Below are 71,608 nucleotides of genomic sequence, written 5' to 3'. Positions count from 1 at the left end.
ATCTAGTTCTAGTTCTAGTTCCTCTAGTTCTAGTTCTAGTTAGTTCTAGTTGTAATCTAGAAAATAGGGAGAGAGAAGAGGAGAGCGGAGGAGGAGCCGGATCTGTCGGATCTTCCTCAACATTATACTTTTGCAGCATCTGGTTCGTTCTTCATCGTTCTCCAGGTTCTTCAATTCATAATTCCTGAGTTCTTTAATTACTTTTATTACATTCAAGTTATTTATTGGATTCCCGCTTGCATCAAGTGCTCTAGTCTTTATAACGCTAGAGTAGTAATTAATAGATTAGACGTGGTGTTTAGTCTTGCAATTACCTGGAATTGCACCCAATCCTGCGGATTGTTGTGGTAGCCCTAGGGTAGTGACAGCCCTAACGGTCGACGTATTCCACCACGTTCGGATCGGTGTTTGTAGGACCGTAGTCGGAGCTTCCTAGCCCCCTTCTCATCTCTTTCTGTGGTTAGTGTTCTGATGTCCCGATATAGATAATCTTGAAGTAATTCTTGATTCTTAGATCAACTAGAGAACTCTCAGGAAACTTCCTCTCTTCCCACCAAAAATATTCATATAGTTATCCTTGGGCGATCTTGGATCTTAATTAGTACACTCACGTTCTCTGTGGAAAATCGATACTCTGGAATACTCCCGGGTGAAAGCTACATCGGTATCCGTGCGCTTGCGGATTTTTTCTGTTTGCGTTTAAAATACTCAACAAGCTTTCTGGCGCCGTTGCCGGGGAACGGTAGCTGTGCTAGTTTCTAACCAAGTCATCCATGTATCCTTTTTCTTTTCCTTTTTTACCACACTCACCTTATCATTTTCACCATACCACATGGATTTCACTCTAAGCATTAATGAGCATGGAATTTATTTCATAGCCACTTCATTTACTCCATGCTCATATGCAACATCTTCACAATCCATTGGTCTCTCCAACATCACCACATTCGAGATCTCCAACCCCCTCATCCTTTCTATTCATAAAAACTTTAAAAGGGTGGTTGTCGATGCATATGTCTATATGAAATATTGCAGATCTCGTTGAGTTGATCTTGATATAGGTCAGCGTTGGAGGGGAAACCACTTCACTGACATAAATTAATGGTTTCCCAAGGACAAGCTTAGCGTCCTAAAATAAGCACTGATCAGACCATAACATAAACTTTTAATTATTTGCAACATTACCTTGTGTATTGAGCATATAAGGATAATTGTAAAAAAAATTCCTTCGGGTATTCTTGTCACTAACCTTTTCAGGATTGGAGCAAGAAGATCGGATGAATGACAAGCACAAGGTATGTCCAACCAACCATCATACAACTTTGAATTAAATTCATCCAAACTTGAATTTTGCAAAATTCAAGCTTGGGGGAGTACTTTACATAAAAACATTTTTGCCATGTTGTTATGTTGGTTGTCCCTACCTTTGAGACATGCTCAATTTGTTAAATACTAATTACAGTACTTCATATCCACTTGAGTAGATCTCTATAAATGCTCTCATGCTACCTTTATTTGCTTTAGTATATGTCTAGGTTTGGAGTAGTTTCATTTATCTCTTAATTAAGCATGGTGCTTAGGTTAGGGCTGATGATCTTACTTCCAAGGGAGTTTAAATTAAGCATGATGCTTAAGTTAAAATACCCTCCTAAATCAAATTAGACATGGTGTCTAGGTTGATCTTTGAGCCGATAGTATGCTATAGTAGATATTGGATATTTTGTTGGACTAACCCCTGCAGGAAAACTTTCAATATCGACCTGGGAAGTCCTGAGATAATCTCACATTGGAGACAAAGAGAGACACACATGAAGTTTAACAATTTGCACGAGGAAGGCATAGCTCACAAGAGATGATCCATGGAGGGTGCCACAAACACGATGCACAACCGCTAAGAAAGGAAAGCTTCCACAAGATGATACTGTACCATCACTCTTCAAGTAAGGTAACATCTTAAGGTATTTGACTATCACTTTTATAAGCTTCTCCTTTGTTCTGGCGTTCACATGAATAAAAAAGACAAACATGTATGATTTAAAACTCTAGATTAACCAACCTAATCGATTCAACATGTTTAGTCCTTCCACCTTTGTGATCCAATACTCCTAATCATATAAGCTAAAATGTTGCACACTCAATCTTTGGAAGATATAAACAAAATATATATATAGATAGATTATCTTTCCATAAGGTTGAGCAATCTGATCTGACAAATGTTTTAAATGCTACACTCATGATCTTATTATCCATCAACTTTGTCTTGCTCACTATGCTTAAGGTTAGAGCAGAACAAATACAATTTTGGTTCTGTTGGTGTTTTCCACCAACAGAGCCCATGCACTTGATCTGTGCCTTGTCTCTATGAGCAGGTACACTTCGAGCAGCATATGAAGGAGTTTTACAACTCCCAGACTCCACTAAGTGAAGAACCTAGATCTACGAGCACAAACACACTGGAGATACTGGACACTCAAGCAATCACTGCCCAGAGATGCTTGAGGACGTAACTACTGGAGTAACCCCGTTGTGGAAGTAATTACTGACCTTCTGCCGGTCAAGAGAGGCAATCGAGGATGCCCCATTATCCCGATCTCCATCGGCATGGTGGACTTCCTAGAAGCACTCTGCCACTTTGGCTCCAGCGTCAACATTATGCCCAGGATCGGACACTAAGTTTCCCAAAGGGAATATTGAAGAACCTCTACATCCGAGTTGGTACCTTGTACGCCCCAGCAGACTTCGTGGTGATAGAGACTGATACTGATCAGAGGGCACCGATCATCCTAGGGAGGCCATTCCTGAACACCTCGAGAGCTATCATCTACGCTAGTGCTGCCAAGATCAGTTTCTACATCGAGGGGAGGAAGGAGACGTTTTCCTTCGAGAACAAGACTACACAAATCTCAGAGCATTCCCGACATGAACCAAGGAAGAGGACCAACAAGAGGAACAGGAACAAGCAAATGTGGACCGAATCAGCTAAGATGGTCACTGCAGTTCAAGGAGGTCAAGATCGTCGACTTAAGTCACCATTCCTCACCAAAAAGGACGACCCTGGTGTCCCAAGCATCGAGTGCACAATCAACGGATACAACTTGCAGAAGACGCTTTGCGACACCGGATCAGGCGTGAATATAATGGCCGCAGTCACCTATCAGCTCCTGCACGGAACCATGCCCCTACAACCAACATATATTCAGCTCCAGATGGCAGATTAGACATTCTGAAAGATTGAAGGTTATTGACATGGGAGAAGACAAGTACGATCCACCCATCATCCTTGGAAGACCGTTCCTCAGCACTGTTAAAGCAATCATCTACCTTGGAACCGGAGGAGTCCACATGCATTTCCCCTCTGAGAAGGTACACTACCATTTTACTGACCCTAACCATATAGTTGAAGACTCTAAGCAGGTCAGGACAAAAAGAAGACGACGCAACCGCAACCAGAGGAGGCAAATCATCAAGGACGGATGGGCAGACTACGAAGGAGAAGTTGTAAGGTCTGAAGACATACAACTTGAATAGGACTATCCTGAGGAGACCGTAGCACCGAGTCAGGTGTGGAGAGAGAAGATAGTTATACATGAAGACCAGGCGCCGCCGGAACCACCGACTACGCCATCCAGCGAATCCCAGGACGACTGAGAAAATGGAGAGTCCCGTTCGGAGGACTTAAAAACACCGAACGCCTTGCCAAGAGGTAAACTTGGTAGTTATCTTTTTCCTTTAAATTATTTAAAATAGGTTGCTTAGTTAATCAGGTTCATATCATCTTAAAAAGAAAATAAAAATGTTAAAAATAGTAAGCCCCATGTGAGTATGCTCATGGCATAAAACCCATAAGTACATTCACTGTGGTGGCGTAAAAATAAAATAAATATATTCCTATCCTATAAAAATGAAAATATAAAAATAAGATTGTGATCCTACTAAAAAAGTAACATTTATTGAGAAGTTCAACATGATAACGGCTAAGAGATTTTATGCTAACACTTAACCAGTTCCACAAAGCTTTGTTGTCTATTTGAGCTCCACAGGATTCAAGGATCAAAGAAGACTAGCAGACGGAGGACATCCTAATCACTGTCAGGGTGCTGCTGACATTCAAATACACCTCCACCACCTACTAGCTACATCAGAAAAAATTACGTCAAAATCCAGCTTGGGGGAGAGCACCCCCATTTATCCAGCTAAGTGTTCTACTCACGTTTATATTTTACTCAAATAATAAAAAGATGCATAATCATAAAAACCCAAATAAAGATTTTATGCTTGCTTAGTTTTCTAAATAAATAAATAAAGTTTGCTATGAACCCTCATGATAAGCTCTCACATGGAAATGATGAATAGTTGCTCTGCCATGACTAGTTCTCAAAATTGAAATCTCTCTCTCAAGTTTAGGCATGACTGGTATTAATTAAGATTAGCTCTAAACCTAAACTTGTGGGGAGAGTACTTGATCTAAAGTCTAAGTAGTTAACGGATATGATATGGGAAGGTTGAGCTGCTGTTTATCTGTTCCTAGAGATGCTAGAATTCTGGAGAAATTTATCTTTGAAAATCTTTAAAATATCACATGATGAGTTCCTATATGATGAGAGTTTAAATTCCTACCACAGCCATATATACATGCTTGCTAGACTTTGAGCCACACATTTACTTTTTACTGCTTATGAGCATTGAGTGTGGTCAAGCTGTGTAGACCCTTAGGAGCTTGTCATGTGGTTAAATCAAGATTCACTTGCACGTTCACTCACACATGCTACTTCTACTCTGGAAGTACAATCCACATATATCCACCCATTTCCATCCCCAGAACCACCCAAAAATATTCTACTCCTAATCCAGGAGAGAATAGCCAAAAACATTTCTGTTTTCCCCTGTGAAATAAATGCTCAAGTTATCTTGGTTACTACCACTTGCTATATTATTTCAGGAGATGAGTGCTCTAAAAAAAGAAGAAAAAAAAACAAGAAGAAAAAAAATACGAGGAAATAAAAAGGGGCAAGTGCCCGGAACCTCGAAAGAAAAAAAAAGTGAGACGAGAGGTAAAAATGGACAAGTGTCCGACAGTAGAATTAGGGGTACAAGATACCCACCTAAGAGAAAAAAAAGAAAATATAGAGCATCTCATTCTCCTCAAAAAGTTCCAAAAGAGCAAGAAAGGTATGTATCCCCTCAAAAGAGCATAAGTAGAATTAGACTTTCACCATTGTTATCACCATTATTACCATGCATCATTTATTCGCCACACATGCACATCTTGATTTGACTTATTGACTTGTTCTTCTGGATCCATGGTTTGACTATGCAATAAATGTCTTGTAAGTATGTATTAGCTGTCTCCCACCTATGAGCTCCAGATATCAAAACCTTATAAGAGTAGGGTGAGAGAGAAGGCAATGCCACTATGCCTTATATCACAAATACCACATACTTTGAGAGAAGGCATATACCAATACTGCCTTGGTAAGGATCCAGAAATACTACAAAAGAGAGACTAGAGAGAGTCATACAAGGAATCTCTGAGTTTTATTGAAAATCTGCAAAAACTCCAGAGCTATAGTTAATCGAAGAACAAGAGACATGGAGCTTGACTAGACTGTTCTATCTTTTAACTACTCAAGACAGAAGTGACGGTTACAAGTCCCATGGTGAAAGGTAAATGAGTAAGTTTTAAGTCTTAACAGTTTACTCTAACCCAGAGATGAGATCTTGTTTGAACGCATGTGTATCTTTAAGGCATGAAACCACTGCAGAAACTCTTGAGTTCATCTTTGCTCAGGGACGAGCAAAGGTTAAGCATGGGGGAGCTTGTTGACGGTCCTTAATGCTCACATTTAACCATCAACTAATCATGGAAAAGGATCCAAATGCAAGCAACACCTAGACTTAGGGTTTTATCTGACAGAATTCCATGAGTTTTGGTGTTTGTCTATTTCTGCAGGGGGTTATCAGGAAATACGGAGGAAAGGCCCACACGTCGGGTTTACATAGAGATATTAACGTGCTGCGCAATTATCTTACATCTAGAAGACTCCAGAAGCCACGAGACCGAAGCGGAGGCGAAACGGGGCCAGAGACAGGGCGCCCGCCCTGTCCTACTGGGCGCCCGCCCACATCCTGAGTCCAATCAGGACTCTGCTTTGCGGGAGATCTCCACCGACCTAAAGGATCAAGGATAACCGTTCAATCTAAGTCGGTTTGATCCGACGGCCCAGATTCACTTGAAGGGACTATAAAACCAGACCCCCCTGGCCCCTGGAGATCATACCTCTTCTACAGAATCAAAGCTAGGGTTTCAATTCTTCATCCAAGTAGAGAGGATCCCTCTAGTTCTTCTAGTTCTACCTCTAGTTCATCTAGATCTAGTTCTAGTTCATCTAGTTCTAGTTCTAGTTCCTCTAGTTCTAGTTCTAGTTAGTTCTAGTTGTAATCTAGAAAATAGGGAGAGAGAAGAGGAGAGCGGAGGAGGAGCCGGATCTGTCGGATCTTCCTCAACATTATACTTTTGCAGCATCTAGTTCATTCTTCATCGTTCTCCAGGTTCTTCAATTCATAATTCCTGAGTTCTTTAATTACTTTTATTACATTCAAGTTATTTATTGGATTCCCGCTTGCATCAAGTGCTCTAGTCTTTATAACGCTAGAGTAGTAATTAATAGATTAGACGTGGTGTTTAGTCTTGCAATTACTTGGAATTGCACCCAATCCTGCGGATTGTTGTGGTAGCCCTAGGGTAGTGACAGCCCTAACGGTCGATGTATTCCACCACATTCGGATCGGTGTTTGTAGGACCGTAGTCGGAGCTTCCTAGCCCCCTTCTCATCTCTTTCTGTGGTTAGTGTTCTGATGTCCCGATATAGATAATCTTGAAGTAATTCTTGATTCTTAGATCAACTAGAGAACTCTTAGGAAACTTCCTCTCTTCCCACCAAAAATATTCATATAGTTATCCTTGGGCGATCTTGGATCTTAATTAGTACACTCACGTTCTCTGTGGAAAATCGATACTCTGGAATACTCCCGGGTGAAAGCTACATCGGTATCCGTGCGCTTGCGGATTTTTTCTGTTTACGTTTAAAATACTCAACAGTGAGTAAGTCCTGTCCAAGTTGTACCTAAAAAGGGAGGAATGACACTTGTTCGAAACAATAAAAATGAATTAATACCTCAAAGAATTGTTACTTAATGGCGAATGTGCATAGATTATAGAAAACTCAACAAGGCAACAAGGAAAGATCATTTTCCTTTACCTTTCATTGATGAGATGCTAGAGCGTTTAGCCAATCATTCTTTCTTTTGTTTTTTTGATGGTTATTCAGGATATCACCAAATCCCTGTCCACCCTGATGATCAAAGCAAAACCACATTTACCTGTCCCTATGGAACTTATGCTTATCGTAGAATGTTTTTCGGATTATGTAGTGCACCCACTTCTTTCCAAAGATGCATGATGTCAATATTTTCTGATATGATAGAAAAGATCATGGAAGTTTTTATGGATGACTTTTCAGTTTATGGAAAAACTTTTGATGATTGTTTGGAAAATCTAGATAAGGTTTTGCAAAGATGTGAAGAAAAACACTTAGTCCTCAATTGGGAGAAATGTCATTTTATGGTTAGAGAGGGAATAGTGTTAGGACACTTAGTGTCACAAAGAGGTATAGAGGTAGATAAAGCTAAAATTGAAGTAATTAAACAGCTACCTCCACCTGTTAGTATAAAAGGAATCTGAAGCTTTCTTGGTCATTGTGGTTATTATCGTAGATTTATAAGAAATTTCTCACAAATTGCTAGGCCAATGACTAGATTGTTAGCTAAGGATGTACCTTTTGAATTTGATGATGAATGCTTAGAATCATTTAATATTCTTAAAAAAGCACTTACATCAGCACCAATTATTCAACCCCCAGATTGGTCTTTACCTTTTGAAATTATGTGTGATGCTAGTGATTATGCTATAGGTGCGGCCTTAGGATAAACAAAAAATAAAATGCATCATGCAATTGCTTATGCTAGCAAAACAATGATAGAAGCACAATTAAATTATGCAACCACTGAAAAAGAACTTTTAGCTGTTGTATTTGCTATTGATAAATTTAGGTCTTACTTAGTTGGAGCTAAAATAATTGTTTATTCTGACCATGTTGGTCTTAAATATTTGCTCACTAAGAAAGATGCTAAACTGTGACTAATAAGATAGATCTTATTACTTCAAGAATTTGATTTGGAAATCAAAGATAGAAAAGGTGTAGAAAATCTTGTTGCTGATCATTTGTCTAGGGTGTATTTTAAAGAACCTCAGGAGCTACCTATTAATGACTCATTAAGAGATGACATGTTGTTTAAAGTGACCAAGACAGATCCTTGGTACGCGAATATTGTCAACTTTATGGTTGCAGGATACGTACCACCAGGAGAAAACACGAAGAGGCTTATTTATGAAAGTTGTCACCACATATGGGATCCACCCTATCTCTTCCAGGTATGCTCAGATGGGTTGCTGAGAAGATGTGTACCACTGGAGGAGGGCATGCAGATCATACAGAAATATCATTCATCATAATATGGAGGTCATTATGGAGTTTTCCGTACTCATGCAAAAATTTGGCAGAGTGGTTTCTTCTGGCCAACCATGTATGAAGACACCAAAGATTTTATCTGAAGATGTGGGCCATGTCAAAGGCACGGAAATATCACTACTAGAGATGCTATGCCACTCACCAACAATCTTCAGATAGAGCTCTTTGATGTTTGGGGAATTGATTACATGGGACCATTTGTGAAATCATGAAATTATGAGTACATTTTGGTGGCAGTTGACTATGTATCCAAGTGGGTAGAAGCCATGCCATGCAAGAAGGCTGACTCAAGACACTCAAAGAGGATGTTTAAAGAGATTATATTTCTGAGGTTTGGAACACCGAGGATGGTTATAAGTGATGGAGGAACACACTTCACTAATAAAAAGTTTCACTTATACCTACAAAATCAAGGAATACGACATAATGTCACTACTCCATATCATCCTAACACAAGTGGCCAGACAGAAACATCAAATAAACAAATCAAAAATATTCTCCAGAAAATAGTAAATGAGATGGGAACTCTATGGAGGGTGAAAGGATCTAAACAATGCCTAGAGGGGGCTGAATAGGCGTATCTAAAAAATTCTACACAAAACTCAAAAACACTTGTCAGCAATTGTCGGAAGTCCCGACAGTTTGGGTCAGAACTTCCGACGTTGTGAGAAGTTCCAACGCAAACTGTCAGCAGTTCCGACACCTACGAGAAATGAACTACAAGTGCTTAAATGAACTTTGTGAGATCCACAACTTACAACACCAGTGGTTAGATGAAGATGTTGAGAGCCTTCCTTGACAACAAGAGTCCCCCAAATCGTAGATCGAGACCAAACCCTAAAAGGAGGTTGAAGTACAAGCAAATACAAGTAATACAAGTAGATCTTAAGAACAACAACCACACGTGACACAAGGATTTAACCCAAGGTTCAGCAACCCCACTAAGGAGTTCCTACGTCCTCGTTGTTGAGGTGACCACCAAGGTCGGAGTCTCTTTCACCTCCTTGCCTCCCTCAAAGTAACCACAAAGGTCACTCGAGCTTTCCACTAAGAAAAATAGGGTAATACAAACTTTCCAAGGCTCTTCCACAAGATGGAAACTCTTGGACGACGCCTAGCCGGCTAGGGTTCCAAGAACCCAAGAGTAATAAACTCAAAACCTACCGGCTTGACGAAGAGATCAAGTGCTCAAGCTTCTCAAAGTGTTGCTCTCACTTATCTGCTCTCCAATCACTCCAAATCTAAGGTGAATCGAAGTTAGGAGCAAAGAGGAAGAGGAGAGAGGAGTCTTAAATGCTTGGGAGCTATTTTGTCTGAGGGTTGGTCAGAAAGAATGAGTAGCTAACGGTTAGAAACATAGAGAGAGCTATTTATACTACTAGGAGAAAAGTCTGCTTAGATCTACGTTGGAAGTTCCAACATAGGGTCGGGACTTCCGACACGCACTGGGAAAACTATTCAACAGGCAGCCAAGGTCAGCGTAGAAAGTTAGTGTCGGAACTCCCGACGTACGTCGCGACTTCCGACGTGTCAGCACTACTGACCGAGGTCGGAACCGCTGGTGCTCGAGCGAGGCAGAAGACTGCCAGAGTCCTGGCGTCGGGACTTCCAACATGTGCGCGCGCAGAACTTAGCGTCGGGAGTTCCGACTCATGTCGGGACTTCCGACAACCATAGTCTCCGCGCAGCACGTCGGGAGTTCCGACACACGTCGGGACTTCCGACACCAGTGGACACAGAAAAGGTATCTACATGCAAGAGAGGTGCTAGAGTGTCTCTAAAAAGTTTTAGTTAAAAGACTTGAGCACTCTATCTTCCCCAAACCAACAACTTTTGAATCCCTCTTGATAGTACGGCATACCTAACTCCAAGTTAAAAAAGATAAACAATTAAGCTCTAGATTGAATCCAAAGCCTTTCTCACGATCGAAGATTGGGGGATACCATTTCATCTTAAGTCAAACCTTTGAATCTTTCATGAGAATAGTAGCTGTAGCAAATCTCAAATACAACACATTAGTCCCTAAATTGGATGTCATCAATACACCAAAACCCACATTGGGGGCAAATGCACTTTCAAAGGGATCAATTACCAAATGCACTATGGGCATACCGGACAGCTTATAAAACACCTTTGGGTATGCCCCCATATCAATTGGTATATGGTAAGACTTGTCACTTGCCAGTCGAGTTAGAACATAAAGACCATTGGGCTATCAAAAGATGGAATATGGATTTTGAAGCCCCTGGAGAGAAAAGAAAAATGCAATTATCAGAACTAGAAGAATGGAGAGAGAAGGCAAACCACATTTCGAAGATCTACAAAGAGCGAACAAAGAGATGGCATGAAAAGAGGGTTAAGAAGAAGGAATTTGCACCAGGAGATAAGGTATTACTTTTTAATTCTAGGTTCCAAATATTCAGGCTTGGAAAATTAAGGAGTAAATGGGAAGGACCCTTCACCATCGTGAATTCATCACCACACGGAGCGGTAACTCTATAATCAAGCGAAGGTACGTTATTCAAGGTAAATGGACACCGACTTAAACTTTATTTAGAACCATTTGATTCAGGAGTAATTGATAAGATAGAATTTATTCAGTTACCACCATATTAAGTTCTATGTATTCCAGTACGAAATTTTATCAGAAAATATGTTTAACAGAAAATAGGAAGAGTCTAAAGGCACCAAGCAGAAGGGCACCCGAGGTGGGCCCCTAGTGGGGCCGGCCGGCGGCCCCCTGTTGCCCCCCGTCCTGATTCTCGTTCCCTGTTCTTCTATGCTCTTCCCGTATAATCCAATCGTAATCGGATATTCTTCCGTATGGATCCCATAGAGCCTAGAATCTGTCCTTATCACGTCTTCTGAAAACCCATATAAATACGTACCTAGACCCTCCTCAATAGTATCCCATAACCAGCCACCTCTTTCCCCTAAGAAGCTCTCTAGTATAGATCTATTAGCAATAGCAGACCAAGCAGTCGACGGCTCGAAGCCCCTCGTCATCACCCAACCAAACCCTCTCGCCGTTGTGCCACCAAAGCCTCTCGTCGTGGTGCCACCAAAGCACGTCACCACAGTACCTCAGCACTATGATAAAGCATACTACATGCAAGAACCATCTGATCCTTCTCCTACAAGGTGATTGTTGCAAGGAATTGCTATTAGGAAGCAGGTCGCTATCCCCAAGGGAACTCCGCTTCTTCAACCTAGGGAGAATGAGCGGCTCATGTCGGTCCAAACTGACAAGAACGGGAAGCTGATCTGTGCTAAGTACACCACCGCTCGTCCAATTATCCACGGCGTTAGGGCTAACACTAACGAGGTGTGCTACGTCGAGCATCTTGCACCGCCACCTAAGCCCAAGAGGAAGAGGACAACATCAACACTAGCACTGGAGAAAGCACCCAAGCAGCCAGCTCCTACCTTGCGCACCCTCAAAAAAATGCTTGAAGGCCTCTCTGACATCATCAGGGGGATGGAGAAATCCAACAATCTAAGGGACAAGCTTATTGAAGGCATGGACAAGCAGCTAGGGATCAGTTTCAAGCTGATCCGCAGCCTTAGAAGTGATAAAGATAAGCTTGAAGCAGAGATTGCAGCTCTGCACGAAGAAATCCAGGGCCTCAACAAGAAAGGGCTGCCATAGTTGCCCAATTAGTTATAAATAAGGCACAATTCTGCTAGGTTTGGCTAGTTAGTTAAGTCTTAGGTTAAGGCCCATCAAGCTAGGGCAGTCGTTAGCTCAATCCTTAAAGCATTTGTTCAACTATCACCATCATGAATAAGTAAAGTGCCTTATATTTTATCTACTCTTTTCTCTATTTTCTTTTATATGTGTTTGTCTCCACATATTGCGCAGGAAAGTATACAGGAAAAATAAGTGTGGGGGAGGCACATCTCAATAACGAAACGAAAATTCAGTCGAAAAAGTAGCGTAATTCGGAATACAATCGAATCGAGATCACGCACACCAAAGCGGGGCCCACACTACCCAGAGGTGGGGCCAGCCGACGCCTAGGTGGGGCCGGCCGGCGCCCTGTTTGCTTGTCTTCACCCTCGCTTCGGTCACGGTCAGGTTTGAATTATTTAAATTATAATGGCATATATTTTATCTGCGAGTTGTCATTCAAATCGTAAATCTCTATATTGCACATATTTTAAGAAAGAATAAACAATATTTAATCTGTGACTTGAAAAATAAATTATAACACTTTTCTAGAATCATGGCTACGAAGTTTATAGTACTTCATGTTTACTTAAGTTATTGTGGAAAAAGAGATAGCAAAATAAAGAGTATTCAATTCCTGAAAAATTGTCTTTAGAGATTTTCTTTTCAAAAAGGTAAAAACAAATTAGCTTCACCTCTCTTTGTATTGGAATCAAATAATAATGCCACTCTATTAATATGACTTGGGTAGAGAGATTTATCATATTCCTAGTATCATAAAAAAAAACATAACACACTCTCTTAAGCACTGTTATGAAGGAGGCATGAGCTCTTCATAAGAAAATCCAAGGAAATAAAAAGAGACAAGTGTCCGAAATCTCAAAATGATAGATCACGAGGAAATAAAAAGGGACAAGCGTTCAGAACCTCGATATGAAAAAAAGAGAGAGAGCTCATGGTCCCTCCTACATAATATGCTAAGAAAGTGGATAATTTGTCTGATCCAGGAATATGATATTTCCCTCCCTGGTTATAACATTAAATTAATATCATAATCATTGATGCCACTACAATTAAGAGAAGGTTGAAGCTATGTTTTATTTTCAAACTTCACTTACTCTCAAGCAGACAAAATTGAGGGAATAGAGTAATCTATTTCAAGCTATCCCACTCTCAATAGCTATACAATTCATGATAAGGATTATAAATTTCTACAGTACATGATGACTAGATCAGTTTTATATAATTTAATTTCCAAGTTATGCATTAAATATTTACTTATTATGATAAAACCAACCTTTTTCTCGGGACGAGTAAAAGCCTAAGTGTAGGGGTAATTGTTGACACTTGTTAACCTATAAAATTTATTAGCATTTATTTCTCCACCAGAAATGAATATCCATTAGAATAGGTTTATCACGGACAGTTTTCAAGAGTTTTGTATATTCTGTGTTTTCTAGGGATTATTCCAAAAAATGTTGAAAAGACAGATTTAAGTGCTAATCGGCCACAAAAATTAACCGCGATGAAAGGATGACACCGAAGGATTCAGGAACGTTCTGGAAGACACCCGACGCAAGGGGAGGACCAGCCGCCAGGCCAGCCGGCCCCACCCTAGCGCTGGTCGGCCCCCTAGGGTTAGGTCTCACACTCCCTTTCAGAAGCTTCCTCCACCGCCTCTGAGGAGCCATCTCGACCACTTGTTAAGTCGGTTTGATCCAACGGCGTGTGTTCACCCTACCAAGCTATAAATAGAAGGCAAGACCCCCCTAGAGGAGGCCAAATCAAGAGATGAAGAGCCAGAGCATTAGATAGAGATCCACTAGATCTAGGCTAGCAATCAAGATAGAGATTAGAGAGAGATAGAGTAGAGGAGTTGAGATTCTGGAGGAGTCTCGTCCTATCGGAGCTTCCTCAGGAGCTGTATTCTTCGAGATTTGGCTCCCTCGCTCGGAACCGCGTTCTGAGGTACTTTTGTATTAACCCTTCTGATTCAAGTAAGCAACTTGTTTGTATTCGTTCTTTGGTTTGCAACTTATATTATATTGAGTACTACGATTTGGGTAGCTCTTAGGTCGGAGTACTGATTCGTAGCGTAGACGGGGTATCTAGGTTATGATTGCTTGTGAATGTCCGTGATCAGCCGGACAGTGGTAGTTCGCGTAGGTGACTTTGTAACTATGTTGATTCCTCTATAGTCCACTTCCCGTTGGTAGGATTGATAGGCTTGTAGGTGCCTGGTAGGCGATTACTCTGATTCTTCCCCTATTTGGGTTACTTGCCCGATAAGACGATACTATACAAAGTTTACCGGTTATTAGAACTAGAGTACATTATTATTTCCTCATCATTAATAGTTTCTAGATTGTTTGTGCCCCCCCTTAGATTAAGAAATTATAGGCTGTCATAAATAACCTAGTGTTCCTTTGGGTTCGATATTAAAACCGGGTTGATCTTGGTGAAGTGCTGATTAGTATATATCTGTGCACTTGTGGATAATCTGATTATAATCGTTATTAGGGTGCAGTTAATTTATACCAACAATTGGTCAAACCAAAAGACATAACTATATACTCATACAACCCATACCTTGTTGTCAAAGTTGTCTTTGGTATATCTGAATTGTGGATCTTCAACTGATGATAACCAGATCACAGATCAATCTTAGAAAACACACAAGCACCTCTTAACTGATCAAATAACTCATCAATCCTAGGCAAAGGATACTTATTCTTGATAGTAACCTCATTAAGTGACCAATAATCAACACACATTCTTTGACTACCATCTTTCTTATCAACAAAGATAACTGGTGCACCCCATGGTGAAGAACTAGGATGAATGAACCCTTTATCTTGCAATTCCTTTATTTGTTTCTTAAGTTCCTCTAATTCATTAACCCCCATTCTATATGGTCTTTTAGCTATAGGTGCAGTACCAGGTAGTAATTCGATAATAAATTCAATGTCTTGATTAGGTGGCATACCTGGCAATTCATCTAGAAAGACATCTAGGAATTCATTCACTACATAATCCTGAGGATCAACATCATCATCAAGCTAATTCACTATGGCTGCGCGTGGAGCCTGCACTGCTACATCAACACTGATCCTTTCTCCTTTTGGTGTTGTTACAACCACTACTTTCTCATTGCACTTTATTTCCATAGTATATTTCTTCATCCAATCTAAACCTAAAATCACATCTATGCTAGAAGTTCTCATAACAATAGGACTGATAGGAAATTCTACCCCTTAAAGAAAGATTTGTTAAGGGGCAACAATAAAAAGCTAGTATGGTCCCTCCTGGTGAGTTTACTAGCATAGGGGTTTTCATGGCAACTAGTGGAATGCTATGAACTCTAACAAATGCTTGTGAAATAAATATATGGGAAGCTCCAAAATCAAATAAAACTGTAGCGGGGATAGAGTTGATGCTGAACGTACCCATCATAATTTCTAGTCCTTCCTAGACTATATCTGTAGACATATGGTTCACTCTTCCTGCATTAGAAGTGGATCTTCGGTCACTGTTCTGCTTATTTGGCTTCTTAGTGCAGCTATAAGATAGATGTCCTTCCTTCCCACAATAGAAACACCTGTTAGGAGTATTAGGAGCTCTATTCTTCATAGGGGTTGTATTTGAGTTCCCTGGACAGGGTGTCTACTGACCACTCTGTTGTTGATTAGAATTACGCTGCTAGAATGGAGGGCATTGAACAACATTATGTTGCTGGTTCTAGAAACGCTGAGGGTGCTGGTTATGGTTCCATTGACTAACTGGTCCTTGGAACCTCTACTGAGAATTCAAATGCTGGCGGTTATTACTACCAGAACCTTGTGCCTGCATCCTCCTCTTCCTATCCTAACCTTTGTGCATATTATCTAGAACAATAGCATGGTTCACAAGAGCTTGAAAAGTAGAATATGTATTTCTAGCCAACTGCAATCTGAGATCATAGTAAAGGCCTTTCATGAATAGACGTTCCTTATGAGTATCTTCCCTAACATCATTCGGAGCATAGCGAGCCAACTGCTCGAAGGTATCATGATACTCAGCCACAGTCATAGAGCCCATTCTGAGCGATCTAAATTCTTCCTGCTTAAGCTCTATCATTCCTTCATTGATATGTCATGCCTTAAAATCTCTACAAAATTCTTGCCAAGTGACAGCAGGAGCATTATTAGAACGAGCAGCTTGGTATAACTCCCACCAAGACTGAGTTGCTCCCTGCAGTTGTCCAGAAGCATACAACACCTTTTCAAGATCATTGCATTGTGCTATGTTCAATTGTTTCTCCACAGCACGTAGCCAGTCATCTATCTCCATAGGGTCAGCGGAATGAGTGAATACCGGAGGTCTTCCCTTCATAAATTCTCCACACTTATTCCTCACATGAATAGGTGGTGGTGGTGGTGGTGTTGCAGGTTGATGCTGAAGGTATTCCATAAAAGCATGCATCACCTCATTCTGGGTCTGCATGAGCTCTTGCACAGAAATTGGGGCATTAGCACCTCTACCACGGCCTCTGCCTCTACCTCTTCCCCTTGCTGCCATCTGTTTTCTAAAGTATAGAAACTGTTGATGCAAAAGCTGATCTGCAAACACAAAGGGCTAATACCCGATTTAAACGTTAAGGCGTGCCAGCCGATTTGACCTTACTATCGGCGAAGGTGGTAACTCGAAAACAGCGATGCGCCCGGATGCCACGGCCAAGAGGTATTCACACGGAACTTGAGAACACGTCGAGCTTAAGTCGACGAATTCCTAAGAACTCGTAACGAAAAGGAAAAAGTATGACGAAGTCGTCGAAAAGTAGATGCTTGGAATATGAGTAAAAACGTGTGTTTGATTGATTGATAGATTTTTTTTTATTACAAAGCCCTAGGGTCTACATTTATACCCTGCTCCAAGAGCTACAACCAGACACGACTAGAATTCGAATTCCAAATTTGGACAGAATCCGTGTACAAAACGATTTAAACAACTAAGGAAAACACAAAACTATCTTGCCGTGACAAGCTAGGACACCACCACGGACCACTTGGTAACCTCCAAGTCTTCCTTCTACGCCATCGGCAGACCCCTCATCGGCAACGATCAATACTGGCCATCGGCATGAGTACATCACCACCTATGGACTTAGCCACATCCAGCTATCTCTTCATCGGCAACCACCCTTATCGGCAACTCTTCCGCAGACCAGTCACAATTGCCCTTTCCTTGCCGATCCACACTCTACCGATCCTGGGTACGTGCCCAAAAACGGTGTCAACACATGCCCCCCAATTTCAGAGTATAGAATCATTAATGCTCCAAAATTCTCTATAGTAATGATGCCTTTCCGTAATTAACTCTCCCAATTTGGTAACCGACAACCTTATCCTGCACAACCCTGGTTCGATTCCCCCGCAAATTCCTCGAAATCCTCAACTTCCCAAACGGGCACCTCCACTTTAATCGCCCATCGGCAATATTACTGTTACAGGGACTTGCCGATGGACTGACCAGGACGTCTAGTTTAGTAACGTATCTTATCCTCCCAAACGGCTATCTTCACTTCATTCGCCCATCGGCAATATTACCGTTATAAAGCGCTGCCGATGGACCGACCAGGAGATCCCGCACAGTAAAATATCTCTGGATAATGACCGCTTCCTGTCAAATCACCTGCACAATCCCTTGATTACTGTGCGAACAGTTACCATATCTACCCGAGTACCCTCGGATTTCATGGATACGGCGAAGAGATAAGTCAGATTTGCCCTTGCCCGTTTTGTCCTATAGATAGTTCCTTCTCGGGTACTCCTTCCCCATCACATCATTCCACAGCTCCAACTCCACTTTCTCGGCGGCGGTGCTGCTCGAAAGCTCCAAGATCTCCAACGAAGCCCCTTCTTCACCAACTCCGAAGCCCTCAATCATCCTCTTCGTGACGAGATGGCCATCAACTTCACCGTTCCTGAGGTCAGTTCATCACCCCATCTCGTGTATTTTCGCCATGTCCTGATTCATCTATAATTCATTTTACTGAGCATTCTTCCCTTTCTCTTTTTATTCTTGTTCTTCCTTTTATACCCAAAACCATTAGGATCTGTCCAACAAAATTGTCATCCCCACCGATCAACCACACCTCAATGTCTCGGTCTGTTAGGGAATCCAGATCCCATCGACTTCATCAACGTAGAAACAAATAGAATCCCATTTAAAGCCGAGAATTTTTCTCTGGATCTGTGGAAGGATACTTTCCGTTCCTGGCCCAGTTCTACCGTGGGATGGAAAGATTGGTTCCTGAGGGTCAGCCACTCAAACGAAGTCCAGTGGGGTGAAAGAAAATTAGACCAATGTATCAGGTTGTCTATTGCCGATATGCATAGGAATGAATCACTACTGATAGCTGCATCATACTTCTGGTCAGACACGCTCAATGCCTTCGTTTTTGGCCACGGCCCTGCTTCCCCTACACTTGCCGATGTGGTTATGCTTACCGGCCTAGATGTATCTTCTGTCGATAGCACTCATTTTTTTCGATACCAAACCGAGCGCTAAGGTAGAAACTCGTGCCATCGGCGGCTGGTCAGGGTACATCCAAAAATACAGACGAACAGGCCCTGTCAACATAAAAGAGCAGACCAGCTTCCTGAACATGTGGTTAGATAAATTCGTGTTTTGCGGCCGATCGGCAGGACCAACTTCTGTCTACCTAGCAGCAGCAGAAAATTTGGCTAATGGTGGCCGATTTCCCCTCGGCCGATACCTCCTTGGTGCAGCCTACCACCTCCTTCACCAAGTGACCAGGAAACTCCTACTTGGGCAGCCCATCGGCAACCTAGGAGGTCCCTGGTGGTTCATCAACATGTGGCTCAGCCTCCACATGCACAGGCGCCTTGAGTTCAACCTCTTTGCACAGCGTTTCCCCAGAGATATAGCTGAGAACCATGAACTGGATGAAGATGAATCGGCAGCTCGCCCTCCTCTGAACTTTGGCGAGGCTGCCATAGTTCTGCCCAGCACAGGAGGCAATGCAGACCAAGTCTGCCGATTCTTCCAAACCCTGCATGAAGTCCTAACCAGAGAGCAGCGAGCATGGCTGCCTTATGATGATCCAGACACCATGTTCCCTTTGGTCTTCCATCCATTCAACGAAGCTCTCAACAAGGATCATGAAGTGATGATGGCATTCATCACTCCCAGGGTTGTACCAGTAAACTTCTTTGGTAGTGGGAAAACTTCTAGCCAAACCTATGAGTTTTACAACCCATCGGCACTAGCTCGTCAATTAGCTTTCGGCCAGCTGCCGATTGCACTCTGTTATGCCGATGTGATAAAACCCAGGGAAGTCATCACTAATCTCCTCGAATGGATTCGGGTAGCCCAACTGCCATCAAGTGCCGATACAGATGCAGATTTGTCAGAGTGGGTCCCGGCCGCCTTCATCACTCAGTCGTACAAACAATGGTGGGCAGAATGGAAGGAGCATTTGTTCTGCAGATCGGCTCTTACGTACCGCGGCATGATCGATCCTGAGTATGAAGTTCCTAATAATACTGTAAGCATCTTCAAACCGATGTTTCAATTCTTTCAATTTTATTTCCATCGGTAACTCACATCTGTATTATTTTGCAGGTTGACGATATTCCCCCATCAGTCAGTAGGAGCGGCAAGCCGATTGATCTGTTCCCATCAGGTCCGATCTCTTCAATCGGCAACAATGCTCCCACTCTAGCTGCCATCATGCACCGAGGCGTGCGCCTCAAGAAAGTAACCACCAAGAGGACCAAGACATCTCCATCAGTAACCGCCTCCACCTTAGCACAGGCCTTCAAGGTAATCTTTAAACCTTTTCAATCATACCGATTCTACCTTTACATCTACCACACTTGTACTTATAAATTTTCTTCTCCGCATCAGCAGACCGGTGCATCGGCAAAGACTAGAAGCAAAAGTGCCAATGCCCCCCAGTCTAGTCAACCAAAGAGAAAGGGTGCCAAGAACACCAGAGCACAAGCAAAGCGCCAAAGAGTAGCAACACCTTCTCCTCCCCTAGTGTCTCCAATCCTAGTGGAATCTTCTCCTTCTTCTCCAGAAACCCAGATGCAACAAGCACCATCTCCCCCTCAGCTGCAAGAAGTACCTCAAGTGGAAGAACCCTGACCAGAAGAACCCCAGCCAGAAGTACCCTAGCCAGAAGACACATCGGCTGATGTGAGTGAGCAGACTACCGATCCAGCAGGCTCAATCATAGTGTCGGTAGTCTCCTCAATCCAGACAAGCACTGCACCTCCCCAAGGTAATATATCTTTACGAAGCCATTGCCGATAAACCCACTTTCCTGTTCTCATAATCTCTTCTGCCAATTTTCAGCTGACATAGTCCCATCGGCAACCCTGGCCGATCAGCCTGTAGTGCCATCGGCATCTTCCAGTCAAGGGCGAGAGATTGCCTTGAAACAAGTGAGCCATCTAATTTCCATCAGTATTATTTGTCAACGCTTGACCATGGAATGACTCACTTTATTTCTTTTTCAGGAACAGGACTCTCCCGACAGTTTGTTCTCCTTCGCCATCGACATCTCCGAAGATGAAGGTGAGGAAGCAAGTTCCTCCCGGACAGTTGAGATTACATCGGCAGAGATCAGGGCAAAGTTGGAGGAACTATCGGCTCTTCTCCATCAAGACACAGCCCAACTAGTTGATGACTCTGATCCGGCCGGCTTTATTCAAGATCCTGAGAGGCCAAATTCCTGCTGATGCTGAAGAAGTTCTCTTCCAGGTTGCACATCTGGAGAGCCGTCAGCTACAATACCAGAGAGCTGCCCAGCGCCTTGCCGACAGAGCGGCTCATGCCTAACTCTCTGAGGAGATGATGAAGGTAAAGCTCCTTGCCGATGAGAAGCACAAGAACATCGGCATTTTACAGTCCTCAGGAGATGTATTGAAGCAGAAAATTTCCGATCTATCGGCGAGAAGAGAAACTTTGCTGGCAGAACTCAAACAAGTAGAGGATGCTTTGTCCCAAGCCCGTCAGGAAGAAAGCCAACTGCCGGAGACAATCAGGCTTCTTGAGCAAGAGCGAAATGTCCATGGTCACAAAGCACTGCAGTTGAAGAAGAAGTTGAAGCCGGTAGAAGGTTCTGCCGATGAAGACGTCAAAGAGATAGAAGCAGCCAACCAAATCCGCCTGCGTGCCATATCGGCCATCCAAGCGCTGCTAAACATGTGAGCCCTTCATCAGCAACATACTCGCCTCTCTCTGCTTTCCAGCTTTCTTAATGTTTAGTCTAGCCGATAGGACTGTTATCGGCATCTTTTGAAACATTAAGTCCGGCCCCAGACACGTTTCAATCCAACCGATAGGAGTGTTATCGGCATTTAAACTTTTATGCATCGACCCATATGCTTGGGTAGTATTTCTTCAGATATTTGCCATTTAATGCTCTGGGAAATTCAAATCCTTCGAGAGTTTCTAGAATATAGGCATTACTAGGAGCCGATCGACTTATCCGATAGGGACCCTCCCAATTGGGAGACCACTTCCCAAATTTTGAACTTTTAGTCCCGATCGGCAAGATCAATTTCCATACCAAGTCTCCATCGGCAAACTCCTTAGCCTTTACTTTCTTATCATACCATCTAGCAATTCTCTTCTTATTTTCTTCTATACTCATTAAAGCCTTTAGCCGATGCCCTGCTAGATCATCTAACTCATCTGTCATCAAAGTAGCATAATCATCGGCAGCCAATTGATCTTGAAAAGATAGTCGCCTAGATCCAGTCTTAATTTTCCAAGGCAACACTGCATCATGTCCATACACCAACTGATCAGGTGAAACCTTGGTTGATCCATGACAAGCCATCCGATAGGACCATAAAGCTTCATTTAACAATATGTGCCACCGCTTAGGATTTTCTTCAATTTTTCGTTTGATAAGCTTGATAATTCCTTTGTTAGATGCCTCGGCCTGCCCATTAGCTTGAGCATAATAAGGAGAAGAGTTTAACACTTTAATTCCCATACCGATTGCGAATTCATCAAACTCCCCCGATGTGAACATAGTACCCTGATCGGTCGTAATTGTTTGAGGAATCCCAAATCGGTAGATAATGTGCTCTTTCACAAAATCAATCATATTAGCCGAGGTAACTTTCTTCAAAGGAATAGCCTCAATCCATTTGGTGAAATAATCGGTAGCAACCAAGATAAACTTATGCCCTTTGCTAGATGGCGGATAAATCTGACCGATTAAGTCAATAGCCCATCCCCAGAACGGCCAAGGTTTGATAATAGGATTCATGGCCGATGCGGATGCTCTTTGAATGTTGCCAAATTTCTGACATCCTTGACATCCCTTAAAATATTTAAAGCAATCTTCAAGTATGGTCGGCCAATAATACCCGTTCCTCCTAATCATCCACTTCATCTTAAAAGCCGACTGATGTGCTCCACATACCCCTTCATGGATTTCTCCCATCAAACTCTTAGCTTCATCATCACCTAAGCATCGGAGAAGAATCCCATTCATAGTTCGATAATACAATTCATCTTCGAGGAGCACGTACTTGGTAGCTTGAAACCGAACTCGTCTTTCAACTCTCTTAGATGGATCCTTCAAATAATCAACGATCTCTTAACAGTTGCATACTCCTTTCGTAATAAGTTATGAGAACTTCACTTCGGCATTCATAGCTTCCAGCCAATTGATTTATAACTAGCATAGAATCCCCGAAGACCTCAATAGCTTCAGCATGAACTTCTCTTAGCAATTCTAATCCCTTTATTAAAGCTTGATACTCAGCCTGATTGTTTGTTGACATAGCAGCAATCGGCAAGGAAAACTCATACTTCTTTCCCCGAGGGGAAATTAATACTATATCGATTCCTGCCCCCGGTCACATGTAGATCCATCAAAGAAAAGCGTCCAAGGTACAATCTCCAAAGCTTCCACTGCACCGCAATGTTGACTCACAAAATCGGCCATAACATGCCCTTTAACTGCCTTAGCCGATTCGTAACGCAGACCGAACTCCGATAGCGCCAAAATCCATTTACCGATCTTGCCACTCATAATTGGCATAGACAGCATGTACCGGACCACATCATCCTTGCAAATAACAGTACATTCGGCCGATAGCAAGTAGTGCTTTAACTTAATACAAGAGAAGTACAAGCACAAGCACAGTTTCTCAATAGCCGAATACCTGGTCTCAGCATCGATCAACCTCCTGCTTAAATAATAAATCACACACTCTTTCCCTTCAAATTCTTGAATTAAAGCCGAACCGATGACCGTCCCATCGGTGGATAAATACAATCTAAAGGGCTTCCCTTGCTGAGGTGGAATCAGAACCGAAGGATTCACTAAATAATTCTTGATTTCATCCAGAGCCAACTATTGTTCTTTCCCCCAAACAAATTCCTGATTGGCCTTTAACTTAAGAATAGGACTGAAAGCACGAATTTTACCACACAAATTAGATATAAATCTTCTGATAAAATTTACCTTGCCGATCAAGGACTGGAGCTCAGTCTTGTTGGTAGGGGCGACTATTTTATTGATGGCCTCAATAGATCTTCGACTAATTTCAATCCCCCTTTGATGCACCATGAAACCAAGAAACTGTCCTGCCGATACACCAAATGCACACTTATTGGGATTCATTTTCAAACCATGCTTCCTTGTGTATTCCAACACCTTTCGTAGATCGGCAAGATGCTTTGTGAAGTCTCCAGACTTAACTACCACATCATCAATATAAATCTCCACCAGTTTGTCGATGAATTCATGAAATATAAAATTCATGGCCCTCTGATAAGTAGCACCAGCATTTTTCAAGCCGAAGGTCATGACTATCCATTCAAACAATCCAACATGACCAGGACATCTGAACGCGGTCTTCGGAATATCTTCTTCAGCCATGAATATTTGATTGTATCCTGCATGGCCATCCATAAAGCTAATAATCCGATGCCCAACTGCAACGTCAACTAGCAGATCGGCAACTGGCATTGGGTAGCCATCCATCGGTGTAGCTTTGTTAAGATTCCTGAAATCAATGCAGACCCGAAGCTTCCCGTTCTTCTTGTAAACCGGAACAACATTGGAAATCCACTCGGCATACCGACACTGCCGAATAAATTTGGCTTCAATAAGTTTTAGTTATTTCGGCCTTGATGTCGGGAAGAATGTTAGGATTACATCGGCGAGCTGGCTGCTGATGTGGCCAAAATCCAGACTTGATAGGCAACCAATGTTCAACAATCGATCGGTCTAAACTAGGCATCTCAGTATAATCCCAAGCAAAGCAATCTTTATATTCTTTATGTTCATCGGCATATTTGGAGGTGCCGATGCCATAGGAGTCTTGCCTCTCATATCGGTTGCCTGAGATGTGCCAGGTGTCTTCAAGTATTTCGGGGGCATACCAAAACCCCACCAGTTAGGAGGAGGGACCGGTCCTGACATTGCCGATGCCAATAGATCTGTAGTGAGCCTAATCTGCTCATCTGAAGTCGGTGGATTAGTCGTCATCGGCGTAGATTGTGCATTAGTGACTCCCAACGTGCTTGGAGGAATGGTAGTCTGTGTTCCCGCAGCGGCTGTAGCGGCCGATGGAGCCGTAACCACCGGTGACCCTGGCTGATGATGAGAGGGGCCCACATAATCTGGTGGCAATTGTCCTTCCTTGAAAGTTCTAGCCACGGCATTGAACACCGTATTGGACAGTACACCAGCTTGGTTGATCAAAGCACGGTTGATAGCACTATCAACCATCTCTTGAAGTTTACCAGGATTGGCTTGAAAAGTAACCTGCCGAGATGTCGGCAGTGCATCCTTCTGGATCACTTCGCCGCTCCTATTTATACTGAAGGACCTCAGGCATTGCTGCTTGTAATCCTCCATGGCTTTAGCAATAGCTTGCTTCTGCTCATCCTTGAGATTGGCTTCCGTCACAGGGATGACGTTCTCCTGATCAAACTCAGAAGTTGACATGTTGATCTAGATCTTGAATCTTGTCCCACCGGGCGTGCCAAAAGATGTGTTGATGCAAAAGCTGATCTGCAAACACAAAGGGCTAATACCCGATTTAAACGTTAAGGCGTGCCAGCCGATTTGACCTTACTATCGGCGAAGGTGGTAACTCAAATACTTTGGTCCCGACAACAGCGATGCGCCCGAATGCCACGGCCAAGAGGTATTCACGCCGAACTTGAGAACACGTCGAGCTTAAGTCAATGAATTCCTAAGAACTCGTAACGAAAAGGAAAAAGTATGACGAAGTCGTCGAAAAGTAGATGCTTGGAATATGAGTAAAAACGTGTGTTTGATTGATTGATAGATTTTTTTTATTACAAAGCCCTAGGGTCTACATTTATACCCTGCTCCAAGAGCTACAACCAGACACGACTAGAATTTGAATTCTAAATTTGGATAGAATCCGTGTACAAAACGATTTAAACAACTAAGGAAAACACAAAACTATCTTGCCGTGACAAGCTAGGACACCACCACGGACCACTTGGTAACCTCCAAGTCTTCCTTCTACGCCATCGGCAGACCCCTCATCAGCAACGATCAATACTGGCCATCGGCATGATTACATCACCACCCATGGACTTAGCCACATCCAGCTATCTCTTCATCGGCAACCACCCTTATCGGCAACTCTTTCACAGACCAGTCACAATTGCCCTTTCCTTGCCGATCCACACTCTACCGATCCTGGGTACGTGCCCAAAAACGGTGTCAACAGAAACAAATCTCACTAATATCCAACATGATAAATACAAGAGATAAGTAAATCTGAATTTTTCTAGCGATATCCAACATCAGCAGTTCAAAAAAATAGTCAAATCTTGAGTTCCAGATGTCAAAAGAAGACGTTATTTATACCATTGGAAATACAAAAAAATTATATTTAACTTTCATTTAGATCATATTAACAGATTCTATCAATAAATTAGTCAAAACTGAGCATAACCAAAACTGTTCCAGAATTTCAGACTCTGCAAAAACCTCAACTTTGAACAGTTATATCTCACAGCTCATAATAGATAATAATGTCATTCTTGCAGCACTGGAAATATACAGAAGTCTAGTTGTTCCTAGAAAAATGTCATAAACTTTACATGGACAGAATTTGAGATATACCAGAATCATTGTAGACTGCTACAGAAATTAGCAAGGGACAAAAATAGGATATAACCAAATTCAACTATTTATTCATTAATCCTTATGCCTTAGGCCTAGGGATGAAAACGGTACGGATATTTTCCGATTGTATTGGAGACCGAATTCATTTAGAGGAGTTTAGATCTGTCCGTATTCGAGTCCGAATATTCAATATCCGATTCCGTATCCGTATTTGAATACTTAAATCGTATATTTATGATGTCGACATCCAATCTTATCTTATCCGACATGGTTGATATTATTCGTATTCGAATCCAAATTCGACCAAAAATATGAAAACAAATATGGTATCAGTGATATCCGTTCGTATCCGATCCATTTTCATCTCTACATAGGCCTATAAACTAAATGAAATTGTAGAAAAACCCACAAGATCATTACACTTATTGCAAAGATCCAAATCAAGCATGATCACAATAATAAACCAAACCAAACATTAAAGGTTCATACTTCAAGTATTGACTCCACTCGCGATACTATCATTCTCTTCATATTAAGGGTAAAGATCCTGCAACTCCTATTTTAATGACGCTAGAAAGTGGTGAGGGTGAGAACAAGACTTTAAAATAAGCAACAAGGTAAAGATGAATAGCAATGGAAAGGATATGGTGTAGAAGAAAATATCAAGGTTTATAGATCAAGTATTTTATAGCAATTTCAAAACCTTAAGACGGCCAAATTTTAACTAGGCTTGTGTCTGATAGTCAACAAAGCTTTGATACCAATTTGTCACATCCAAATTTCGAGAATGAAATAGATGCATAAAAGACTCATATGCGCCCCAGAAACAGTTGCACACATAAGTAGACAAATCTCAAATAGTACCATCACAATGTTTATTACATAGCGGAATAATAACCATCACATAGTCTTATACAATAAAGGTAAATATACTAAAGAAACTCTCGACAGAAGCACCACACAAAGACAATTGTTGACTGGTTGACTCCAAACCTAGTACTCATAACGGTAATCCTCATTCCAGTCATCATCATTTGCATAACCTAAAGTGTTGTGAATAGCAAGAGTGAGCATATATCATACTCAATAAGTATAAACAGAAGTTCAAGAGGCATAATTACCTGACACTGGTTTGACTGCAATTAACTTTTATTTGTATAGAGTATGTTCATATTTAGATAGCAAATGTCAAGGTAGCATAGTAAATTCCATAACCACATGATCAAATGTATGCATAATTAATAATAAACATAAACGATAAATAAATGATAAATAAATGATCATAATAACATAACAAGCGTCATTATCTTAATGTAGATGTCCCCAAGGCCGCTCTTGACCGTGAGCACGGCTAGTATACCAGTTTTAAACACTCTGCGGAGATTTTACATCTTTACCTATGAGTCATGGTTTACCGTTTTGCCCGAGGCCCGTCGACCTCTTAACCCACTACCAAGGAAGGTCGACAAGGATCACTATGAAGCCTTTCAAAAGTTCGTCTAACAAGTTAGGGCCACAAGGATTCCAATTAGCGAGCAAATATAGAGTCTCCTTTCAAATGGTACAATGACATGCAACCCATACACATAAGGACAGAGGCTCGCACTATACCCGTGTCGGCAAGCCCCTCTAGCGCCCTTACGTGTAACCTTTAACAAACTAGAAAAAGTCTTCATACTGAGCTAAAGCCAGAGCCATTATAGTCCTTATGGTTGCACAGTTATTCTAGGTGATCACGTATATAGACAAGATCTCATATAGTCATAAGTCATCTTTTAACGTTCATTGCATAGTTATTAATTATTTTACAAGATCATGGATTGATATCAAGCACTAGCAAATACTACCCCGAATGCATATCAAATAGGTAACAAGGAATCCAATATAACAAGCATTTATGATTTTGCTAAGGTTGTTGTAACACTCAATTTTTGTAAACCAGATATTCACTATATGTGAGTCTTAGAAGCCAAATCTCACATATAGCTAAAAATAAGGTGTATATCAAAAGACAATGCAAAAAATATATATAACATACTTAATAAATCAAAAATAACCTTACACAGCATATAACGGAAGGTAACTCCAAACATACTTAATAATAATAATAATAATAATAATAATAATAATAATAATAATAATAATAATAATAATAATAATAATAATAATAATAATAATAATAATAATAATAATAATAATAATAATAATAACAACAATTATTATTATTATCGCACGAGACCAGAGTCCAGCTGATTTCTCACATTCGTAGTTGGTTTGTGCTGAGATTGGCTGTTGTAAGGTGTTTTCGCATTTTGAGAGAAGCGCAAGGTGATTCTTGTTAATCGTACTGCGGCCTGCGGGCTAGACGCTAGAGAGCAAGGTGAACATAACGAGAATGCCGGAAAAGTTTAAAATCTACGGTGCATTTCACTCTTTGATAAAAGATATCGGATAGGACATGTAGTTTGAAGGGACATGTAACCCACAATATTTGAAGTTTTATCAAAGTTAGAAGATTCTAACAACAAATAACTTGATAAAAAAAATTGGCCAAATAATTCCGTGTGAAATCTATGTGGAGTCGATCCGGAAAACCAACGCACTTGTGCAAGGATTGACTTTTCACAAAACAAGTAGAAAAATTGGTTTGGGTTATCAACTATTGACACGGTGGGAGAAAATGGATCACTCCATGGGTACTGGCACAGATGCAGCTACGGATAGACAAATCTTATTGGAGAAATTTCGATGGCCTCGTGATCTATTTTTAGTGGAATATTTGGAAACAGAGAAACAGAAGAATCTTCCAGAACAAAAGTCTGCGACCAAGAGAAGTGACACGATTATGCAAGAAAGACATTGGTTGACCTTTAGTCCAAACGTGGAAGCTCAACATTAGCCCTTGCGAGTTTTTCTTTTGTTTTTCTTTATCTTTATTTTGTCTTTGTTTGTTTGAGTGGCTGGCTCTAGTGGTTGGGAGTTTTAAGTGGGAGTTGTAATTGTCTGCATTTCTTTTTCTTTTTCCCTCGCCTAATAAAAATACGGCAAAAGCTTTTTTTTTCCCGCCGAAAAATGGGCTATGGCGGACAAATCAATGATGGGTTAAACAGTTAACTCGTTTCAGCAGGTGGCATGCTGCGCTGGGGAAACCAAACAATATTGCACTATCGGTCACATTCCCTGACGGGTAAACATGTAATCGATTTATCAGAAGCGGATCCACCCATTTAGACTTGAAGTGCCAAGTTCTGTTCAGTAAATTTGCCTAAACTAAAAGGCACAGGTATGAGGTATGAACAAGTATCAGACTCTGCAGAACTGATCAAACTTGAGATTGGGCTTGGAGTATTGTGAGCTCAGTATCGCTTTGGCCACAACTGCATTGGCCGCCTCTGTTAGGTGCACGCCATCCCAGCTGACGAACTTTGAGCCGTCATCGCAGGCCGTCACATCCTTAGACTGGCAACCCTTGTTGAAATCGTAGTTGTAGGGAGGCCCTCCATACCCACAGCATGTCATCAGCGGCTTGTCAAAACCTGAATGAAGAGCAGAAATGTTAATCGAGTGACCAAGGGGCCTTCTGGATGAGCTGATTGTGTGTGCTTTGTATACGACAATAATATGGTCGGAAACAAATGTGTTTTGTTTGCTCACCATATTTAGTGTGGTTGGCAATAAGATCATACTTGATGGGGAACAGATCCGTGTATACAATCGTTGCATCCTTCATCTGCACGCTTAGCTCATCGCAGAGGCTGCCCAGTGCTGTGTTGAACGCAACTGCAGCTCTGTTATAGGTCTTGAGACAGCCATACTGATCAAGATCGCTGTCGTTTTTCCGCGGTATGGCAAGCTTCTGTGGCAGGCAACCGAGAGCCCCCGTCCCATGTATCCAAAAGTTTTTGCTAGCATTGCTATATAGAGTCTAGGATTTGACCCCAAAAAAAGAATACAGAGAATTAGTGGGGTGCAACTGTTCTCGTAAGTTAAGCAGGTACAAGAAATTACAAATAAAATCATCTCTTTCATGCATGTAGCAAGTTCATTCATTCGTCATCAGAAAAGCATGTGCAGTGAGGATTGCTGCTTGTGGTATCCAAGAAGAAAGTAAATTGTCAAATCGTATAAATAAGGCCTTGTTTAGTTCCGAAAAATTTTGGGAAATCGACATTGTAGCACTTTCGTTTGTATTTGACAAATATTGTCTAATCATGGACTAACTAGGCTCAAAAGATTCTTCTCGTCAATTCCGACCAAACTGTGCAATTAGTTTTTATTTTCGTCTATTTTTAATACTCCATGCATGCGTCTAAAGATTCGATGTGACGGGGAATGTGAAAAATTTTGCAAAAATTTCTGGGAACTAAACGAGGCCTAAGAAAAAAAATCAAAAATAGAAGTTTTACCTGGACAGCATCCTTAATCTCAGCAAGAATTGGTGGGAACTTGGCAATAACTTGATCATAGGGCAAGTTGGACAGAAGAGCGTTTACATCATTCTGCCCTATGTCTATCATATATAGAGCATTTTGGAACCCTTGTGCATCGATTGGACCACTCAGACCTGCATTTAACAAATATGGAAGGCAGTAAATTTACAGTCACCATTTCAGGTAGAGCTCTCACTCAGTGTACATGTAAATGGTTCTCATCTTCGGTTCATTTGTACCAGCTGATTTTGTTTTTTTAGGAATTATACTGATTGATTGAAGGGAGAAGGCATGATCAGAGTTCAACAAACCTTGATCGCTGAGTTCCAAGGATCTATCTCTGAAGTACAAGAACTCTTGCACTTGTATGTGCAACGCAAATGGAACATCTCGTGGTAGTGTTGCTGCACCAGCAATGGCAAAATTTGCACCGTTGCTGTAATTGGAACCCAATGCCTTCAGAAATGGGCTCAAATAGCTGATGTTCAAGCTTTCACCTGGACGCAATTTGGGCCAAACTAAACTTTAGCAGGAGAACAACCATTTCTAGCATCAATTAGTGATTCACATGTACATGGAAGAGAGACATGATCATATTACAATGTGAAGAACAGAGCTACACAAAATAAAATCAGCTGTTTGGGATTATTGAAGTCTCTGGTGGCCTTAAATCAGTATGGACACAACTTGCGCAGATTACAAGGTGAAAATTAGTGATCACATTCAATTCACATTTGAAGTACATTTGGCAAAAGGCTTTGCCAAAATTAGTGATCAGATTCGCTTAAAGAAAACGAAGTTTCTTGAAAGTATTACTACCATTTTGTTTTCTGAGAAAAAAGGACTTAAACAGGTAGTATATTTCATATCACCTTTATTCAGATGTGCATGCTAAGCCCTCCACAGCAAAGGTGGAAAATGTAACATGTACATCATAATATTATGAAACTATCATCATAACAATTATAACCATACAACTCTATATATTTACGAGATATTGATATATTAAATTATCACTTTCTATACTCTCCTTTAAAAAAAGAAAAAGAAAAGAAAAGCTAATCTCAAGGTCAAAGGGTGTTACAGCGAGTGCAGCTAAGGCATCATGTGTAGCAGCCGCACTGAAGGTGTGAATGAATGAAAGCCGCCAGTCCATGGATGCAGGCTGCCCCATTCAAAAGGAAAGCACACGAGTACTGAATGCTCATTGCAAAAAAGTTTTTGATGCATACTCCATGGAAAAGCATTATCTCTGCCCATACTTGCAAAGCTTGGGCATTGCAATTCTCATCACGCGCACACCGGCGGACCAGCCTATAAATGCAGAAGATAGAGAGAACAGGGAAGAACAGATTCTCTCTCTCTCTCCGACTCTCCCGTGTCAAGGAAACAAGGGAGCTGGGGCAGAGTCTGCTGTGACCATGAATGATCACAAGGACAGGAGAAATTAGGCAGGGACAGGGACCAAACAAGCTAGTAATACGTGCTTCACGTGCTAGTCCTATAATTAGCACTACTGCTTAGCTGAGCGAGTGTACTCTGCTTGGTAGTACACATGATTAGCTTGAGCAAATAATACATGAGCATCTACACCTGATACTGTGGACACAAGGTAGGAGTATGTGGTCTCAGCATCCCCCATCCCCACCGCATCTTTAGTTTGCAAGGACAACACTTCCTGGCTGGCTGCTGCTGATAAATGTCATGGTAAGGCCAGATATGGTGTTCATCTCTCATCCGTCATCAGTGACTGAAGCACCAGAGAGTGCAATCAGCCGCATGAATGATGACACAAGATTTCCAGTAGATACAGATCAATTCAAGGTAAAAGACTGGATTAAGAACACAATAGAACAGAACCGTCTGCAGAGTGCTTCTCTTTGGGTGAGGGGGATAGGAATGACCGAATGAGGATAGGAATGGAAGGGTGGCGGTGGAGGAGGAGCACTGGACTCACAGAGGAAGTCGATGGTGAGGCGGCCGTCGCAGAAGCGGCCGGTGGGGCGCGGGAAGAAGGCGCGGCCCTCCGGGCGCGTGAGGTGCCACCCCCTGGCCGCCGCCATGCCGCCCGTGTCGGAGTTGGAGTCCCCGAAGTTGAAGAGCACCGGCCGGGAGCCAGGACGGCAGCTGAACCCGCTCGCCGCCGCCGCCGACACTGCTGCTGCTGCTGCCAGTGCCAGCGCCAGCAGCAGCGTCGCTGCCGCCGCGGGCAGCGAGAAGGTGGCGCGGCTGCCGCCCGCCGCCGACATTGGCGACCGGACCGCGAGCGCTCGGCTTGACCCCTGTCCGTGGCACGTGACGTGCTGCTCGGGAGAAGAGATGTGGTCGCTCCCTGTCTGTGTCGGGCGCTGGATTCTGTGCCTGCCTGGCAATGGGATCGGGATCACCGGCATTGCCATATATGCTGACAGTACTCGGTGGTGGGGGTCCGGGGACGGATGGAGCTACCCATTTACGACACGGCTGCGGCGGGGGAGTAACGCGAACTGTAATCATGCCGAACGTGAGTGCCGTCGTCGTTTTCGTTGCCGTGGCCCGTGGGGGAGCGACGCAGGGTGCCGCTTTACTCCACGCGTAATACACTGCAAGCCGCTTATCACAAAGATCTAGCGTTTTCCTTTCCTTTCCCTTTTTTTCAATCATCCGTCAGCTGGAACTGTTTCGTATGAGTAGGGTCTTGTTTCGTTCACCTGAAATCCAAAAACTTTTCAAGATTCTCTGTCACATCAAATCTTACGGCACATACATAGAGCACTAAATATAGACGAAAACAAAAACTAATTGCACAGTTTATCTGTAAATCACGTGACGAATCTTTTAAGCCTAGTTACTCCATAATTAGACAATGTTTGTCAAATAAAAACGAAAGTGCTACAGTACCGAAAATCAAAAAAAATTCAGAACTAAATAAGCCCTAGATCGAAAATACAGCGATCGTTGGCCGGAAAGAAGGGTCACTACTCACTAGTAACATGTAAGTATGTAACCTCTCGAGGTCATGCCATGCATACGGAGGAGTAGATCTCTGGGTTTGGCGGTCAGCACCCAGCTGCCGGGCTGCCCTACCGTGCCCAAGAAAGGAACAAACAAATCTCTAATTTGTCCGTTGCGCTGTTTTCTCCTTATACTCCTATACTAGTGCTTCTTTTTCTTTTTTTTTTGACGAAAACATAATATATATATATATATTAAACCAAACGTAGTACAAGAAGGTTTCCAAAGGGAAACTTTGATACAACAAGGTCCAGGGACTAGAAATAAAGACAGCAGCGTCGACTAAGGCGACGAGATAGACTTGCATGCCAGCGAGGGGAATACGCAGAGCGTCCAGGACGCGTGCACCCAGATGGATTGACCGCGCAAAGCGACGGTTGGAGGGGAATCGGATAAGCCATCTAAGAAGACATATTCCGGCAACCGAAAGATGAAGTTGTTGACGTTGTCGGAGGTAGAAGAAGCTTGAACCGATATCCCAGATGGAGGCAGCATCGTCGATCCAACGCCGAAGAAGTAGCTGTCTGACTGGAACAAAGGTAACAAGGACCACAGACACTATGCATGCACTAATCAGAAAGGGATGAGAGAGCCGAGAGTCTCTATCCAGATGAAGATCTATAGCCATGCAAGTGAGGTACGAAAGAAGAAAATAAAAAAAATAAAAACAAAAAGTAAAAAGGAGAAAAGATGGAGATGCTCAGAGGACTTCGCCGTGGAGAAGGACAACGGCACGGACGGGGATGCAGTGGAGGTCGCTGGAGCCGGGGTCGACGACGGAGGCGGCGATGTGGGGGGCGGAGAGGATGTAGTGGACGGCGAAGGCGTGAACGGGATGCATGGTGTCGGTGTCGGTGGCGGCGTCGATGGCCGGCTCGGCCTTCTGCAGCAGCCACTGCACGGTCTCGCCGTCGGACTGGCCGAGCCCCCGCGCGAGATGGAAGATCCGCGCAGCACACTGCGCGGGCATCAGGATCCGGCGACCCCTGCCGTCGACCTTGGTGTGGCGGTCCTTGTTGGAGCTCTGCTTGGGCGCGAGCGTCTGCTTCCTCAGCTCCCCGGGCTGCGCCACCACCTGCAGCTGCTGCTCCGTGCCTCCATGTTGCTGCTGCTGATGCTGCCCGGAGCCGCTGAAGATGGCAGATACGCCGATACAGAGGAGCAGCGCCGCCTGGATCTCGGGATCCTACAGCTTCGGCTCCTTCTTCTGCTGCGACACCTCGGATGAGTTCTTCTTCTCCATCTTTCTCCAAAACTTTATTTGGCTAGAGGATCTTACAAGGAAGAGGAAGACGGGAGCAGGAGATGAAGGGGGCCGGCCCTCCTGTCCTGCCACCGGCGAGGACGCCGAGGAGGACAGGGGACCGGCGGCGGTGAATGGAGGGAGGAGTTGTTGGGAGAGGATAAGGATAGCTACGCACTCGACGTTATCCGCACAGCGCGTAGAAAGGAGAAAAGATCCCCCCCTACTAGTGCTTCGAGGGCACGAGATCTTGCCTCTTGTAGCATGCATGCATATGCATCTTGATCTTGTGTGCCGCCCATGGATATGAACAATACACGTGACCTGGTGAACCACAATCTATATTTGTTGCGTAATTATATTTTTATTATTATGCCCCGTTAGTCACGGCTCCAAATGAGTTTTTTTATGAAAGGCTCCAGATGATTTCGGACCCTTGTTAGTCATTACAGTCCACGAAGTCGGTGAATCCAATTTGACTTTACTGGCTCCTACTCTCACTGTCCTATAATGGGCCTGTTTGGCATGACTCCAACTCCACGCAGAGCAGCTCCACTCCAGAAATCCAGCTGGAGCTGGCTCTGAGTGGAGTTTAGAGCTGTCTGATAGAGGTGTTTGGCTAGAATAGTACTCTGACCTCCAGAGTTGTGCTTTATCCTGTGTTTTGCCTATTTTACCCTTACGTTTAATCACATATGCACCTTGTGACTGTTTGGAAAGGTAATTATGGGTAAAAAATATTTGATGCATATAAAATAAAATTCAATAACGTACAAGATAATCCGAAATAATAATTCTTAGATAATTCGAATAATTCATGAAATCAAATAATCCAACATACAAGTCCAACCAAATAATCCGAAGATACAAAGCTTGCTTCATTAGGAACATGAGTACATTAATTCAAACATGATTACATTAATTCCAAGCTAATGCGATGGATGTAGCCAAACTATCACGAAATGTGTCCATGGTCACAAAGCTTGCTTCATTAGTAGACGTATCAGAGGCATGGCGAGACACGGCATACTTGTTGTATCTTTCCGGGATAGTTGGCACAAAGTTCGGATCTCGATCAAATCTAGCAAAGTCCACATCCCCACTAGCATGCTCACGTATGAAATTGTGGCAAACCATGCAAGCAGCTACAACCTTCTTTTGTGTTAGCATGGAAAAATGGGGCATCTTATAAAGAATTGGCCATTTCATCTTCAATAGTCCAAACGAACGTTCAATCACATTACGAACAGATGAATGAATCCGATTGAACTTTTCTGTTGGAGTATTTGGTTCCATACCTCGATGCCACTCTGGTAAATGGTATCTTTCACCCTTGTATGGAGATAAGTATCCTGGACGATTCGGATACCCCGCATCCACAACATAGTATTTGCCTGTGGATATGAAAAAATAGCATACGAATTTGAGTTATAATTGACCATGCAAAATGTGACAAGTTGATAGACAAATAATTTGAGTTATAATTTTTTTACCTTCTGGAGGATGCGGGAAGGCTTGCTTGTCCACTTCCATTGCATGGTACAGTACACTTGTGTCATGATAAGCCCCTGGTTGCCCCGCAGACACATATGTGAAACGCATATCAAAATCACAAATGGCAAGCACATTTTGCGTAGGAACTTTTGTCTTTCCAATGTATCTAACTTGTTCGTCAGGTGACAGAGACACTAGAATATGAGTTCCATCTAGTGCTCCTATGCAATCCTTCAAATGTGGCCATGCTCTTTTGTCATTTCTAATTCTTTTGTGAACTGACCGAAAATTGGGATCAAGTGGTCTTATATAATCCTTAGCCATTGCAATCACACAATCAAGAACTTCATGAAATTTCCTACTAATGGTTTCACCAGAATGCTTGAACCTGTTTTGCCCTTTTCTATTTGACTCACAGCCACCACAGATAAATAAAAATATTGCAAGTGATTCATAAGTATTTATGAACTTAGATGGTTTCAAACCATAACGAATAGTCAACTTATCATGAAGATCCAGAAAGATGCGCTCATTCATCCGAAACATTCTGTGGCATTCGCCTGGAGTGTTTATGGTCTCAGTCACCCATCCCATTCCACTCAGCTGTGATATCCTTGGTGCTGCCTTGTCCATATAAAGGCTCACGTAAGCCTCAGCAAGTTTTGCACCACTTTGAATGAAAGAAAAAAATTGATCGTCATCATCACTACTGTCACCACTTTCACTTGAAGACATCTGGTCACCATAAGGCAAATTATACAAACAAAATAAGGTCAACCATGTAACAAGCTGATGGATAAATAATTATGAAACAAGGAAAAATAGAATAATACAATCTGAGTTCATTCATATGACAAGCAATGTTAAACATGGAATAATCTAAATTATTACAAGTCTTACAACAAAGCAATGTAGCAATGTAACAAAGGATTCATGAGACAAGCACTCCTACTTTGCATGCCTATCATTATATTTTCTGGTAAGCCAACTCTTCTTAACATCATTAGTAGGTAAGGTCATGAACATCTCCCTTTGCTCCCTTTTGACAAACAATGAAGTGGCAATGTAGTGTTCATCGGATCCATACTCAGCACCACATTCAACTACTGCCTTCATCACTTCTTCAATAGTGAATTTTCCTTCTCTCTTGGCAGCATATGCACTGGCTGAACTAGCCATACTAGTGCATGCTTCTTGAATGAGGACTGCATTGGCTGTCTTAGGCTTCTTGCATGTACCATGGAAAGGCCTTGCCGGTCTCTTGCCACTACTAGGGGAAGGGGTAACCTCATCTAATTCCTCTTCTTGTGTCCCACCTAGTGCAGCAACTTCATCATCCACAGGAACAACATCATCCACGGCCATTGTAGAAGTGTTACCACAAGGGTTCCAATGATCAGAACCAATATTCACAATGCCTTGAAAACAAATTGCTAACTCATCTTCATTTTGAAGCGGCTGCTTCCTAAACTTCCCACATCCTGGAATATCCTGGAAATATGCAAGATAAGAACACATATTAGGACATATAAAACAGTAGTTAATTTAAAAAGAAGGTGATATTCATAAAACAGTAGACAACTTACAGCTCTAGCTTTCTTCCACCATTCATCGTCCATATTAATAGTGCCATTATTCCAACCGATTCCTGTTTGCATCGTCGTTAGCTTTCTCCATGCCTTGAAATCTTCCTTCAATTTGTCCCACTTGTTCTTGATTTGGTTCTTGGTCAGTACAATACCCGTACGATCTTTGAATCCTTTCTCAACCTCAGCATAACCCACTGAATTCAAGAATGTATTTGGGCGATTTCCTTTCTCAACTTGCTCAGCCATCAAACCACAAAGGATCCGAGTGTTCTCTATGTTCCAATCAATTTCTGGCATCTATTCCAACTCAACACAACAATTCAGAACATGGCCTATAGAGCTACAAATTCATCTCAACATTCTACTAGCACAGGAAAATTCTACACAGCATATTCCACCTCACTGTTCTAAAAAAACACACAACATAGAGATGGGAATGGGGATACCTTGCAAGGTTGAGGGAGCGTCGGTCGCTGGTGGGGATGGGGATACCCCGACCCCTTCTCCTTCGCGCGGCCGCCGGTGGATGGAGAGGTGCTCTTCTTCCCCTTCTCTAGGGTTAGGGTTGAGGATGACCTTCTCCTTGTCTTGTCCTTCACCGGCCGCCGCTGGGGGATGGAGGGAGGGGGTGGGGAAGAGAGGCGGAGGGAGGGGGCGGGGAAGAGAGGCAGAGAGGGGGGGGGGGGGGCGGCGCCGCCCGGCCTGCTCGCCCCTAGAAGCTGGCGACAGCCCTGTTCGCGAGTAGGCCGGCAGCTCGCCCCTGTTCGCGAGTTCTGGGAAGGGGACGGGAGTCTCGCGAGTCGCGAGTCTGGGAGGGGACGGGAGTCGCGGGGGGTGAGAGAATAGAAAAAAAAACGATTCGCTTGTGTAACCAGTGGCAATTGCGGGTAATTTCACCCCAACTCCATGTCTTGGTCTGTTTTGGTCAGTTTCGGAGTAGGAGAAGAGGTACTCCGAAAATTTGTACTAGAGCTCCAAAAACTCCATAGAGTTGGGCTGCTCCAATATTTTCTGGAGTTGGGGTGTTTGGCTAGCTCTACTTGACTCTGGGGTGGAGTTCGGCTCTGGAGCCATACCAAACAGGCCCAATATAGGGTACTCTATGAATTTTAAGATAAAAAGAGATGGAGAGTATGCTAAATCACGTAGTCCTCTACAATTCCAAAATTATCCCTTTTATGAAAATAACTTTTTTGATTTTTTTTCTCAAAGCTGAATTCTTGTTGAGTAGTTTACATTTCTTTATGCTTTTTGCCACCTTGATGGGCACATACAAGTACACCATCAAGGTCCGCATTGTTATCGTCCATTACCTCCTCAGTTAAGTCGCCACAGAGTCGACTAATAGTGGAGTTGTCAGGATCGATCTCATCCCCCTCAAAATCACATTCATTCTCAAGGTTGTTTAACAAGTTTAGGTGCTTTATGCCTTTCAGATTCAACATCTCTGACTAAAGAAATAGACCCAAGAACTGAATTTTCATTACCCCCTAACCTAATACCCACTCCTCGTAGGTTCTCCTCACGTCAATGATAGATGTCGAATGTCGACGCATTACCTCCAGGCCTCCAATTTGATCGAATTTCACTTGGATGTGTTGGCAACTTACATAAGAAAGAGTGCGAAAATTAGTGGCTAGAGTTGACGGAATGGATTAAGGAGGAAATTTGACCTTTTTTACACAGAAAATAAGATAGAGTTAGAGAAGGGAATTCATATCACCGGAGGTTGTGGGGGTATAAACCCCTATACCCTCATGGACCTATATGGGCCGCACCATCAGAGGTGGCTCGGCCCACAAGATGAAGACGTGCGGCGCACGACTGGTCGGCGTGCACCGCAAGGCTACAAGATTTTGTACCAAATAGGATACTTTGCTTGTAACTCTGTCCCTTCAGGATATATAAGGAGGGGCAGGGGTCCTCTAGAGGACAAGTCATACACATCATATTCTCTCAGCACAAATCAATACAACCAGACGCAGGACGTAGGTATTACGCCAACTCGGCGGCCGAACCTGGATAAAAAGCTTGTCCGTGTCTTGCGTCACCATCGAGTTCGTAGTTTGCGCACCGTCTACCGATAAACTACTACCGTGGGTATACCCCAAGGTAGACTGCCGACTAGCTTTCGTCGACAGTGGCGCGCCAGGTAGGAGGTGTGCGTACAGCTCTTCCGACGAACAAGATGGCCATCATCCCTGACTTCGCGGCATGGCGGGCGACTTCACGTTCACCGTCAGCTTCAACAACTTCACCGCCATGACCACGGAGGAGGTGTAGATCCGATCTGCGCCAACCACTTCTTCATCGACGTCGGCGGCGGCTTCAACCACGCTGGCTACAACTCCGACTACTCCAGCAACGTCTCCGACCACGCCGACAACGCGTCACCCGCTTCCCTGCTACAAAGAGAGGCAGATCGACAACACCGACCTGCTCGGGCCATCGACCAAATTGTTTAGCCTACTTGCTCTGACCACCAGTCGCAATAATAATCGCCGCGAAGAACGACGCTACGACAACAGCGACCACCGTCATGACAAGTCGAAAAGCTCGAGGGCCGGACAATTTTGTCGTCACCGACTAGACTTTCATCCAAAGATAAGTACACTTCTAATATCTTATTTATTTTTGGCATAATATTTTTTATTATCCTTCAAAAACAACTTTTTGTTTAGCCACACTAGTTTTTTCTCCTACACGAGCTTTCCAGAGCCGGTACTGTCTCCGACTCCTCCCTACACGTGCACGAGATCCGCCCTCTGCGTTCCGGGTGGTCGGCAGTAGCTCTCTGGCGAGGCTGGCAATCCCACGCGTGTCTAGGTTCCGCACCTCATGCTGATTGTTGGCTAGACCAGAGCTGGTACAAGCTCTAGGATGAATTAACTACTTGTGCTAATTTTATAACAAAAAATCTAAAACTTATCTCAGTACTGATTTTTATCTAAAGTTTATTTATACATCATGTACTACCTATTCTTTATATTTATTTTTCAGGGGTTTGGCCCAGTCGACAAGCTACGCTCGGGGACTCGTCGACTATTCCCTACGCTGTGCCCGGGGACTGCTCCGACCACCGAGCACGTTTACGTTCCCAACCACGCTCGGGGACTTGTCGACTACTCTCTATGCTATGCTCGAAGACTGTGCCGACCACCGAGCATGTTTACGTTCCCAACCACGCTCGGGGACTTGTCCACCGGTCCCTACGCCGTGCTCGGGGACTGTGCCGACCACCGAGCACTATACGCTCGGGCACTGGTCGACCAGCTCACCAATTTAAGAGCTTGGGGACTGCACCGACCACCGAGCACTATACGCTCGGGGACTGGTCGACCAGCCCACCAATTTGAGAATTCGGGGACTGTACCGACCACCGAGCACTATACGCTCGGGGACTGGTCGATTAGTCTATTCAATTGCATACGAGCATGATATGCTCGGGGACTGGTAAATTCAATTTTTTAGACCTTGCTACAAGGCTCATACTTCGCCTTCCAGCAAGCTCGGGGACTACATCGGTACGATGCATCTGGCGATGCATCTCAGTTTCAGAATTTCTTTGAGGACTTTTCTTTTGACCCTGGCACCACGTGCCTACGTCACCTACTACCAGGCTCGGGGACTAAGTGGGCACACTTCACCTTGCGGTGAATATGCTTGCTTTTTGAAAGACTATACTTTTCAGAAAAGTAAAGTGGGCACACTTCACCAGGAAAGAAATCTTTTTTGATTAAGAGCACCATGCATTCTTCGAACAACCTGCTTCTTCGATGTCAATGTTGATCAACTGTCTTTTGAGTTGGTCAGAATACCGTTGCAACTGTTTGGGCGACTTTCCTACTTATTGAAGACGTCAAGCCTCACTGATCGAAGAAGCTCAAGACGGCGTGTCACATCATAATACATGGTGCTCGGGGACTAGCTGTGGGGGTATAAACCCCTATACCCTCATGGGCCTATATGGGCCGCACCATCAGAGGTGGCTCGGCCCACAAGATGAAGACGTGCGGCGCACGACTGGTCGGCGTGCACCGCAAGGCTACAAGATTTTGTACCAAATAGGATACTTTGCTTGTAACTCTGTCCCTTCAGGATATATAAGGAGGGGCAGGGGTCCTCTAGAGGACAAGTCATACACATCATATTCTCTCAGCACAAATCAATACAACCAGACGCAGGACGTAGGTATTACGCCAACTCGGCGGCCGAACCTGGATAAAAAGCTTGTCCGTGTCTTGCGTCACCATCGAGTTCGTAGTTTGCGCACCGTCTACCGATAAACTACTACCGTGGGTATACCCCAAGGTAGACTGCCGACTAGCTTTCGTCGACAGAGGTTTTGAGTGAGAAATGATATAAAGTCATGATGGACGGTGAGGATATAACTATTTTTGATTAAAAGCCCAATTCCCACCTCTCCCCTAGATTCTCTAAATTCCCATTCCACTTCCCACCTAAACTCCCTCTCTCACAAAACAAACAAAAGATTTATAAACACATCTCCAACAGTTTGCTAAATGAACTTGCTATTTCTTGTTTATTTGGCAAAATTAGAAAATAGTCACTCCAACAGTTTGGTAAATGGGTTGCCATCTTTTGGCAACTTGCCATCCAGCAGTACCGCGCGCCCATATTTGTCAACTTGCTATTCAGCAGATTAGTTGATTTGGTTGTTGGTTGTGAGTCTTCTTTTTAAGTTTATCAAACCCAATTGACAAACTGTTGGAGATAGAAGAAAATCTCACTTACCATATGTTTTAGCAACTTGCCAAATCACAAGATTTGGCAAGTGAGTTTTACCAAACTATTGTAGATGTTCCTTCTTTCAATTACCTCCAACCAAACATATCGAAAATGTCTTTTAAAAAATCAAGTAACTGTAAATGTTACACACATATGTGCATTGCATGTCAGGTGCATGATAGATTGTATGTAAAAGCCTCGAGGCGCATCCCCGCGAAAACACTTATATGATCCAGCCCTTCTTTTTACTGGTACGACTATAGTCAATAATGAAATCAATTGTGTCACTCGGTGTCATGCATGGAAATTGCTCGTTCGAACTCGATCCTGATGGGAGCGGTGAACCAGCTCTTCTCGAGTTCGATCTTAGCGTCATCTTGGCCGCCATGCATTACGAATCTAGATTTCTATGAATATGGATCGCGATCACAATCCTCTCGCGGCAGCAGGCTGGCAGGCAGCTAGTCGTCGTTGGGCAGCGTGGAGTTGACGAGTCTGTCGATGGTGACCCTGGGCGTGGAGTAGTCGCCGGTGAGCACCTTGGCGGCGACGACGGCGTTGGCGGCCTCGGTGAGGTGCACGCCGTCCCAGCTGATGAACCGCGTGCCCACGTCGCACAGCTGCATCTCCGCCGACATGCACGCCTTGAAGTGGTTGTAGTTGTACGGCGGCCCGCCGTAGCCGCAGCACGCCATCAGAGGTTTCTCAATCCCTTTCATCATTCATAATGCAGCAAGTTCAGAATTAATTAAGCGATAGATAGATAGATTGATTGATTTCCTTCCTTTATTTCAGCTGCAGGTTGCATGCATGATTGCATTGGCTAATGATCTGTATTATATAAAATATAATACGATCGAGTTTATTATTATTACGTACGTACCGTGCATGGTGTGGTTTGCCACCAGGTCGTACTTGATGGTGTACATGTCGACGAAGACGAGCGCGGCGTCGACCATCCGTCGCCGGAGCTGGGCGCAGGCGTCGCTGAGCAGCGCGTTGAAGCGCTTGGCGGCGGCGTTGTAGGTGTTGAGGCAGCCGTGGGCGTCCAGGTCCGTGTCGTCGTCCCGCGGGATGGCCAGCTTCTGCGGCAGGCAGCCCAGCGCGCCCGTGCCGTGGATCCAGAACTTGCGGGCCCCGTGCGAGTACAGCGTCTATATGTAATGCAACGTGTCATATCAAGGAGGTGTCAGGTGTGGTGTCAATTGGTATACTCCACTATTGTTGCAACCAAAAAATTGTCCAGTAATTAATTAATCAACTACAATTGATGATTGATTTTTTCCCCCCCTTTTTTGTTCAGGTCTTCCTTCTTCTTCAGAAGAAGTGTCCAAACTGGAATCATAACAGAGCAACTCCTTCCTTTCCTATTAGTATACTAATTACAGAAGAGAGAGAAAAAAAGAGGAGTGATTTATATTAATTAATTAATTACCTCGATGGTGTACTTGATGTGAGCAACAAAACCGGGGATCTTGGCAAGCACTTGATCGTAGGGCAGGTGCATGTAAGCAGACACGTCATTCTGCCCGATGTCGATGGTGTAGATGGCCTTTCTGAATCCTTCGCGGTCGATCGGTGGCCTCTGCCCTGCACCACATTAATCACATCGACCGACCGGTGTCAGTGTCACACCAAGTTATTAACAAAGATTCTCCTACAGCAAAGAAAAAACATGGCCAGAACATCATGGGGTTTAATTTGTTCATCGCTTCACATGGTTGGCATCAGCTGACAGACCTAGGTTGATCATTTCCATGGACCTGGCCCTGAAGTAGAGCCACTGATGCAGCTGCACGTCCAGCGAGAATGGAGATCCTCCCGGCGTCGCCGTGGAGCCGCCGATGGCGAAGTTGACGCCGTTGCTGAAATCCGCGCCCAGCGCCTTGAGGTATGGGCTCAGGTAAGGCGTGTGCAGGCTCTCACCTGCATGCGAAAACCGTATATATCATATCAGCTCCAAACAGATCCTCTCCAATATACTGTGACATGGTAAAAAAAATCATGTAAAAAAGAACATGGCAAAGAACTAAATATCTACTTAATAATTAAATAAATAACAGAGCAACATTAAGTCAAGGACAACGCATCAGACCACCGACGCTGGCCTGTGTCGTGGTATGGTCGTCATAGAAGGTTTCCAACACCGACGGCTCCATTGCAGCGTGAATCGCTGGGCCTTAATTGAGGCCAGCAGTGATCGATAACTGCAACAATAATTTGCACTGGACTGCAGGCATGTACATGCATGTACCTTTGGGCCGACATAAATCTCTTTTTCGTGATCCCGTTATGGTGATCCTTGACACGTTACCACTTTTCCTCCACTTCCATCCCAAAAAGTCATTTGTTTCTTCTTAGCGTTGCATTAATTCAAAACTCTTTCTATATGATAATATATAATTTTTAGAAGATAGTAGCGCAGTCACTAGCTAGCGGCCCTACTTGATTGAACAGTTTAGTATGGAGTCTACCAGCTGGGATCTGACTGAGAGTTTAAAACATTGAAGGAAAAAAAAAAACTTTTACTGTGTTTGCTTAAAGTTGAATTCCAAGCGTGGCGGGAAAGAAGCACGTATCGTAGTACTATATATCAGCTAACGATCGTGAAATAAAGGTTTGGATGAGGGTGACGAACGAGGAGCTAGCTCAGAATGAACTCACAGATGAAGTCGATGACGAGGCGGCCGTCGGAGAGCCTTCCGGTGGGTCGTCGGAAGAAGGTGCGTCCCTCGGGCAGGTTCAAGTTCATCCCGTTGACCGCCGCCATGCCGCCCGTGTCGGAGTTGGAGTCCCCGAAGTTGAAGATGATCACCGACGACGACGGGCGATGAGCGTCGTCGCCACCGTCGGCCGCGCGGGCGACAGCGACCGCGACCGCGGCCACTGGCTGCTGCGGCGCGACGGCCAGGAAGCCGTACCCCGCTGCGGCGTCCGGCGCGTACCTGAGGCAGGCGAGGACGACCGCTGCCGCCACCCCGGCCATCACGAGGTAGTGGTGCAGCCGCAGCGGGACGGCGGCGGCCTTGCCTCCTCCTCCTCCTCCGGCCGCGGCGCCTGCTGCACCACCGCTGGTCATCCTCGCTCTATGCTAGCTAGACTAGACTAGATAGATTCCCTGCTTCCCCTTCCGATCTACCGTGTGTTGTGCTCCTCACGCCGAGCGGGTGCCCAAGAAGCAAGCATATAAACGCAGCACTATAGTGTGTCTCGGGCTCTCGGCTCTGCCCTCTCCTCGCGTGCAATAGTGACTGTGTACCTGACCAGAGACCTGCCGTATGTATAGGCAGGCAGGGCGGCAGGCAGCAGTTGAGCTGTGGCCTCATCCTCCTCGTCGCCCAAAAGTAGGTAGTAGTAGCATAGCATCTCCTCGTTGTCGGGAGATGTCGCACGAACCGACGGAGCAGGACAATGGTGGTGTAAGAAGAAGACGAAGAAGAAGAAAAGAAAAAAAGGCGAGATGCATTAACGCGCGTGTTTATGAATCATCGATGAGGACCCTCCCTCACTATTTTCTGTATGGTTGGAGTCAAGGGTGGTTTGGTGGGGTGGCGGGGGCTGAGTGACGGCCTGACGGGTGATGATGATGATGGCATTGCGACGCGCGCGGTGTGCGCGGGGGTGGAACGGCGACGGCGCATCGGTTCTGGCTGGGGCTGCCTCGATCGGGGACCGACCGACGGCGCGCGGGCGGGACGGCAGCATCATCAGGTAGGTGCCGGGGCGCGGCCACGGGCAGGGCCACCACCACCACGGAGAGGGAGGGAGGGAGGGAGGGAGAAAAAGCCGGGGCCGTGCACGACTTATTCATGGCGCAGGACCGCGCGGATACAGATTGATGAGTCCACTCCACTGATGCACGTAGGAGTACAGATCGGAACTCGGAAGCCCCGCCGGCCCGCCCCGTGTATGGCTAGGCAAGTCCCCCCTGTCCTGTGGCGGCAGTAGCAAGCAAGCAACGCCTGCCATCGTGAGCACGACGTACAGCGAGGCCACCGCTCTGCTCATGCGCGCGCGAATGGGGGCGGCAGGATTCGTCGACTATTAGCGCGCGTCGTACGCGTTCGCCCGCACTTGTGCCAGAAAAGCTTATCAGCGACGCTTCGTAAGGCTTATCAGCAACGCGGAAAACACGCGTCACTAATTTCGCGTCACTGATAAGGGCTTATCAGTGACACGTGAGCACGCGTCGCAGATAAGCCATTATCAGTGACGCGTATTAGCTAGACGTGTCGCAGATAAGCTCTTATCTGCGACGTTTGTTGGTTACACGCGTCGCAGATAAGGGCTTATCTGCGACGTGTGGAACCAATAAGAGTCACTGATAACGAACTATCGGCGACGCGTGTAGCTAATACGCGTCACTGATAACAATTTTCGAAAAATAAAAAAAAATCATATATATATATAGGATATATATATATATATATATATACACCCTATATATATGTATATGATTTTTTTTATAAATATGTATATAAGCACACACAAATGTTTCACCATTTCAACAATACATTTTTTACAAGGTTTTTAGATACAATTCATACTACAAAATATTCATGTCGTCTCAGGGTGAGCCAAGCTCATTACATAGATATCAAGTTCTTGCATAGATATCAAGTTCTTGCAAGTTCAACAGATAGCAAATAATAGTACTCTATATCAAGTTCTTGCAAGTTCAACAGATCAGAAGGTACTCATTACATAGATATCAAGTTCAACAGATTCACATTCATGTCAAATTCATCGACAGCAAGATCCATCACAAGATTGTACAACTTATTCACTCACACACTGGAGCTTAACTAGGATTATGGAACTCCCCTCTCTTGTTGATGATCTGTTCCATAAAGAACTTGCTCAACTTCTCTCTAATTACGTTGAAATCGATAGGCGCCGTCAGCACTTCAAATTCCTGTGTCAAGATATAACTCTTGTAAAAATGAAAACATGGCACAACGCACAGTACAAATCATATTAGTAAAAATCTGCACTGTTGGCTTATATATATTTCTTGTGTTGGATAGAAGAGGTAGAAATGAAACCATCCTAATGCCGCTGCTAGCTATTTCATTTTTGAAAGATTCAACAATTGATAATTCCATTCTAATCTAGTACCTTCTGATCTAGTAGTAGGGCACTAAAAACATGAACACTAAAATGCTGTAAAGCGAAGCTTTATAGAATCCAATAGATTTTATGATCAGGTATGCTTTTAACCATTTTAACAGTGAAGTAATGATGTCAGATGGAAGATTTGCAGAGCTGGGAAAACTGTGGCTAGTAATTTATTCAGAGATCATTCTAGAAGAATACCTCAGGGCATTCCAAGTCTGTCTTTTGCATGGCTAACATCAAGTTGTGTGCAGCATAGAAGCCGGATGTCTTGCTAGAAGTTTGTTGTTGGCACTGCAACATATATATTAATTAGAGGTGAATACACACAATCATTTGAAAATGGAAGTGGGACACAATACTAAATATACTAGAGGCACAATACTGAATTTTATATTTGGAAACACTTACCGGATATTTAGAAGCGTGTGTCAATGGTTGCGGCCTGTCTTTCATCTTGCTTGTGTGTTTTTCATAAGCCCTACATGCAATCCAGTACAGCACACACATATATGCCTCATTATTTTTGTTCAATGACATTGGCATTTATAAAACAAGTCATATAGTAGGTAAGGAAAGAACTCACTCATCAATCAAGGATTTTAACATGCTGAAATCATGTTTTGCAGATCTGTTGGAATCAAGGTATATGACCTTATTCCACTTTTGAATTATTATCACCACGATCCAATGAGCACCAGCTAAGCCACCAATGTTGTAGGCAAACATTATGAAGTCTCTATTGGTATACCTAGTGAAGGCCTTTTGAACATACTGCATAACTCGGTCTCTATCAAAGTTTATGCTATCTAGTGACATCAGTTGTGGATCAAGAAAGCCCACATGAATGTTCTTGGTCTTAGCTTCCAGAACCAGTGATCTAAAAATAAGAAAGAACATGTAGAGAAAATAAGAAATAAGAGGTACTTGCAGCTGAAGATAAGTGCAAAGCAGACCCTAAATCATGTTAGCATCACAAGCATATATTCTATCTTTAGTCATTGCAAATGCAGAAATAATAGTACTATCAACAGGACTATAGCAGTTACTTACAATGTCAAACATTGAAGAAGCGAGGAGTCCAAAGCACCGAAGTTGAAAAGGTCATAAAGAACATTATATCTCACAAGGCTGACCTCAAAGTCTGTTGAGTTTAGCATATAAGTACCTCTAAACCGAACCAATATCCCACTCTTCACATTTTCGATGCAATCTTTCATGTAATAAGAATGAAGAGCGATACATCCCGGTCCTGCCTTCTTGAGGTCCAGTGAATGGAGAAATGCCTGCCCACACTTGTACTTAGAAGCCCCTTTTTGCTGCTGTTGTTGTTGTTTTAGACTCCCTCTAGCATCCTCACTAGCCGCCTTGTGTTGCTTAGGTGGCTTTGCACTCCATCCAGCATCCTCACTAGCCACTTTGTGTTGCTTGTGTGGCTTTGCTGCATCAGATGTGGCAGGAGATTGCTGTTTTGAAGGAGCTGAATTGCCTCCACAAAGTTGCTTTGTCGAGATTATAGCACTATTGCCCTTCGAAGCACTCTTGGCACTATTTATGTTCTCAATTTGTTGAGATTGGGTTGGCTGGGTAGGATTGACATAAATGCGATCCCTCCTCCATTGTATTCTCTGCAGTAGAGCGTCTCCAAGTGTTTCGGTCTCATCATTGGGGGGAAGCTGCAACACATGATCCTCATGCCCCTGACATACACATTCCACTTGGACTACTGCATGATCATACTGTATTGGGACTGTGTGTAGCTCAACTTGCTTTGGAAACACTCGACCCTCTGCAACCACAACTCGTAAGCCTCTAAGGTCTGCCAGAAGAGAACATTGTGTTGGCTCTGTGAGAAGATCAATAGTATCCGGATCAATTGAATTAGGGCCCAACTCAGCAGCATCGGAGGCAGAGCCACAACTGCTCCTTCGTCCGCAAGCAGGACTAGGGGTCCTAGAAGGTGGTGGTCTTACCAACAATCCTTGGTCAGCAAGAGTTTTGATGACATCCTGTGTAACTTCTCGTCTGAGTTGTTCCAAATCTAATGCACTAGGCCTCTTCCACTTTCTGTACGTGCCAGAGCACTCAGGCCAACCATGCTTCCAGCTGGTATAACTTGAAACAGCGCGTACTCGACCTGGCTGTTCAGGGCCCAAACATGCAGTTAGCAGATCATTCTCCCTGACCCAAGTGATGCCCGATGCTTCTGCAGCTGAATGCTTCACTTTGATGTCTTCAGAGATTTTTTTTGTTGCATCTTGTGTCCATATGATCTCAGCTTTATTTTCTGATATATCAAGCTTACTCCTTCCTCGCATAAACCTCGTGTGGCGGCCTTCAGGGAATTCTTGCCATGGGTTACTGATGCCTTTACTGGCTAAAGTTGCATCCTCCATCTCCCACTGTTTCAATTTGCCCTCATACCCTGCTGTGCCCAAACAATGGTTGTGCACATTCTTTTGGCGAAGAATTTTGTATTTCTCACTTATTGCTGCTGCTTCTGTGGACTGCTTGAATGCCACAAATTCATCCCAATCATCAGGTTCAAGGTATGGGTGCTTCTCAAAGGGACTAAGGTTTTTCTCAATATAACCAGTTACTAGCCTACATTTGTGGCTTCTCCAGCTCTTAGATATCACCTTCATTATATACTTAAACCCCCCTGTCTTCATTGCAGTTGGGAACTCCAAGTAAGGCATGACATGTCTATCAAACAATTCCCATTTCCTCTCATCAGTAAGGTTTTTGAATGATGGCATCACTAAGGATAGTTTTTCCCTAGCAATCAAACGAGCAAGCAACCGCAATCTTCGTTGTGCTCTCACCTCAGTTGGCATCCCATCCGGACGAATCTCTGTGACGACAATCTTGTCCGTCGGCCACTTAGACGGTGTCTTTGGTTTTCTGGGGCGACGCACAGGTCCAGGCAAACACTGCTGCTGCTCGTCTTCAATGGAACACTGCTGCTGCTCGTCTTCAGTTGGTGACTCTACGTCCTCAGAAACATTTTCGTCGTCACCACTTGATGAAGATTCCGCGGAAGACACCTATCAATCAAAGATGTGGTTCAACAAATTGCACAAGACTAAATTTAGATGCTAGAAAAATGTTATTCCCTGGAGATGATTGTGGAGACTGATAGCTTACCATCTTGATATGGAACTGGATTCAATAGCACACACAATGCCAGCGACTCAGCTTCAGCATATCATACATGGGTTTGTTCACATGTAAAAAAGTGACCATCAGCACATTGTAATTATACTGTAAATAATCAGTACCCATGCCCAATATTGACTGAGTAATCATACAAATATTGACTGAGGAACAAATCACAGCCTATAGGAAGTTGTTGGGTTCACACAAGAAAGAAAAGGCTTACTGATATGCACAAGTTTTATAGAAAAAAAACAGTGACATTATATATTCCAACTCTGCTATCATAGTGTAAAAAAATAAAATCTCAGTGGCCATGCCAGACTAGCTTATGCATTTGCAGGGGTGGCCGGTGGGTCATTAAACAATCATCGTGTCCTCCTGGCGACCCTGCTGTACATTATGGCGTTCATGAGCAAGCGAAACAGGTCTCTTAAAGCCAGTACAGATTGATGGTAGTAAGTAGAATGCTTGGCCTCCAGTCCCATAGGGCAAACAATCTGCTTGGCCTCATATGTGGTCTTGGATAACTCATTGCCCTCAGGAAGTATGTCCTCTAATAGATGAAGAAGCTCATCAAAGCTCCGGTCAGTCCAATGATGTGTCGCCTTGAGCTGGAGAAGCTTGAGAGTGGCAAACAACTTTGTATACTTCTCCTTGCACCTCTGATAGAGCGGCGTCTTCATATCTGCCACTAGCCTCTTCAACTTCTTCAAATCCACCGTGGTGAACTCATCATATCCCATGGCATCACGCACCATCTCCTCGAGATCCTCTGCCTTTTGGACATAATTGGCACTGATATCTTCTAGCTGATCATCAGTCAGATCCGGGATGCAATCAGTAAGATCCGGGCTGCAAAAGGGTCTTTCCTCCTTGTCATGACCAATAGCATGAGTTCCATCATCCTGACGTTGACTACCAGAGACTCCTTGGTCCATACGACCAGCTTGCAAGTCTCGTCCATTGACTCCTTCTTCCCCATGCTTGTTCCAACATTTGTAGTCTTCCATAAATCCTCGCATGACCAGGTGGCCATATACTGTCAATGAACTCAAGAGCTCGTTTCCATTCTTACAATCTTGGCACGGACACCAGAGAGTTGTCTTCTGTTGATTCGACATATCCGCCTCTGCAGCACTTATGAATGATTTCAGACCATCTAAGTACTCAGCACAAGTACGACAGCGAAGATACATCCAACTCCGATCCTCCATATCTACAAAAGTATGAAGACAAAAATGAAACCAACCAATCAATTCCACACAAAGGACTGATAACTACTACTATGTTTGACAGTATGAAGATACATCCAGTTCCATCATCATAGTTTGACAAAATATCTTAACATAGATACGCGGACACAAAGGACTGACTACTACTATGCTAAATCTGAAATGAAACAACATGGGGTCAAATGCAGCCTCGACTCAGCATGCATGACCAGGGGAAAAAATTAACAGCACCTTTGACCAAGTGGACGGCTCGGTGCTGCAGGTGTCACGAGGTGGCGCCGGCCGGAGCGCCTCCTGAGCTGGAGCTGATCCAGCAGCAGAGCTGGACCTGGGGTCGTCGAGCTCCTCCCGAGCTGGAGCTGGAGCGGCCGGAGCGCTGGGGTTATCAGCTGGAGCGGCTGGAGCAGCAGCTTCGCGGACGTGAGCGGCTGGAGCAGCAGCTTCGCGGACGCGGCGCGGGGCGGGGCGGGCGGGCGGCCAGCACGGCGCGCCGCGGGAGGGCGGGCGGGCGGCCGGCGCGGCGCAGCGCGGGCAGGGCGGCCGGCCGGACCGGCGCGGGCAGGGCGGCCGGCCGGAGCGGCACGGACAGGGCGCGGGCAGGGCGGCCGGCCGGAGCGGCGCGGACAGGGCGCGGGCAGGGCAGCCGGCCGGAGCGGCGCGGACAGGGCGGCCGGCGTTGGGAAGGGCGTCGGCGCTGCGGAGCGGCGCTGAAGGAGATACGGAGCGGAGCGGCGCTGCAGATAGAGATAGCGTTGTGTAATGGGGTGCTGTGTACATGCATTAAGATTCGTGCTGTGTACAAGCTATCTGTGACTCTTGTAAGCAATATGAGTCACTGATATGTCCCTCTATCAGTGACGCGTCACTTATATTATCAGTAACGCGCCTTCATAAAAAGCGTCACTAATAGTACCTCCTATCTGTGACGCGTGTTGTTAATACGCGTCGCAAACTATATCAGCGACGCGCTTTCTTTACCCGCGTCGCTGATATATTGTTCTCAGCATTCCAGGCTATGGTGGCAGCTTATCAGCGACGCGTCTAGCTAACCTGCGTTGCTGATAGCCTTATCAGTGACTCTTTTTGTTCTTAGTCTATGTAGAAGCGTCGCCGATAAGGCTTTTTGGCATAGTGTTGTCCCGTTGCGTTGTCCGAGCGGGCACGGCGCACGCACGCACTCAGGCAGGCAGAAAAGCGGGAGATACATGTCAAGTGCAAGGGTGACGCAGGCGCAGGAATGACGAGGAGAGGACGAGAGGTGGCCACAAGTAAAAAAAAGCTCGATCGGCAGGTGCGATGTCAATCAACCCAGATGCAGTTTATTTCCGCCGGCCGGCCGGGTGGCAGTGCCACAAGCTCGAAAGCTACCCGCCGACGATCGACAGCCAGCTGCAGCTAGCTATAGTGAGGGTTTCAACTGTCGGGCAGGTCGTCGGGAGAAGGAAGGAAGGAAGGAAGGAAGGTCCCAACCGCAGCGCGAAGGCGCGTCGACGTCGCGTGGGGTGAGGCAGGCAGCACCCAACAGGCCGGGAGCGCCAGGGCATGTGCAGGGAGGTCCTTTGGACGTGTCCGAAATCGGGAAAGATCAGCGTCAGCCTTCAATGGCCACCATCGTCACACACTAATCGTCTCCACCAATCAGTATCAATCAGCGCTCCAATCCCATCCCATCGAACTTGACAGTGTTACCAAGTCACATCACATCAGAGTGCAACAATTAAATGTTGCGAAGAAAAACAAACGCCTACTCCCACTCTGATATGAGATCACAGAGTAGTAGTACAAATTATATATATATATATTGCCGATCTATAAGAACCATATATACACACACCTGCCACAGCGAAATTTTTTTATTTTTAGTCTAAATTTGAAACAAATTTGGAATTTGACCCCGCTTTGAAAAATATTTTTACAAATATGTCGTTTGACCCTGCTACCATGCATGGTAGGGCAGCCACATGGCGCCCGGCTGGTGGAGCTGGCTTACGAGGACCCGCCACCGGACATGGCAGGTTAGGACAGCCCGTTATGGCGGGTTACAACCCCGCGGCGTATCATGGCGGGGTGCCCCTGTCAGAGAAAAGGACCCGCTCTTCCTGTCTAACCCTCCCGCCTCCGCTCTTCTTGTCTAATTTCAAATAAATTTATTAAAATTTAAATTTAAATATCTATTTAATGATATTAATTTTATATTATAAATATTAATATTGTAAATATATATATATATAATCAAAGTTATTTTTCGAGAAGCAAAAATAATAAATTTAGAAATAGAAACAAAGAACAGATGACATGAGGGCTGCGCAGCAGTGCTCTGCACATTGCGCCGCACAGTGCACAGTGCCGCTGCACAGTGTGCTGCCGCACACTGCTGCACAGTACCGGAGATCTGTGCGTAGTGCTGTCCTACGCTACCTCTTCATTCTTAAATATTAAATATCTGTTGTTTTGCTTCTCCAAAAGACTTTGATTAAATATTTATTAAAAAATATTAATATATATTATATAATATAAAATTAGTATCATTAGATAAATATTTATGTCTAATTATTTAATAAATTTATTTTAAGTTAGACATATTGTACATATCTTTTGTAAATCAAGATACTGTATCTTGAAAAATGTTAGGGTTTTCAAAGAACTAAACAAGGTCCTAGACCAACAGGAGTAAGCAGCAGGCAACGCCCAGCAGCAGAGGCTGCCAGGAGCCAAGGACCCTCGCCCTTGTTTAGTTCCCAAAAGATTTTACAATTTTTTTTCAGATTTCCTGTCATATTGAATTTTTAAACGCATGCACAGTGTTCACCTAAACGGTCTAAACGGCCGATTAAGCGGTCATTAAACGGTAAAAGGTGGCAAACTGTTTTGTTTAGGGGTAAACAGAAAATTAAACGGTTGTGTTGGGTACCATAAAAAGGATACCCAAATCAGAGCAATAAAAAACGCAAAGGACAAAGCAAATTAACCACGATCACCAGGACGCGGGCCCCAGCTCATCTGACTCCTAGGCCTCAGGACCGAACCACGACTCGCCCGACCCCTTAGGGCCTCGGACAAAAAATCCGTATCGCCCGACCCCTCAGGGCCTCGGGCGTAAACCCCGCCTCGCCCGACCCCTTCGGGTCTCGGGCGCCGGGCGCCGCTTTACCGGATCAGCAAGACTTCCACCGCACGGCACCCGTACCCGCGACGTGACAGGCACAGTGACCCCCATACCACAGCAGGACAGGGTGGCGACTGTTTCAACCGCCCTGGGCACTGCAACCTTACCTCTTTCACTGTGCGGCCTTACCTCTTTCACTGTGCGGCCTTACCTCTTTCACTGTGGTGTACCGCCTCACAGTGAATCACTGTGGTGTACCGCCTCACAGTAAAAAGGGGATGGGGGAGGTTAATCAGCATCACTATTTGCTGTTTTCTCGCACTATTGACAGGATGATCAGCAGTACCGCCGAACCGACCCCCATGACTCCTACAGGGCTCGGTAACCCTCCACAGAAGCAACCATACTGGCAGCCATCCCTCAAGGACAAGATGAACAGGCTTCAACAGGGTCGGGACTGTAACTCTTCCACTCGGCAGGAGGAAATCTACTCATGTAAATCCCTATCTCCCCTTGAGGCTATAAAAGGGGAGCCAGGGCTCGTAACTAGGTTTAGGTTCACACACACACAACCACCGTGCTCATTTACAGAGCAGCAACCAGCACTCTGTCCACCACAAAGTCGAGACCTGGAACTTAGCCCTCTCTTGCAACCTGCTTGTATCCCCCTACTACAAGCACCTTTGGGTGCAAGGCTATACAGACCCCCGATCTCACTGGACGTAGGGCATTCCAGGCCCGAACCAGTATAAACCCTCTGTGTCTCACTTGCATCACCATCCAGGCTTGGGTAGTCACGCAAACTTATACTCGTTTGTGTCTAGACCACGAGTCCAGACGCCGACAGGTTGACCGTTTAAACGGTCAAAAAACGGAAAAAAATGGTCTAAACGGAACGGTTGTAAACGGTATTAAACGTGCTAAACGGCTGTTTTAACGGCCGTTTATGCAAACACCAGGTGAATCTAGTTGAATTTTATATCAACAATTTGTATACTTAAATTTATTATATTTATAAATATATAAAATTGATTTGTTACAGGGTTTAGGGTTTAGGGTTTAGGGTTCAATTTCGACCAAACAGTTTAAACGCTAAACGAAGGGTGACCGACTTTTTACCGTTTAGCGTTTAGGATAACATTGTGCATGCATGATGTATTAAATATAGACAAAAATAAAAATTAATTAGTGAGATGCATGCATAGTTTGGTCGAAATTGACGAGATAAATCTTTTAAACCTAGTTAATCTATGATTGGACAATATTTATCAAATACAAACGAAAATACTACGGTATCAGTTTTCCAAAAAAATTTGAACTAAACAAAGTCTAGCGGTTTTAAACTGTGCAGTTAGTTTTTATTTTCGTCTATATTTAATGCTCTATGTATGTGACCAAAGATTCGATGTGACGAAGAATCTTTAAACTTTTTGCCAACTAAACAAGGCCAAAATGTCTTTCCATGGCATCAGTGCATGAATGCAGGCCTTGCTGTTGCTGCTGGCAGCTACAGCATTGCAAGCCAGCCTTGTGCTGCTGCACTGCATGCATGCATGTGGCAGCCGTAGTACATGTAGCACAGGACCACCGTTGGAGTAGCCAAAAAGTCCCATCAGACAACCAGTGAGGTCTTGTTTAGTTCTAAAAAGTTTTGGAAAATTTTTTAGATTCTTCATCACATCGAATCTTTAGATACATGCATAAAGTATTAAATATAGACGACAATAAAAACTAATTGCACAGGTTGGTCGGAATTGACAAGATGAATCTTTTGAGCCTAGTTAATCTATGATTGGACAATATTTTTCAAATACAAACGAAACTGTTACATTGTCGATTTCTCAAAAAATTTTAGAACTAAACAAGGTCTGAATCTTTAGACAAAGCCCACGTCTATCCCAAAATCCAATTTTTTTCAAGATTCTCTGTCGCATTGAATCTTTAGACGCGTGCATGAAGTATTAAACATAGATGAAAATAAAAACTAATTGCACACTTTGGTCGAAATTTATGAGATGACTATTTTAAGTCTAATTTGTCCATAGTTGACAATAATTACCACAAACAAACGAAAGTGCTATAGTGTCGTAAAATTTTTTTCATCCTGGAACTAAACACGGCCAACAAGAAGATGTGACCTCTACTGACACGGACGGACGAATGGGCCTGGATATGCCCCGCCATGATGGGGGGCGGGGTATGCCTAACCCGCCATAGATCATGGCGGGGTACACATCAGTAGGCCCCGGTGCTGCATGTCACGTGGCAGCTGTACCCCGCCGCCATGCATGGCGGAGTATAGTTCATTTGACCCGCCATACATGGTGGCGGGGCCAAACGGGCTACTTTTTAAAAAAATTGAAACCGGATCAAATTTGAAATATGTTTTGAATTTGGGCTAAAAATAAAAAAAAATTCGCCACAGCACAAAGGAAAACAAATGAACAGACAAGATTGAGCAAGGAAGAAATCACACACCGTCACTCAAATCCTTCTCCTTTTCTTTTCTTAATGTGATTGGAAAAAACAACACACCTTATATATACTGTCCCCTTTCTTTTCCAAAAGGAAGCACCATCATCAGCATAGTGCTGCAAAAGTACCTTTCCTCCACCAGGGAACTAAAATCTAACATTTCTCCAAAAAAACTGGAATCTAACTATTCATCTTTCCACCTGTTTTGATGCCATGTTGAAGATGGGAAACCACCAACCCAAGACTGGATTGCTCAAAAAAAACCAGCCCAAGACTGACATTTTCTACCAAAAGAGAAAGGGAAATTAAAAACCTGGGGACCAAAGGTCAACTCTGAAGGAAAAAAAATTGTGAAACAAGCTCCCTTCTAGCCACTAGACCTCAGAACTGTCAACCCGGACCGGTATCGAGCCAAATCGTTGTCTCACCAACTGGCCTTGTTTAGTTTGCAAAATTTTTTGTTTTTGGGTACTGTAGCATTTCGTTTTTATTTGACAAACATTGTCCAATCACGAAGTAACTAGGCTCAAAAGATTCATCTCACAAATTACAGGTAAACTGTGCAGTTAGTTTTTATTTTTGTCTATATTTAATGCTCCATGCATGCGACCAAAAATTCGATGTGACGGGGAATCTTGAAAATTTTTACGAACTAAACAAGGCCTAAAGCTCCCTAGCTGCTTCGGATTTTCAGCCTTCTTCCAGTACTGTTCTTTTACCATCCACACATGTCTTCAGGCTTGAAGCTCATGGCTGGTTAGTTTCAGTTTTTGCTGCATTCTCTTGACTCTGATTACCGCTGCAATGCAATGGCTTTCCTGTAGTCCCTTCTCTTACAAAGCATCACTTGCTTCATTTTCAGAGAGCTCTACGTACGGTTCCTGAGGTTTGATCGCCTTGGGTTCAAGTGTCTTCTCTGGCGCATTTTGCATCTCAGATGTTCTGTCTATCAGCAGTTCAGCACGCTGCTGGATTTTGTCAGCTTAGTGTCAGACGCATCCTTTGTACGCTATGAGCACCTTCTGTATGGCTTATTTTGTGCCTCTTCCCCTTCATATCATCAAACAGGCATTCCCACATTTTGATTTCGGCCTTGGCCTTGTTTAGGCCTTGTTTAGTTCCGAAAAATTTTGGGAAATGGACACTGTAGCATTTTGTTTGTATTTGACAAATATTGTCCAATCATGGACTAACTAGACTCAAAAGATTCGTCTCGTCAATTTCGACCAAACTGTGCAATTAGTTTTTATTTTCGTCTATATTTAATACTCCATGCATGCGTCTAAAGATTTGATGTGACGGAGAATGTGAAAAATTTTGCAAAATTTTCTGGGAAGTAAACAAGGCCCTTGTTTAGTTCCGAAAAAATTTTGGATTTCGCTACTGTAGCACTTTCGTTTTATTTGACAAATATTGTCCAATCATGAACTAACTAGGATTAAAAGATTCGTCTCGCAATTTACAGACAAATTGTGTAATTAATTTTTGTTTTCGTCTATATTTAATGCTTCATGCATGTGCTGCAAGATTCGATGTGACGGGGAATCTTGAAAACTTTTTTAATTTCAGGGTGAACTAAACAAGGCCTTCCTTCAAGATCCCATGCACAGATATTCCAAGGATGTATGGTGTCTGCAAATCAGATACTGTGGCAGATCATGACATGGGACCTCGACTTCATAAAAGAGCAAAGTTATTATGCCAAGTGACTATGAAAATGCTCGAGAAAGAAACATCCTTAAAATGAAACTTCCTAAAGTTGAACAATTTAACAGTACTAAACAATTTCCAACGAAAAACTGGACATGGCACACTTACTTCTTGTGTATCTCTGTTTTGTGTGACAGGCTTATTTTCATTATTCTGCGGCGTTATATGCTGCAAATAATAATTTGGTATATCTTTAACGATGCGCCATCTCACAGGAAAGCATCCGGTCCATTTATCCAGACACTAGAAATCCATGCATGTCCTTGTGAAAATCTACAGGTCCAACCTTCTCAGCCATGCCACAGAAGTGCCCACTACCATTGACCTGATAATAAACACAATTGCAAATTCAATAGTTGAACTTTGTGCACAATCAGTTTTCAATAAATAAACACTCGCACAGAAGAACAAGAAAACTGGACACTTGGTAGATCTTCATTCTAGTCTTTGCTTAGAGTTACATATATATACTAATATACACATGGTACATAGGCCCATGGGCTTTTACACACTTATGCACATATAAAGCTGAACACTCCCTCTCAAAATGGGTGATAGATATCTATCATTTCCATCTTGCTACATGCTAAATTACATTCTTTTACTCCTAACTCTTTTGTTAAACAATCAGCTATTTGACCGCCTGAGTTTACATGACTTAACTCCAATGTCCCATCATCTAATTTCTCCCTGATGAAGAAGCAATCTATACATTAAATTAAATTTGTCATTTACTCTAATCTAAAGAATAGAAAGCAACAGTTTTTTTCTTATATCCAGTTAATTTAGAGAATTATTCCGTGACAAAAAGGTTCTGAGAACTCACAAACATATCTCGTAGTGTCTCCAGTTATTAAGATATGATATATTTTTCTAATGTCTGAAAGAGATGGACAGTCACGAGTACACAGAGTAGAAACTCATGTGACCATTTATTATTTTCTTAAAACATATATTATCACTACTAAAAATTGTTACTCTGGCTAACAGCTTGTGCATCAACTAGCTATCTATATCAAAATTTCGTGCATGATTTATGGCTTGGAGTACTGACCTAACCAGAGCTCAGATTTTAGTTTTATGAATTTATGCCCATCAGTGTAAACCAGTACTACTGGAACAGAGTGTTGCGGCTGCCGCAACACTCAGCTCGCTGGCAGCGACTCAGGACGCGACTATACTTTGATTAGTGCTAGTGGCGACGCTAGAGTAAATTAGAGAGTGGTGTACTTAGCTTGTGGATGCATAGACATTTTTTATAAGAATGCATGTATAGTAAAATTTTGGATCTAATTATTATTTTTATGATTTTTAAGGTGCATTTGCACCCCCTAATTAATATGTAGCTTTGCCACTGATTGCCTCTTGTTTCGTTCAAAAACTTTTTTTGAATTTGGTTACCATATTATTTTTGTTTTATTTGGTAGTTAGTGTTCAATCATAGATTAATTAGGTTTAAAAGATTCGTCTCATGATCTATAGACAAACTATACAAATAGTTTTTGTTTTACTGCTATTACTTTATAAATGTATTCAAAGGTTTGATGTAATGGGTGAAAATTTTTTGGACGTGGAAGTAAACAAGGCTGCCAAAGTAACATGTAGTGTCCAATAGCAACAAGTCAATAATCAGCTCGTCGTGAGAGACGGCTGGAGCTGGACACCACGGCGCGTCTTGTTGTCAAGTGGCTTCTGGAATACAAGGAAGTGAAGCCTTCCTTTTTTAAAATTAAAAAAAAAGGAAAAGAATTGAAGCCTTGCTTGAGGTCTTGTTTAGTTTTAATTTTTTTTAGATTTGGCTACTGTAACACTTTCATTTGTATTTGGTAACTTTTGTTTAATCATAGACTAATTAGGCTCTAAGAGATTCGCCTCTCGATTTATAAGCAAATTGTACAATTAGTTATTTTTATCTATATTTAATATTTTATGCATGCGTCTAAAAATTCGATGTGATGAAAAATTTTATAAACTCTTGAAATTTTGAAGGTATCTAAACACGCCGTGAATGTATCAGCTGCATTGCTACTCTATACCTAGCTCCGGATAATGTGGTATGCAAGAAATAGGGCCAGTGCAAGTGACGGTGTACTTCCTCCATCAACAAATAAATATATGTCTATTTCTTGAGAAATCAAATCTATTTATGTTTAACCAATATATACAAAAATATACTAATATTTATTATATATATTATTAAATAGAGCATGAAATATTATTATAATATATTTATTTGTAGATATAAATATAAATATTATTTGATATATTTATATTTAAATTTAAAATTTTTTGAATATTTATGGACGGAGAGAGTAGGCCCTAAGAAATGGAACGTGTGGTCGGAGGCATACTGTGTACTAGCATGGCAATAGCGTTGAAATGTCAATGAACAGTGAGCAAACATGCAGGAGGTCCAAGATGAGGATAACCACGTTGGAGGTCGAAGATGAGGATAACCACGTTGGACTGGGCCTGAGTAGGAAAAGAAGCAAACAGACAGGCCAAAAATTCCAAAGGTTTTCAGTCCATAATGAATGGAATCGTTCTTTCCTTTTTTTTTTCCGAAACAATAGCAAGCCACATAGAATACTTTGGGCTTTATGGAAACACTACTAAAAGCCCTGTTGGAACACAGAAATTTTACAGTATTTCACAGAAATCAGTTTATTTTTACATGAACAATATAGAAAAGAGAAAAGTTTCCTCTTTCCAAAGGGGGCCTGAGTTTTAAGAACTTTTACCTTAACTAGCTAAATGCTCGTGCGTTGCTATGGGAATCTTAAAATTTTCAATATAATTCAACATAATAAAAGTAAGAAAAAATAGCAGGTTAGGAGCTCAAATTTTCAACGCAGCAAGTGTATCAAAAAGTAGTGGGTCAAAATGAAGACAAATAAATTTTAATTTGGCTTAGCAACATAATGTTTCAAGCCACATTTAAATAAATAAGCGTCAAATTTAGTAACAATGTCAAAATAAGTGCATGATAGATAAGTCCTCCACAACTATCTCTTTCATTGTCTTATGCCCGTGATGCGGCTAAGATATTCTCGTACGGATAGAGGAATCATGCAACACCGTCAATTCCCATCGTACGCTAATAAGTCAATCACAAATTTCTTCCGTAGTCTTTGACTATCCTGTGCACAAGACAAACATAAATAATAAGTTGTAAATACATATCTACTATACCTAAATAGGAGAAATCCACTACATGAATTCTATGAGCTCTCAACTTGCCACGTCACATCTATGGCCCACAGTTCACTTCATGAGTTGAATCTTTAGCTAAGAACCGGTCCCGTTCAGTGACGACGGTCCAGCTAGTAGGTTCGCTTAATCAGATTAATAATTAGTAGTTTAGATTTATATAATTCTAGCTTTCAAATTTATTGGATTGCTATTGGAGGTAAAGCTTTCCTGAGGGCATTTGGATGCTTTTCTCTTATGTCACATGCACCTTTTTAAGTAGAGATGTATAGTCAAGTTCTTCAGTTAGTGGAAGATGGATCGTCGTCTTCCATGATTGGATATTTCAAGACGAAACCAGGAAAGAGCGATTACTTACTGATGAAGATGCCATTATAAATTATCATTGCACCAATTTTAGTACATTAGTGATGGCAGCATAGACATTCACAGTTTCTAAATAGTTAGTATATGCCTCACAAGCTGTTATAATTAATTGTCTTATCTGTTGATACAACGATGTGACAGTCACTGCCACATGCACTGTATTTCTGAGCATAACATGTTTTGTTTTGTAATTAAACCAGGATGAAGTTTGTACAACCGTTTTTATAAACAGTGAACCAATAAGATAATGTTATTTGCCATTTCCTTTTACATTTTATCCATTGTTTATCTGAAATTTTCCATTAATACCACTACTACTCTCTATGCTATCATGGTAGATGCTACATACAAATCGTCAAATTAAACTCCATGAATCCCCTTCCCCATGTATAACACTACAAATTCTTGCAGCAACGCGCGGTGTATCATCTAGTGTGTTATATATATATATATATATATATATATATATATATATATATGACCACAAACATAAAAAAGGATTGTGCTCACCGTGGAGATTGGCATGAGTTTTCCATTATTCCATGCATACATGAATTAAAGAAGGATGAAGGCATCTAAATCACTATAGCACAATAAATGATCAATTTAGTCAAAAAATGATCAACTTAATGGTCTATTTCTATATATATAGCATAGTAAAAGGTGGTTCCAATGAAGTTACCTATCTTCTATGACTGGATCACTGGAATGCCACTTGGGAGTATATGTTTCCAAGCAAATACATCGACGACACATTCAAGGGCTTGCACTCCCATTGCAAGTCTATAACTGTTGGAAACATTGATAATCCTATGCACATAACGCTTGTATGGCATATCTTTGCACCAATCAGGAATAGGAGTAGGATCAAGCACATGAGAGTTTTTTCCTCACGGTCGAACACAAAAAGGTTAAGGCCTCCTCTTTTCCATGGCATAAGAAGCTGCACAATGATTGGAATTAGAATTTCAACAAAGGGCTCACAAATATACTTATAAATCTGCAACGTGAGGCATCATATTTCATATATGGCCAAGTTTTTAATGATTTAGCCAACTCTTGGACATTAAGCTTCTCTAACCGTGGCTTTTGTGCAGTTTCATACAGTTTCTACAGAAAACAAAAAAAATTTAGAAACATGAAAGAGACTTCTTACTATGGATATACTACTTAAGAAATTGCACAAGAGTATACTTGTATAATAAAAATAGTTTACTCACATTGAATCTCAAGTCCATGTAATGCTTTGAAACCATCACATTAGCACTTGTCAACCTTTTATTCTCGTTGTATGCAAGAAGTCGCACACCCATGTTGAAACATTCTGTGGGCATCGGTTGATTCATCCTTAGTGATGCTTGGAGTTGACGAACATTAGGGAGATATTGTAAGGTTGGAAGCTCCATACCCAACTAGTCCTATTAGATAATAAGTTATGACCTAGAATTTGACATTTTAATAATATATATTATTGCTGAAACAAATTATAAGAAGCTTACTCCAATATGTCAGCATCATCGATTGTCATGAGATAGTCACACAACATGTCTGTCATATCTTGGTCATTGGCATGTCAAACGTGGAAAGGCCACACAATAAAAATCGCTCCACAGCTCTATTAGAAGAGCATGATGTAGAGGTTTGATGATACTTTTTCTTCTTATATGGACTATTAGGACTTTGTAGTATTTCAACATCAGACAAGCTTCCAATCACTTCATCGTCAACTTTGACTAACAGACTTCCCTTTCTCTTGTTTAAATCCGATGACAATAAAATAGCAGCCAACTTTGTCACGAATTGTGTTATATCTTCCTACAAAATATGATGCATTATAATTTTTAATACATATCATTAAGGGCACATGTAACAATCTATGATAACCCTATTTGATATACTTGTGTTATGTTTTTAGATAGACCTTCCCAGTCTAGTGTTCAACATACTTTAATAAAAAAAGACAACATGAACAACTACAACAGCAAAAAGAACATCACACACATCCAATAAATACAACAAAATTCTATTAAATATAATATTTGGCACGAACCTGTCTTTCTGCATTTTCTGATCAAAATGTATCTCTCGAACTGTGTAACACTCTGGTGTTAAGCAGACTAAAATTTGACATGTCATCATATGCACTGGCATTTCATCTAAGTTGATAACCTGAATATGCGTTCACTAAAAATAAGTTTAATTTCTCGTGCTTGTGCTTAGAGGATAAGGTATGTTTAAGTTTGAAACCATAGTTATGCTTTTATGTTATGTGATTAGTGTTCTTGTGCTCAAAAGGGTATTTTGGTAATTTTCTTATACAATAATTGAATTTTGGACCAAACCTGGTATTATGTCTCAAAGGTGTATTTTGAACATGTGTCAAGTCATCATTGAGTTATAATTCCAAACTTGGTTGAAATTCAAGTAAATAATTTAAATAATTTAAAAATCATATTTGGTCCCTTTTTGCATAGTTCAAAATCTAAAAAGAATTTGGTTATGCTTGAAAAAGCAAAGTTGCTCCATTTCTGATAAGGATCAACTTTGATGTATGGCATTTTTCAAGTTTTCATACAAAATCAAAAGTAATTTTAGAAATACAATTTTGCCCCTTTAAGCCTCTTTTTGGTTTTCAAACCCTAATTCAAAATCTAAGCATATTTTGTATTTGTTGCAAAAATAAAAGATGTTCAGAACTTTATTCTGAGCATTTGATATTTTGATATATTTTCATCTTCTATTAAAAAATTCAAAGTAATTTTGAAATTTCAGAAAGGGCAAATGGGGAAGAGGAGGTTTTGTTCCAGGCTCTGTTCATGGCAGTGGACAGCCGAGCTTTGGTCGGCGTTTGCCAGCGCGCGAGCCACCGATTTACCTCGTCCAAGCGCGTGATCGAGTCTGTGGCAAAGTGAAGCAGCTGCTGGCGAAGTGGAGCGCGACGTGTCCCCCTCTCTTGCGCTCTCTGACGCCGTTTTGCCACCGGAGCACCGAAGGGTATCGCCTCGTCCAAATCCAAATTCGCCATAACCGTTGATCCATATCCAAATTCACCATGGACCTATATTTGTTACCTCCTCGCGCATCTCCCAAACCCATCCTTCCTTTCTCTTTCGCACCAGAGCACCGGAATTCGTTGTCTTCCTCTCCGCCGGCGACAGAGCGCCGCCGTGGGAGCTTCGTCGTGGCCAGGCCACTCCGTAAGGTTTTGAGTCGAGGTGAGAGACGTTGGAGCTTCGCCATGCTGTCCTGCAACTCATGCGTCTCTCTTTTTCCTTGGACGCGAGCAGGATCGTCGGAACAACGTCGTTGAGCTCGGAGCGCCCGCCCGACGGCACCGCCTCCGTCGCCAGCAGCTTCGGCTACCTCCCCGAGCCCCGCAATGTGAGCACCGTGCTCCTTAATCCTTTCTGAACCTCCCTGTCCCATTTGGTTGCGCTCTATCGAGCCCTAGCGGCCGGTCTTCGGGTGACCGCCATGGCCGTCCGCCATTCGCCCGGCCGAGGTGGGAAGGAGGGGGTAGAGCGTCCTTAGGGCATAACGGTGGAGTCGCGAGATCGATGCGAAGATGATGCGCACTCTAGAGCGGGCTCAGGCCTCGCCAGCGGCGGCCGGAACTGCGGCAGAGCCGCCGCGCGCGGGGAAGGAAGAGCTGACGGGTGGGGCTACCCCATCAGCGACCGCGTGAGAGAGAGGGAGAGGGCGCAGGGCGCGGGCAGCGTTCGGGCCGGCTTGGGCCAAAGCCAAGCGGGCCGGCCGAGGGAGCACAGTGACTGTTTCTTTTTTTTTCTCTTTTATGCAAAATTATGATGTATGTTTAATTTTGTATAATAAATTATGTGTTGATCCAAAAATTATGAAAATTTTTATATAAGTTCTATAAAATAAGTAGAACACAGGAAAAATATTAGATTCTATTTTCTAGTAACTTTCATGTATATATAAATTGCCTCTTTTTATTAATAAATAAGCTTCCATGATTTTTAATAATTTATAGGTATATTCAAATATCATGAAATTTGACATGTGAACTTGTGTTACTGTTATCTAGCTTCATGATTAATTTCAGAACTGTTTAATAAAGTATGATCTGTTTCATAATAATGGTTATTTAAAAATGATACATAAAAGAAATAGAAAACCTAATTATTTTAGGTTTTGTTTGATCTTTGGGATTGATTGACAACCAGTGGTTACTTAGCATGATATGCTCCCTGGTTATGGATTATTTCATGTAAATGATCTTTGTTGTCTGATAGCTACACAACATTACTTAATGAAGATGATAAAATTTACTTAGTGGTAATCTATGCTTTGTTAACTAAGTTAGTTTGTTTCTATACCGTGAAGGTAAGTTGTACTCGAGGTAGTTATGATTGTTGTTATCATCCAAGAACATGTAACCTGTCTTTACCATGTCATGAGTATCTCATTGATCATGCATACGCACTTCTACGTGTAGACTACGCTCCAGAGGAATCTGATCCTCAGTGGGTTGCTTCTGAGTTGGTGGATCCATCTGGTTTTTCTGAGTTGTCGGACTTCCCTTCCCACCAAGGCAAGCCCGGACATTAAACCCTATCCTTGTATTTTTCATAAAGTTATTTATATCACTTGAGTTAATATGATGCATTAGGTGAATAGGAGTTGAGTGAATCCTATTTGCTGCATTATCTACCTTGATGATTTTAATATTAACCTTGATACTTGTTTTATGAAAATTACTTAGTATGCGTAGCGATGCTTAGCCCTGCTTATAGATAGGTTTTCAAATGAGAAAGTTTGAAGGGTTGTTGTGGAATACTTTTGTGGTCAATGATGTTTCAACTTAAGACCGGTCGGTGGACTTGCTTTAAGAATGGAGTCTTAAAGTAGTGTCTCCAACTGTGTCGATTAAAGACCGTTCCGTTGATGGCCTGCTGTGTTTGAGACCTTTGAGTATAGCCCACATGCGATGGTAAGCCTTACCTATAGCTATTCCGATACTTGAGAACGGCTAACCGCGTACTGGGAGTGGAGAGATGGCGAGAGTAGCGTGTACCCACCTTACGGATCTGAGATGACCGGGAAACATCTAGATTGGCTGTAGGATGGTGGTGTACTGTACTCTCGGGTGACGCTGGACCCGTTCTTGTATGGGAGGATCTATAGAAACAGGTTGACATATGCAAGATTAAGTTCTACATATGTTGTGTGGTACTGAATCCCCAGCTAGGTTTAATCGATTCGAATCGCCGTGTTTCCTCGGATATGGAGCCTCAATCCTCACACCATCATCGTAGTAATAAATGAATCTTTGGTATAAGAAAGGGGTAATATGCTTATGAAAGTTTGATAATAGTTTTGATTAGTCATAAACGATGATCTTGAGTTAAAACTTGAAAGTAGGTTTTACTCTTAGTAAGCTTTTATGCAAAAGAAATGTTTTGATCTTGCTAAAGCCTTACTTTGAATCCTTATAGCCTGCATACCTGAGCCTTCACCTCTTTTCTAGTCGGTTAAGTCTTGTTGAGTACTTTTGTACTCAGGGTTTATTAACCCATGTTGCAGGTGAACCTTTTGATCAACCTTTTGATGGTCGTTGTTACTTCACTCTTGTGGAGGAGAGTGATGATGATGAATCTGATGTGTGACCTTGGGCAAGTAAAACTTGTTGTGTGACTTATGGTATATGTAATATAAAGTTCCGAACCTTTTATGTACTAAATACTTATGGTTTGTAACCTTTGGACTTAAGTTTCAATCTATGTTATATAACATTTCCGCTTCTACTCTGATTTATCTTATCTATGAAATGTTGTAATACCGTAATGCTTAATGAGGGAATTCCTGGAAAGAATGTAACTTGGATGATTCGGGTTTCCCAAGGACATCCGACATACTTTTTGAGTCATTTGGAACTCGTGCACGCCGATCAGAAGTCTTTGAGGCAATGATGGGTGCAGGTGGGCCACTTAATTCAGGAGGTTCTGCCACAAACTGGCCAAGAAGAAACCTAGATGTCCGGCCACTTGTGGTCATCTATATTAAGATTCTTGTGCTATGATACAATATCTATTTGTTTTTGCATTCCCCTTATCTGCAGACATATAAATAGAGCAGTATCTTTAGCTTCACAAAACAAAAAATTAACACTTGGTAGCAATAAAATATACTGTAAATAAGAGTTAGGTCTTGATGACCAAATGTAGTGCCCATTGAATCAAGCACTTGTATCTCATATACTTTGGCATTAACCACGACAAGGTACCAGTGGGTGTGTTAAATGTTTATTGGAATAAACACCTAAATAAATATTGTATATATTGCACCAAACAAGTATATATTTTATATACAACAGTAAAGTCTACATAACCCTCAAACTATCTAAGGTAGAATACTTCATCTCCCAAAGTATAAAACCGGATATTCTACCCCCTGAACTTTCAAAACCGGTCAAATAACCCCCTCGAGTGGTTTGAGAGGGTGGTTTTGTCTTTTTCTTTTTTATTTATTTCCACTGAATCTTTGAAAAATCATAATAAACCACAGAAAAATCATAAAATGAAAATTTCAATTTTGTTGGACTTCTGATGAGTAGATCTACACAATGAATATATAATATGGTATACTTTAGTACAAAGTTTTGGTTGTAGATTTAAATCTATGTTTTTCTATAATTAAAAAGAATAATTCATATATGTAGTTCCAATGGTTCAATTGTGGTAAATTTTTTATGGTGGCTCATTATTTTATGCTTGAACTATGGTAAAAGTTTCGTATCTATTGGATCAAGTAAAATTTAGTTATAGATTTATTTAGCTTTATTCTTGTTAAATCTATGCTTTATCTATAACTAAGTTATATTTGATCCAATGAGTATGAAATTTTTACCATAGTTCAAGCATACAATAATGAGCCTACCATAAAAATTTTACGACAATTGGACCATAGGAACTACATATATGAATTATTCTAATTAATTACAGAAAAACATAGATTTAAAGCTACAGAAATAACTTTGTACTAAAGTATATCATATTATATATTCACTATGTAGATCTACTCATCAGAAGTCCAACAAAATTGAATTTTTTATTTTATGATTTTTCTGTGATTTATTATGATTTTTTCAAGATTCAGTGGAAATAAATAAAAAGAAAAAGACAAAACCACCCTCTAAAACCACTCGAGGGGGTTATTTGACCGGTTTTGAAAGTTCAGGGGGGTAGAATATCCGGTTTTATAGTTTGGGGGGTGAAGTATTCCACCTTAGATAGTTTGAGGGGTTATGTAGACTTTTTCCATTGATTTTTACCATGTCATGGTCTAGGTATGATAAAACCCTTTTCTCAATGGTTCTAATTCCATTATTGTCATATGTGGGATATAGGTCCTCCATTTTAATTTTATCATAACCATCCCTCTTGAGGATACTAGAGATAAGAGAATTCTCAAGTAGGACCTTTCCACAAGCCCTCAACTTCAGATGATCTTGAGCCCTTTATAAGGTAAAGTATGCATTTATGACCTGCACAAGTAAGGTAACAAGAACTGTAAATATTTGGGAACAAATATTTCATATGTTAGAAGTAATAATGCTATGAATTGGTCATTTTTAAATGCTATGACCTGATCATTTAAAAATTCATTTAGCTGAAAAAGGCACTCCATGTTCATCCTGTCTATGAAAGCATCATTGATGAGCACAACTTGTTCCTTTCCAAATTTATAAGGGTTTTTTTAATGAGCTCGATAATTTCAAGATCAGCCTGGTTGCAAACATAATCTGTAAAAAAAATTGTGTGAGGAAGATGGCAAACATAGCACATGAAAAATCTCTCCCACTAACAAAACCAAACATGAATCGTACACACTCCCTTCCATGAATAACCACTATCCTGTACCAATGCATTAGTATAGATTACTATGTTTATTTCCATCAAATAGTAGTAGAGAAAATAGCTATATAATCTGATTATGTTAATCTTACTTAGTCCAAAAAATTTCTTTACCAAGTTTCTACAACAGATTCTAATTACACACAAAAGAAACTCAACATCTTGATTTTAGCTTAACAACAGTATTCATCCAAGACCAAAAAATATCTTTGTGAAAAATCTTGATTCTGCTCCCATTGCAATGCATGGGCACTCACCTATTGTGTTGAATTGCATTAAAAATTTTAAAGCCCCCGTAGCAACGCACAGGCATATGCTAGTATATATAAAAAAAATTGGAAAATGGCATATGTAAAAAAGGAAAAACAATTCAAATACCTTCCTGGACAGCCACAATTGACACTAATTTTTAAGATTTGCTATCCTGTGATATCTCTTGAGATTCTCAT

General features: G+C 42.6%; 6 protein-coding genes across 6 annotated transcripts; all 6 read right to left on the bottom strand.

The window, feature by feature from the left end:
* Positions 29,568 to 33,275, bottom strand: LOC8086314 (GDSL esterase/lipase LIP-4). Its single transcript, XM_002455534.2, has 5 exons — positions 32,798 to 33,275; positions 31,152 to 31,337; positions 30,817 to 30,974; positions 30,065 to 30,335; positions 29,568 to 29,946 (listed from the first exon to the last, which is right to left on the bottom strand). The coding sequence occupies exons 1-5, from the start codon at positions 33,237 to 33,239 to the stop codon at positions 29,714 to 29,716; spliced, it is 1,290 nt and encodes a 429-aa protein (XP_002455579.2). The 5' UTR covers positions 33,240 to 33,275; the 3' UTR covers positions 29,568 to 29,713.
* Positions 34,117 to 37,336, bottom strand: LOC8086313. The gene is made up of 4 exons (XM_021456145.1): positions 36,571 to 37,336; positions 36,108 to 36,471; positions 34,574 to 34,964; positions 34,117 to 34,362 (listed from the first exon to the last, which is right to left on the bottom strand). Exons 1-4 carry the CDS (start codon positions 37,304 to 37,306, stop codon positions 34,117 to 34,119), a joined length of 1,737 nt encoding a protein of 578 aa, XP_021311820.1. The 5' UTR covers positions 37,307 to 37,336.
* Positions 37,413 to 38,780, bottom strand: LOC8086312 (L10-interacting MYB domain-containing protein). The gene is made up of 3 exons (XM_021455973.1): positions 38,607 to 38,780; positions 38,158 to 38,457; positions 37,413 to 38,062 (listed from the first exon to the last, which is right to left on the bottom strand). The coding sequence occupies exons 2-3, from the start codon at positions 38,455 to 38,457 to the stop codon at positions 37,520 to 37,522; spliced, it is 843 nt and encodes a 280-aa protein (XP_021311648.1). The 5' UTR covers positions 38,607 to 38,780; the 3' UTR covers positions 37,413 to 37,519.
* LOC8086311 (GDSL esterase/lipase At1g09390) lies at positions 43,013 to 46,643 on the bottom strand. Its single transcript, XM_002455531.2, has 5 exons — positions 45,574 to 46,643; positions 44,650 to 44,835; positions 44,345 to 44,499; positions 43,793 to 44,063; positions 43,013 to 43,621 (listed from the first exon to the last, which is right to left on the bottom strand). The coding sequence occupies exons 1-5, from the start codon at positions 45,986 to 45,988 to the stop codon at positions 43,371 to 43,373; spliced, it is 1,278 nt and encodes a 425-aa protein (XP_002455576.1). The 5' UTR covers positions 45,989 to 46,643; the 3' UTR covers positions 43,013 to 43,370.
* LOC110433524 lies at positions 47,548 to 51,261 on the bottom strand. Its single transcript, XM_021455832.1, has 6 exons — positions 51,172 to 51,261; positions 49,078 to 51,071; positions 48,611 to 48,904; positions 48,436 to 48,505; positions 48,226 to 48,318; positions 47,548 to 47,824 (listed from the first exon to the last, which is right to left on the bottom strand). Exons 1-6 carry the CDS (start codon positions 51,172 to 51,174, stop codon positions 47,711 to 47,713), a joined length of 2,568 nt encoding a protein of 855 aa, XP_021311507.1. The 5' UTR covers positions 51,175 to 51,261; the 3' UTR covers positions 47,548 to 47,710.
* On the bottom strand, positions 52,611 to 53,192 carry LOC110433643 (skin secretory protein xP2-like). The gene has a single exon (XM_021456144.1). It carries the CDS (start codon positions 53,190 to 53,192, stop codon positions 52,611 to 52,613), a length of 582 nt encoding a protein of 193 aa, XP_021311819.1.

The sequence above is a fragment of the Sorghum bicolor genome, chromosome 3 (assembly GCF_000003195.3).
Source record: "Sorghum bicolor cultivar BTx623 chromosome 3, Sorghum_bicolor_NCBIv3, whole genome shotgun sequence".
Lineage (NCBI taxonomy): Eukaryota > Viridiplantae > Streptophyta > Magnoliopsida > Poales > Poaceae > Sorghum > Sorghum bicolor.
The sequence above is the reverse complement of the archived record's forward strand: the minus strand, read 5'-3'. Positions and strand labels throughout refer to the sequence as shown.

Excerpts from the sequence above, each read along its gene's own strand:
- LOC8086314 (XM_002455534.2), bottom strand. The coding sequence starts at position 33,239 with ATGGCAATGCCGGTGATCCCGATCCCATTGCCAGGCAGGCACAGAATC. Across the intron at positions 31,338-32,797 it reads CCTCACCATCGACTTCCTCT|GTGAAAGCTTGAACATCAGC; the intron begins GTGAGTCCAGTG and ends AATTGCGTCCAG. Across the intron at positions 30,975-31,151 it reads CTTGGAACTCAGCGATCAAG|GTCTGAGTGGTCCAATCGAT; the intron begins GTTTGTTGAACT and ends TGTTAAATGCAG.
- LOC8086313 (XM_021456145.1), bottom strand. The coding sequence starts at position 37,306 with ATGTCTTCAAGTGAAAGTGGTGACAGTAGTGATGATGACGATCAATTT. Across the intron at positions 34,965-36,107 it reads ATCCCGGAAAGATACAACAA|CGGCTCCGGGCAGCATCAGC; the intron begins GTATGCCGTGTC and ends TGCCATCTTCAG. Across the intron at positions 34,363-34,573 it reads GCGACCTCCACTGCATCCCC|TCAGACAGCTACTTCTTCGG; the intron begins GTCCGTGCCGTT and ends CCTTTGTTCCAG.
- LOC8086312 (XM_021455973.1), bottom strand. The coding sequence starts at position 38,457 with ATGCCAGAAATTGATTGGAACATAGAGAACACTCGGATCCTTTGTGGT. Across the intron at positions 38,063-38,157 it reads GGTGGAAGAAAGCTAGAGCT|GATATTCCAGGATGTGGGAA; the intron begins GTAAGTTGTCTA and ends GCATATTTCCAG.
- LOC8086311 (XM_002455531.2), bottom strand. The coding sequence starts at position 45,988 with ATGACCAGCGGTGGTGCAGCAGGCGCCGCGGCCGGAGGAGGAGGAGGA. Across the intron at positions 44,064-44,344 it reads ACATCAAGTACACCATCGAG|ACGCTGTACTCGCACGGGGC; the intron begins GTAATTAATTAA and ends CATTACATATAG. Across the intron at positions 43,622-43,792 it reads GGCAAACCACACCATGCACG|GGATTGAGAAACCTCTGATG; the intron begins GTACGTACGTAA and ends GAATGATGAAAG.
- LOC110433524 (XM_021455832.1), bottom strand. Across the intron at positions 48,905-49,077 it reads CTTCTTCAATGTTTGACATT|ATCACTGGTTCTGGAAGCTA; the intron begins GTAAGTAACTGC and ends TCTTATTTTTAG. Across the intron at positions 48,319-48,435 it reads CACACGCTTCTAAATATCCG|TGCCAACAACAAACTTCTAG; the intron begins GTAAGTGTTTCC and ends TATATGTTGCAG.
- LOC110433643 (XM_021456144.1), bottom strand. The coding sequence starts at position 53,192 with ATGTACACAGCACCCCATTACACAACGCTATCTCTATCTGCAGCGCCG.